The sequence below is a fragment of the Lemur catta genome, chromosome 19 (genome assembly GCF_020740605.2).
Source record: "Lemur catta isolate mLemCat1 chromosome 19, mLemCat1.pri, whole genome shotgun sequence".
NCBI lineage: Eukaryota > Metazoa > Chordata > Mammalia > Primates > Lemuridae > Lemur > Lemur catta.
The window spans coordinates 15,906,133-15,978,221 of NC_059146.1; the positions used below are offsets into that span (position 1 = coordinate 15,906,133).

Here is a 72,089-nt window from a genome sequence, read left to right on the forward strand (position 1 = left end):
ATCATTTTTTGAAAAGTCTATCTTTCCTCCATCAAATTGCTTTTGCATCTTTGTCAAAAATAAGTTAGGCAGGAACACAATCAACAGAGTGAAAAGGCAACCCATGGAATGGAAGAAAATATTTGGAAATCATATATCTTATAAGAAGTTAATATCCAGAATATATAAAGAACTCCTGGAACTCAAGAACAAAAAGAAAACAATCCAATTTAAAAATGGGTAAGGGACTTGTATAGATACTTCTCCTAAGAAAATATACAAATGGCCAACAAACACATGAAAAGATGCTCAACATCAGTATTCATTAGGGAAATGCAAAACCAAACCACAACAAGATACTACATTACACCCATTAGGATGGCTATTACATTTTTCAAAAGAAAACAAGTGTTTGCAAGGATGTGGAGAAACTGGAGCCCTTGTGCGCTGTTGGCTGTAAAGTCAACTGGTGCAGCTACTATGGAAATTTCCTCAAAAAAATTAACAATAGAATTGCCATATGATCCAGCAATTCCACTTCTGGGTATATACCCGAAAGAATTGGAAGCAGGAACTTAAACAGATATCTGTACACTCATATTCATACGGCATTATTCATAATAGTCAAAAGGTGGAAACAACCCAAATGTTCATCAATGGACGAATGGATAAACTGAATGTGGTATGTTTACACAATGGAATATTATTCGGCCTTAAAAAAGAAGGAAATTCTGATACATGCTACAACGTGGGTAAACCTTACGAACATTATGTTAAGTAAAATAAGCCAGTTACAAAAGGGCAAATACTATATGATCCCACTTACATGAAGTACCTATAGCAGTCAAATCATAGACACAAAAAGTAGAAATAGTGGTTGCCAGGGCACAAGCTCCATGTACGACCGCAAGTACGTGGTTTCTAATGACACTGCAGGGCTGGGACCTCGCTAACATATCGCATGGGAAAGAGTCTTTTTTTTTTTTTTTTTTTTTTTGAGACAGAGTCTCGCTCTGTTGCCCTGGCTAGAGTGAGTGCCGTGGCGTCAGCCTAGCTCACAGCAGCCTCAAACTCCTGGGCTCAAGCGATCCTTCTGCCTCAGCCTCCCAAGTAGCTGGGACTACAGGCATGTGCCACCATGCCTGCCTAATTTTTTTTCTGTATATTTTCAGTTGTCCAGATAATTTCTTTCTATTTTTTAGTAGAGACGGGGTCTTGCTCTTGCTCAGGCTGGTCTTGAACTCCTGAGCTCAAACAATCCGCCCGCCTCGGCCTCCCAAGGGCTAGGATTACAGGCATGAGCCACCATGCTCGGTCAAGTCTTGATTTCTTATTTGGCCTTTTCTGATGCCACCTGAAGGAGCTGGAGGTTGTGCTGCCATGTTATAGCCTCGTGAAGGTCTAGTGTCTCCACTTAGCCCTTGCTGGCGTGGGTAGGGCTTTTATCTGTGGTGTTTGGCTAAAGCTTCTATAACCAAGTAGCTAATAATTTCCTGAAATTTATTTTTAGTTAATAAAAATAGGGGAGAACATATATCTTAAATTTTTTTTTTTAATTTTCATAGTCTCTGTAGACACAGCTTTGGATTGGTCAGGGCAGTGGCTAAGGATCAGGCTTCTGAAGCTCAGCGTCACTACACACTAGTTGTGTGGCCTTAGGAAAGTTCCAGATCCTCTCCAACATCCACTATTCCTTTTTAATGGAGGAAATATTAGTTCCTACCTTTTAAAGCTTTTGAGAGAATTAAGTGCCACATCCCAATCATAGATCCTCCCCTCCTCTCAAAAGCTACCACCATCCTGAATTTTACAGTAATACCTTCCTTATTTTCAGAAATACTTGCATCACCAAATGTCTATAAATAGGCACTATAATTTAAATTTTCCCATTTAGCAATTATTTTAATTCTTTTTTAAAAAACATTTTATTTTAGAATAGTTTTAGATTTGTAGAAAAGTTGCAAAGTTAATAGAGTTCCCATGTATCCCACTCTCCCTCTTGCCTATTGCTAACATACACTATTACACATTTATCACAACTAAGGGGCCAACACTGGTGCAATACTATTAACTAGAGTCCATCATTTATTCAGGTTTCCTTAGTCTTCATCCAATTTCCTTTTCTGTTCTAAAGTCTCATCCAGCCTGGTGCGGTGGCTCACGCCTGTAATCCTAGCACTCTGGGAGGCCGAGGCGGGTGGATTGCTCAAGGTCAGGAGTTCGAGACCAGCCTGAGCAAGAGCGAGACCCCGTCTCTACTAAAAATAGAAATAAATTATCTGGACAACTAAAAATATATATACAAAAAATTAGCCAGGCATGGTGGCGCATGCCTGTAGTCCCAGCTACTCGGGAGGCTGAGGCAGGAGGATCGCTTAAGCCCAGGAGTTTGAGGTTGCTGTGAGCTAGGCTGACGCCACGGCACTCAGTCTAGCCTGGGCAACAAAGCAAGACTCTGTCTCAAAAATAAAAATAAAAAAATAATAATAAAAAAATAAAGTCTCATCCAGGATACCACATTACATTACATTATCATGTGCCATAAGGCTCCTCTCAACTACTACAGTTTCCCACTTCTCCTTGCTTCTGGTGACCTTGACAGTTCTGATGAGTACTGGTCAGGTATTTTATCAAATATCCCTCAACTGGGGTTTGTCTGATGCTGTTCTCACTATTAGACTAGGGCCATGGGTTTGGGAGAAGAAGACCACAAAGGAAATATATTATATCATTGTCATCGTATCACGTCTAGTGATACACCATCGACACTACTTATCACTGTTGATGCTAACCTCGATCCCCTGACTGAGCTGGTGTTTGTCAGGTTTCTCTGCTGTAAGGTGACTGCCCCTCCACGTTCTACGCTGTACTCTTTGAAAGGCAGTTACTCAATGCAGCTCCTACTTAAGGAGTGGGGAGTTATGCCCCACAATCTTGGGGGTAGATTATCTACATGATTTATTTGGAACTCTTCTCTAGGGGATTTTTATCTCTCATTTATTTGTTCATTCAATTGCTTATTTATCTCAGCATGAACTCATAGATACATATTGTATACTTCGAGTTATACTTCAACACTACTTTATTTACTTGGTTGTTCAAATTATCCAGATCTGACCACTGGGAACTCTCAGTTGCCTCCCTTTGACATCTCACTGTCATTGTATCATTGTGGGTTTGTTTGTTTGCTTTAATACTTTCTTAGTTTCTGGCATTACAAGGTGCTCTGGGCTCATTTTGTATGTTTTCTGCCCCAGTCTTAGAATCCGTCATTGCTCCAAGAATCCATAGCTTTTATTAATTGGAAAATAGTATTAGGAACCAAGATCTAGGTACCGAGCAGGTGGTAGTGGTGTTTCAAGGCCCTCTCAGCTCAGACATCAGGGTCACATGTGTGTGTACTAACCCATGTATATACATCTATCTATAAATATTTCCATATGCTTCCACCTCTATCAATAGTAGCCTAAACAAGAGTTCATACTGATACCTCCAACTCTAATCCATCACTACATGGATCATTCTAGACTTCCTCCTTGCATGTCTATAACCGTTTACTCCAACAGTGAAAAATTGTGCTCATCTGGAGTTTTTTTTTTTTACTAATTGATTTAGGAAATAATTTGGATTGCCTACTATGTGTCTACTATTGTCTACACTCTGCTCTAGGTAGAAAGGATAGAGCAGAGAAAAAACAGACCACAATGCCTGCCCTTGTGAAGCTTATGTTCTCATAATCAGTTGAAGTAAATGCAAACCCTCCCTACAGGAGCATTTTCAGCCCAGGCCTCATACTCTACACATTTTGAAAGATTATTTTTTATATTTATCCAGCATTGTTTTCAGGTAGAGGGTGGTTCAAAGTATCTAATCTTCCATATTGCCAGAAATGGAAATCAGTCATTTCTTAAAAAGCAGATTCCTTTTGAAGCTTGTTTTATGAAATAATCCCTGGATTTTCAGACCAATGCTTCATACATATTTAAATGCCTTTACCACCTAGTAAGATTTATTAACTCTTGTGTTTTGCTTTTCCTCACTTCTATGCATGTGACCTTTCCATTGCTCTGTTGGAGGCATCCACAGTGCCTAAAATAGAAGTAATACTATGGAGCAAAACTGACAAGAGGAAGAAACAGTGTTTGTGTGTTATAAGGAAGGAATGTGTAGTTTTATACACTTTATATAATCAAAAGAGAAGTCTTTTGGAAACTCAGAGATTGCGCCATATAAAAGAATGGAGAGAACAGCGAAAGAATCAATCTACTTTGCCCTCTCTGGCTCCCTGACCCTGCCCCCTCGGAGAGGACAGGAGAGGCCTGGGTGGCAGGGCAGGGCTAAGGACAGGAGCAGAGCTGACACCAGGAGCTCTCCTTGCTGGGAACTCTGGCCACAGGGGCCTGTGGAGACCAACCATCTGTAGGCTTTTGGGACTTCAGAGGAGAAATTATCTCTTTTCCCTGGAGTATGGGAGTCCTCTGGTCAGTTGCAGGCACAATGCCTGTGCTCTGTTGGGCAGAATCCACGCCCACACCCCCAAGAGCTCCTAAGGCTGGTCCAAACTACCCTGGATGGATGCCACCATGCTTTGTCAATGGCATTTGAGGCAAAACAAAGTGCAGGACCCTTGATACCTAAGGAATGTGGTAATGAAAGCCCAGCGTAAGTATCTGGGTGGAGCTGGACATATACATATATATGTTACATATGTGTGTGCATGTATACATGAACACACTCACTCACATGCACACACATTCTGTCTTCATTATTTAGACATAAAGTAGAACGTGCACCATCCACGCACAGTCATTTCTCAGTGCCGTGGGGCAGTGGTTCTGGGACCCCTCAAGGATACTAAAGTCCACGGATACTCCAGTCCCTTGCATCAATATAAAATAGTGTAGTACTTGCATATAACCTATGCATGTCCTCCTGTAAACCTTCAATCATCTCTAGATTACCTATAACATCCAATACAATGTGCATGCTTCATAAAGCGTTGCCATATTGTATTGTTTAGGAAATAGGACAAGAAAAAAATCTGTGCGTGTTTAGTACAGATGAAACCATCTATGTTTTCCCCAATATTTTCCATCCATAGTTAGTTGAATCCATGTGTACACAACCCACAGATGTGGAAGGCTGAGTGCATTCTTTTCCTTTTATTTTAAGCAAGGAAACTTCTAAAATGACATTGCAGCCATATATTATTTGAATGAGGATGGAGACAAACCTGAAAGTTGGAAATTGGTGTTCATTCTACGCTACCCCCTGAACCTCCCAGGAAACACCTGTAGCTAAGAAGTCCTGTAGCAGGTACTTCCTAAGATGGACAAAAATCCATATCCTTTAGAAACATGTTTCACTAAATTACTTATAATTATAGTCTTGAAGGCCAAGTTCTTACGACAGGCTACACACCGAACCTTTTAAGGAGTAGGAAGGTTCCTGGCAAGAGTGAGGCCCAGGGCACCAGATGCCAGGATTCGGGCAGCAATCCCACCGTCAGGGCCCGGGCAGCTGCTCTAGTGGCCAGTTAAAACAGATTCTCCCAAGGAAAGGGACTTTCACACGCGAGATGTGAAACTTCATCTGCAATAATAGCCAACCCGCTGTTGTCTCTACTTTTGCTAACCATGGGCTAAAAATACCAAGTGAACATCAACAAACCCGCACACCTCATCCATCTCTGTCCTCAGAGGAATGCCACCAGCTCTGCAAACCCTCAGGGAAATGTCTGACCAGAGAAGGAGGACATCAGGGAGCCAAGGGGAGGAACAGGAGACTTGGAAATGGACTCTGGACAAAGATTTCTTACAGAGAAGAGATTTCCCCAACAGTTTTCATAAAATGCCTTTCTAGTCATTAATTAACTAATGCTAATGTAATACGAGTATTTGAAAAGGAATCTCTGTAGCAACTCTCTGTCAATAACAAGAAAATCTGTGAGCAATTTCAGATGCATTTTACATCCAGATCTCACAGCTCACTGGATGAAAACAACTACTTTTTTGGGCACCCACATACCTATGGTGAGAGACAGTGGAAAGAGCTTCACGAGAGGTGGGATACCAAGGAAACCCCAGGGACCCACAGTGAGCAAATGACGAGTCACCCTCCTTCCAGTGTTTCTCGGGTGCTTGCGACATGCAATGCACTCTTTCAGTAACTATCTATATTGTCATTTCCTCCTCTAGAAGGGAGCACTTACCTAGAAACAACTGATGATAATATACCAAATGAGAGCAATAACAGACATCTATTCCCAATCTAAGAACAGAAGGTGTAATTAATTCTGCAGGGGATGGAACCTGGAGTAGACGTGTCGGTAAGACTTGCTTTTAAACATTGGTTCCTTTTGCAGAAAAATTCAGGGCTCTTTATTTCTGCCTGACATGAAGCCCTTGATGAATTGTCTGCACCTGTTACATCCAGCTCATCTCCTGTTAATTCCCATCTGCTGAGGCTACTGACCTCCCTAATCTAAGGGCTGAGCTCAACCTGTCACGGCTCAGCTAATCCCACCATCCACCATCCCCCAGGACAACAGCCCCAGTTAAACAAAATGCAGGTATTAATCACTACTCCTATACTGTATTTAAAGATGGGCCCCAAGTGTATGCACATGGCTGCCAAGTACTGCAGCCCGTGAGGGTTGTCTTCCTTAAGATGTGAATAAAGGAAGCACAAACCTCCTTATTCTGTACAGTGGGAAATCCAGTGTCTCCAAAGATTGGGGGAGTGGGAAGAGGGCCTAGTTTTATTTGCCCTATTTTGTGTCCATCTCCGGCTGAATTCTTTTTTTTTTTTTTTTTTTTTTTTTTTTTGAGGCAGAGTCCTGCTCTGTTACCCTGGCTAGAGTGCTGTGGCACCAGCCTAGCTCATGGCAACCTCAAACTCCTGGGCTCAAGCGATCCTCCTGCCTCAGCCTCCCGAGTAGCTGGGACTACAGGTATGTGCCACCATGCCCAGCTAATTTTTTCTACATATTTTTAGTTGTCCAGCTAATTTCTTTCTATTTTTTTTTTTTAGTAGAGACGGGGGTCTTGCTCTTGCTCAGGCTGGTCTCAAACTCCTGAGCTCAAGCGATCCTCCCGCCTCAGCCTCCCAAGTGCTAGGATTACAGGCCTGAGCCACCGCGCCTGCCCGGCCTTCCGGCTGAATTCTTGACCCCACCTGCTGCTTCCCACTTCCTGTTCACACTGGCCCTGTCCCTCACTGTGTCCACTCACAAGTAGACATTTCCCTGCTTCTTGGAATTCTTAAAGAGCCACCCAAAGTGTGAGTACAAAAGGACATTACATCTGAGTGCAGCACAGCAATCAGTGGAAAATCCACATTAACTCTCCCATTTCTTAGAATTTTCTTCTGCATTCCCACTGCTAGGAACAACCCTTGCTCTTCCTTTCCATCCTTCTCCTCCCCTTCCTCCTCTTTATCTTTCATGGGAAGTTTATACTATTCCAGAACCTTTCTTAAAGACAAACATACTAAATTATAAATGCAAAATTAGCTGCAGGGCTTTAGTAGGGGCTCATGCAAATGAGGTGTCCCAGAGCCCGAACTTCATCAGCTTTATTAGCTCCTTGTCATTTCCACATTGCTCTGTCGCCATCTTCCTTCTCCCATAGCTGCCGGGCCCTGACACTTCAATTGGTGGTGTTTTTCTTATGATAACATCAACTTTTGTAACTTGAAAATGTTGGGATGTATTTTGCTAAGTAAAATAACATTTTCTCCCAATATTTCAATGCCGACAGCTTTTGAATGAGCAGTGTCTCCAAAGATTGGGGCGGGGGAGAGTGGACAAAGGGGTGAGTGGCCCTGTTCCCACAGCAGTCCCCAAGCCAAAGGTCAGGATTAAAATTATTGGATGGGGAGGGAAGTCAGCTTCAGTGGCTCACGCCTGTGATCCCAGCACTTTGGGAGGCTGAGGCAGGAGGATCACTTGAGGTCAGGAGTTCCAGACCAGCCTGGGCAGCATAGCAAGACCTGGTCTCTACAAAAAATAACAGTAGTTCTAGCTACTCAGGAGGCTGAGGGGGGAGATTTCTTGGAGGCTACAGTAAGCTATGTCTGGGCAACAGAGGGAAGAGAGAGACAGAGAAAGAAATTATTGGGGAAGAGCAACATTTTTAATGGCATGTGTGGTTGAAATGTTGATTGTACTGCACTTTTTAATGCCTGGACATTAATGTCACCAAAAAACGACTGTTTATTAAGAGCTGAAACCAACGGACATGCGCGTGGGAGCTGCCTAAAATGTCATCCTAAGACATAGAAGGGAGATGAAAAACAATATTCGAAGGAAGTAGTGAGAAAAAATCTAAGCCATTTCCAGTTGGTAAGCCCACTGACTTCAGCCCACTCAGTAATCTGGCTGTGTTTGCTCCTGTTATTAAGACTGGAAATGTGCATGTACACGAAAGCAGAGAGCAAGATTTGCAGAAAAAGTAGGGGGATATCGTAGCGAGGGTGTGGCCAGGTATGTGGTATATCTAGGATAAAAGGGAGGAATGTGAGCCTGGGCAAGGGAACTATTTACTCATTTAAGAGTTGAGAAACAAAGGGAAGATAGGAGTTGCACCAACAGAAACGGTCTCAAGGCAATAGCTGTCTCATCTAAGAGGAGGATGGGCAGAGCAGAGAAGTGTGCCACTAGAAGCAGTGGAGTTCAAAGAGAACAGGCCCTAGACTAGGAATGACGTGGACTGTGATTCTGCTCCACAAATCCTAGCTGTGTGCCTCGGGAACGTGACATAAACTCTCTGAGTCTCTCCTTCCTTATCTCAACCTCCTCGATAATAAATGCACTATTTACAACAGTTACACTTCCTATTATGAAGATTTAATGAGGTCACCAGAGCAAAGTGTAAGTCACAATCAAGGATCATTCATTTATTCAGCTGACAGTTATTCTGTACTCGAGAGGTGCCAAGCGCTGTTCTAGGCAAGGGCGACACAGCTGTGACCTAAAGATGTGGTCCCTGCCAGCAGGTTCACAGTCTAGTGGGGGTGGAGGTAGAGAGGACAATCAAATGGGGATGTCACCCAGGGACCGGGGTAAGGTATAGAGTGACTTTAGGGAAAGGTAGCCACAGTCAGGTTCTCTAAGAAGAGCTGACCTTCAGCAATGGGCAGCAGCCATGCTAGGATCCAGAGTGAGCCACCAGAGGTTGCCTCAGTGGGGAAAGATTGCTCCTTGGAAAGGCTGCAGTGGTTACCAATGACGACGGTCTCCTGCCAGCGCCCTGGGATCCCAGCGACAGGCTGTGGAGTCTGTGAACACACCATAATCCTTTCAACTCCCCGTGTTTGCGGTACACTCATGGACAAATCACATCAGAGTAAACCGAAGTCAGCCAATTTTAACTCAAATAGAAGAGATTCAGCTAAAGTGTAACCCTTGGCTTCTCAGGAGTATTTTTAAAAGCTGGTGTGTGTGGGATATTATTATATTTTTTTCATATAATAACATTCCATAAGACTATTATTTCTGAACACAGTTCTTTCCTATTCTCCTAACTCAAAAATCATACTCCCATTTACAGACTGTATTAGAGCAATTATTCCCAAATGTCATTAAGGAGCTAGGAAAAGAGCAAAGGAGTCCTTGTGACCACATACACACAGATAGACTGCACTGCAATTGAATTGCCACGATCCAGGTAAAAAGCAAAGAAGGAAAAGAAAAAAGACGTTATTCCAATTCTATAACCTCCAACTTTCTCCTGACATTCACAGATTGCCCACAAACGTGTACTGTCATCATCGGATTCATTACATTTGATTCAAAATTGTTTAATTGCAAAGTTTTCATGACAAAAAAAATGGAAAAACTCCGGAGTTAGAAAGACTCGTTCACATTTATCTGCCTGTCTCTTGGTGCTATAAATGATTTCTCCAGTGTATATTTACATTCCAGTCTAAGATTGCTCTCAGCGAATTCTGAAATGCTTTCTATATTTGGTAGAACTGCATCAGAAATCAAAATATGCAGATTTAATTTTAAAAGAACATACCATGCTTTACACGTCATTCCAGCTCCCTTTCCCTCGAGGTTTTTCTTCCATTGAAAAAAAAATGCTTTCAAGCTATAGATGACACAGGTCATTTCGGCTCAGACCAAAAATCACCTGTGGATCCGTGGCTTTCTAGAAATGTGTGACACTAGGCACAGAGGCCCTGATTCAGAGGCCCTGGCACACAAGCCTCCTTAGGACAGGAGGGGGCTGAGCCAAGATTTCCATCCTCTTCCTCCCCACCTACCTCCATTCTTAAGGAGCACTTAGCACACAAATCAGGTGTTGACCTTGCTTCAGGTAGGGAGAAAGTCTCTGTCCTGGGCTTTTACGCATTATGAGCAAAGTAGCCAGAGCTAGAAGCTTCTAAGGGCCCACAAGAAAGTTTGAGGCCTGAAACAATGTATTGGTGCTGATATACACAAATAATAACCCTACTAAATCAAAATTGCTAAAAGTGTAGTTGCCTACAAAATGTCATATTCTGCTGTAGTGGCCTGAATGGTGGCCCCAGAGATATCAAGTCTTGATCTCTAGAACGTGTAAATGTTAACTTATTTGGGAAAAGGATCTGTGCATATATGACATTAAGAAAGCTGAGATGAAGGGAAAATCCTGGATTACCTGAGTGGGCCCTAAATGCAAGTGTCCATATGCGACAGAGAGGAGAGAAGGAAATTAGCACACACAGAAGGCAGCGGTGTGGAGCTGGATGGAGGCAAAGACCGCGGTGATACAGCCACGAGCCAAGAAATGCCCGCAGCCTCTAGAAGCAAGGAACGCATTCTCCCCTAGAGCCTCCAGAGGGCGCTCCAGCCCGCTAACACCTTGATTTTAACTGATGTTGGACTTCTGGCCTCCAGTACTCTGAGAGGAGAAATTTCTATTGTTTTAAGCCACTCAGTTTGTTACAGCAGCTGGAGAAAACTAATACATATGCTAACTTGTCGTCTGCAGCTCAACTATCATGCAAACAATGATATAATAAAGTTTCTAGCGTAAGTCCATGAATTCCTAACCATTCTCAACTTTATAAAAATCTTTTCATAAATTTTGCAGCCAAGAATGTTATGCAATGTAGAAAGTGGGTGTATTTTAATATATATTAATACGGTGAGGAATGGAGCATCCAAAAATAAGAGTTCCCAGCAATGCGAATGTCTCAACACGTCCCTGGTCTTGTAGGTCCTGAGATGCTCCCTAATTACTTAGAAACCCTCCCAGTGGCATCTCCCAGCATAAGGAATTGGGATTCACAGCTATTTTGCTGCTTAACCACAGCTGCATTATCCTCCATCCTGAATACCAGAATAAGGAGATTAAGTACATGGCTAGTGGGGGAAAAAAATGTACTTTTAAGGAGAATAACTTTTTTGGACCCTGATCTGCTATTAATTAGTATTTTCACAAAGGCACCATCCCAGTTACGAATGCGTTTAGATAATCACAGTAGAACAAGTACACGTGTAGAATGTCAGAATCCGTTTGACATTACCTCTGGCTCGTGATGGTAGATGATTTTTCCCTGTCTCACACTTCACTGTGTATCTGAAATGTTCAACAATAAGCAAGAGTCCCCTCCAAAAACAGAAAACAATAGGAGTAAAGGGGGCCCCTTAAATTGTACTTATTTCGTATTTGTGTTCTAAACTGAAAGCGTGGGACCCAGTTTCTTTGCTTCAGCGTTTACCTGCCTTCAAAGCAGCCTTCTTTGTACTGACAGAGCCCCAGACCTGCTCCAGGGTGTGTCTGGTTGTACAAAGTGAGTTCCCCTCTTCACTCCGCATTGCACCCCTTGAGAGAGTCATTAGGGCTGCGCAGGGCACCATAGGGTATGGCTTTATTAAGGTCTCTAATGTGGTGAAACTGAGCTAGTCAGCTCTGAGACAGCTTCCAATAAAACCTGCCATTTATACAGCAACGTCTTTTTTTTTTTTTTTTTTTTTTGAGACAGAGTCTCGCTCTGTTGCCCAGGCTGGAGTGAGTGCCGTGGCGTCAGCCTAGCTCACAGCAACCTCAAACTCCTGGGCTCAAGGGATCCTCCTGCCTCAGCCTCCCGAGTAGCTGGGACAACACCCAGCTACTTTGTGGTGCACGCCACAACACCGAACTAATTTTTTCCATTTTTAGTAGAGACGGGGTCTCACTCTTGCTCAGGCTGGTCTTGAACTCCTAAGCTCAAGCCAACCTCCCTCCTCGGCCTCCCAGAGTGCTAGGATTATAGGTGTGAGCCACTGCGCCTGGCCAGCAATGTCTTTTTAACTGAGACAAATGTAATTCTTGGTCTCCCTTTGACTTGTGAGATGGTCCCAAGGAACAGTTTTTTTTTTTTGTACTCAAGACTAATTGTAAATAACTACAAATCTTATTCTTATCAAGCCTTTCTTTGCATGTAGTTTCCTATTCCAGTAGAGACTAATCCACAAGGTTGGCAGTTTATATATGGAGAGAGGTAATTTACCTTCCTAATGAGTTTCAGTTTTATCATCACAAACACCCTTAGGTTCACCTCTGGATATAAGAACGTGTAGCCAGGTAAACTGATCATTCCAAATCCGCACATGCAGTTTAGTGTTCTTTTTTCTTTCTGCTCACCTACCCAAGTAGTTGTGAAACACAAACCCCCAAACATCTTCAAAAGCTGCCACAGATCATTGCTGAAGCATCAACTCCTCCTAAAAGCACTGTTGCCAAGGAGATAGATTCCTATCGTATCTTTCTTTCAATTAAAGCCCGACTGGAATATTTTTAGCAGTGGGCAGTGAAGTCTGTTTATGAAAAGTTGCCATTAATTTGTGCAAACACGGTTCTGTGGGTCTAAAGCAACTGTGAATCGCACATATCCATGTGGGCTAGAATTTTTTCTTTTAAATGTGTGTTTCCAGATCATTTTCACTGTATAAGTTATTTCCTTCCATAGCTAATTACTAAAGCAAGCAGGTCAGGGTGAGAAGAGAAACAGCCTGGCTAAGTAAAGGGAAAAAAGAAAAAGCTAAGCATGTTTCTTGAGACCAGAGAAATCGCAATCATGTAGCAATGTTTTTTGTTTGTTTGTTTGTTTACCTTGCTCTGAGAAAAATCAATTTCACTGACTTGTGAGATGATCCAGAAGAGAACTGGATTCTCATCAAGGAGTGATAATCTGCCTTGGACTCAGTTTCCACAGCTGTAAATGAGGGTCTTGGACCAGCTCAGTGGTTTCCACAGTATGTTAAGTGGAGTTGGAGTCTTTGACCATGTGCTTTAGGGCAGCCCAGGTTCCTCACTCTTCAGCTTTTATCTGTTATAGATATTAACTCACATAAGATTTTTCTAGAAAGAAGTAGGATTTGGTTTCTTGTTTGTTTGTTTAAGAAAAATTGAAAAATGGGATAAGTTAATGGTAACTATAATAATAAAATATATTTTACATTGTATGGTGGCTGACCCCGTCAATATTCATCTCTTCGAGTCTTCATGACCATGCTGCAGAAAGGACAGTGTTATTTCTTCTCTCTCTCAACAAACTTAGGATATATTTCCCCGGGACTGGTCCAGAGAACCGTTCCCTAGAGAAACCAGCCTTATTAAGAGTGAATCAGTGACCTAAAATAGACCCTGCATACACATACTCTCCTATTATTTCATAGTCATTCGTTCCAACAAAGACGTGTGTTGTACCTTCAATAGACCAGCGATCAAAACAGATAAAGACCCTGTCTTCATGGGATTTCCGATCTGTACCCCTGGAGTAAAATGCCAATGTTTGTAACTGCATATCAAGAGCCTTGATGCTGACTTCCTAGAGCAAAATCATCAATGTCAAAGTTCCTCTCAAGATTTTCCCCACGTGGCCCTTTAGATTTCCCTGCAAAGAGGTAAAATTGTTGTGATACTCACAGAGTCATTGACTGTGTGGTTTGGTCATCTAGCAGCATTGCCATCTAAAACATAGTCCAGCAGCAAAAAGGAATTTTGAAGTAATTGGATCTCCCAGATTATGGGACGGGGATACATGAAACAGGATGATGTTTCTAAGCACCTCCCTTTCACTCCAGCCTCTTCTCTCACATTCTGTCCCCTGTGCTTCTCTTACCCCTGCTTATCTCTGCCTCTTTCTCGTGCCCCGTGTCCTCTAGACTCTTCATCCTAAAAGCCCAAACAACCGGATCAGCAGGACAGGATCCTCTCTGGAAAGCAGGAGAAGAAAAGAAGCTGAGGATGCCAAACCAGGTTGAAGGGAGGGGAAGGCCAGGCATATCTGTGAGTTAGTCACGTTGCCCTGTCACAAAGATACAAAGGATTCCTGCCCACCTATTCTGGAGAGGGGAGTCCCGATCAGTCTAATTTACATTTTTCTCTCTCTAGGATATATATGTGTGTGGACATAGATAGAGAAAGAGAGAGATAAACAATATATAAGTATATATTATATATTTATGTAATTTATTTACATGTAATTTACGTATAATATATTTTATATTTTTTACAATATATAAAGGGTCTGCTTCCAAATCCTATGCAAAGACCCTCTTTACATACACCCATGTACGTGGCCATGATGTGAGACACCATCTCTTCTCCCACTTCAAGGTGCTGGCTGGTTATAGAGTCCTGATCACTTCATTCATGAAGTGGCCTCCAATAGATCATTAAATAACAGTTAAAAATGTGAATGGCCTGGAACCGTCCTCCAGTTCTAACAACTAAGTGTTCTGAAAGCCAAGGCAAAGTTCTAGAATAGAAAGAAACCAAAAACAGGATAAATAAATCCATGCTTTTTGTGACGTTTATTAGAAAGGGTCCAGAAATGTTCAAAAAAATCTGTGATCGTGGCACCTTTAAATCTGGAAGGCTTATTAATGATATTAAAACAAGTCCCTTCAGCTTACAGATGAGGAAACTGAGGACAAGAGAAGTAAAATGCTTTGCTCAAAGACACACAGCTAGTAAGGGGAGAGCTAAGTCTCTTGGCACTTGCCGCAGACGTAAAATATTCATTGGATGAATAAATGAACTATTCAGGTTTTTATTGTAGCTATTATGTGTCGGTCTTTTCTCCCACTTGAAAAAATATGCTGTCTCTTATTCTCTCCTTAACCCTTCCCCTACACTCAGAATGCTTTTGTGTATGTGCCTGTTATCATATTTCAGTCATATTTAATCAGTTGAATTAGAATCTGAAGGTAGTTTATAAAAATGGGTCAGATTTTAAATACATAACTGGTATCACATTAGCTGATTTCATTATCATGCAAAAAAATGCTGCAGAAGTGTCATTTTCAATGTATTATTTCTTAATTATTGTGAAGGTAAACATTCTGCCTAGTCCATGCCTAAATGATGACAAGTTCCAGAGTAGTGGGGTCTAAATTAACATAGTTATATTGAATTAAAGAGACTCAAGAAATGTGGAATTAAATTTGGTTATCGATAAACATATTTTTAAAATTACATCAATTTGTATAAAACTTTACTATTTGTAAAAGCTTTGGGAACAGCCAAATACTTTCTCAGAGGTTTATTTCTTCATATCACGTGTTGGTTGAAAAAAATAGTTTGATCCAACCAAGTTGTGCTACTCTCCAGTAAGAGCATACCTTGAGATATTGTACCTACCATATTGCTCAATCTGTATGTTATAGTCAATGTCCTCTTCTCACATTTTCAGATTTTAAACAGATTTAAGAAAAGATAGCCAAGCCTGTTAAACCTGGTTGAAATGTTGAATTTAAAAAAAAGAAACAGAAAATGAGCTGGTTGCTACAGAATCCTCAGATGTTATTTTTGTCCAGTTTTTCACTTTTTAAAATGTTTCAAAGATTTGTCAACTATGTGGTCTTAGTAATCACTTATTTACCCAATTGGCAGAGTTCAGAATGATATCTTTTTTTTTTCTTTCCATCTGGAAGGTAGCTAATTTTGGTGTACTTTTATTTCAAAATTATAGATACGAAATTCAAGAGGCAGATGACTATGATTTACAAGTAGAATGACCTTTGACAGGGTGCTCAAGACTTCCTGAGCCCAAGGTTTATCATCTAGGAAATGGTACCATATAATAACACTTACCTTGCAGGCCCCTTGTGAGTAACAACTATGAGAAGTTATGCCCAGCCCCTCGCCCAAGTTATTTTTAAAATTTCCTTGATTCTGAGCATACAAGTAGTACAGAGAACAACTGCACCTTCCGAAATATCTAACTTATCTCTACCTCAACATAATTTTTACAACTATAGGAACTTTCATTATTTTCAATAGCATTATAATAATTTTTTCTTATTGGGTGCTTTTAAGGAAAGAGTAGCAAAGGGAGAGAAAGAATGTAGAGAGATAAATGAGGACTAGACATCGAGGTGGAATTCTTCACCTAAACATGGCTTGTTCCAATAGGAAGAGAAAGACATTCCTTCCCACACAGATAATGAATCCTTAAAAATAGAGACAACTTCACTGCATCAGGGCAATGACTCAACTTCAGAAGAGAATGTCTTGTTTTCCATAGGAGTGATTAGAGAACATCATTATCGTTATCAGCACTATCACCATCACTATTATTATTGATCTTAGAAATAATAATTAAAATTAATTGAACCTGTACCTAGAGAGTACTTAAAATATCCCAGGTGCCTAACGAAACATTTTACTGGTGTTATCTAATTCAATCCTCTCAATCCACCCTATTTATTATTTATTTTGACTTTGCTGATGAGAGCATTAGTGGGGTTAAGTAACTTGCCCAGGGACTCACAGTGAGGGCAGACCTAGAATTGAATGATTTGTCTGAATAAAGATCCTATGCTCATAACATTTGCATTATAATAGTTCCAAAACAACTTCCCCCCCATCCCCATGGCATTTATGGAATGATCAAGGCGCTAGTTTGGTCAAGAGTTTAGATATCTTGAAGCCCCGTTGGAGGTAGGAGACAGAGGGGTGGTGGTACAGTACCCAAGACTAGATTATCTTTCCTTTGGGAGTGAAGTAAACAAAAACCAACCAGACAAACAACAAACACTGTGTAAGCGATTTTTTAGAATTGCTAGTTCTCGTTTATTGAGTCAACCAAGATATTCTTAAGGTGTTAAAAAAGAATGTGCTAGAAACAAGTTCATTTTAATTAGTATTTCAAAAATGGTTTTAAAGAGCAAGTCAGAGATGCAAGTTTTTCTCTCCCTTACTGAAACCCAGAACACTGCAAATCATTATCTAGCTTGGATCACGGAATTTCAAGATGTTTTATTATTCTGCATACATCTTACAAGAATATTTACACTTGCCGCAGCAGGCAACATTAAGGAGTTCTATAAATTTGTGAAGACTTTTGTTTGTTTCACTTCTTTTAAATAAACTGAAGAGGAAAAATAAAAAAAGAAGGTAACCTCTGCTGAACATTCTTTTTTATAATTTAAACTTGAGTAACAATAATAAAACATGAAAGGAAAAGCCCTTTATGACAACATGTTTGGTTAAAATTTCTTTTGGAATACAAGTGGTGACTATAATTGTGGATTAAATACCTTGAAATCCACATTTTGAAATTTTCCAGAAACAATCTTAGTAATTTATCTCTTAAAGATAATTGCTGGTATAGTTTTTGGAGTTATGTAGTTTCATAATATAGAACTTCAGGTTACTTCAAACACCAATAGCTGACAGATCCTGGGAAGAATGAGAACCTTATAGAAGTGCCAACTAGTTGTTGTTACAAGAAACAAATTCCTAGGATCCAATAACAATAGACTATTTGCACGTTATGTTCTGGCATCAACGCTCGGCTGCCAAAGATGATCACATGGGAACAGGTTCCTTTGCAGAAAAATGCTTTGAAGCATAAAGTGTTTTTTGAAGAAGAGCAGATGCCCAAATGTAACACCAATATTCATCAGGCATAGCAAAAAAAAAATGTATAAGCAAAAATTTTCATCTAAAAAACAGTTACACTTTTTTCTTTTGCTTTTGATAGTAATTATTAAAATACGTAAATTATCCAGGGTCAGGGGAACTCTGCTAAACCTATCATATACTGAGTTCTTCCATGAGTTCATCTTGAGGTTCATGCTCTGAGACAGTTGTTTAGGTTAAAAGTCTAATGACAATGTCCTCTGGATAACGTAACATTTGGGGTAAGTCTTGTTGTGAAAGATCATATCCACTAAAATATGATCTTTGTGAGGTCAGAGATTTTTTTTAACTGTTTTATGTAACTGGTATAGCCCTAGCACCTAAGGTACTTGGCACTTAGAAGGTACTTAATAAATGGTTTTGAATGAATGAGTGATAGCAATGCCCCAATATGTTTATGCTTTCATAACAAAGTATATGCAGAGTATCGTCAAATGAAGGTCTCATTAAGGCAACAGTCTTAAAGCCATGGGCACTAAAATACGTTCTTGACGTCCTTTACAAAATTTTGCTCAAACAGGGTCTTATCTAAATAGCAAGTCATTAGACCCAGAACATCTTACTCTACTCTCTAGGTAACTTGCCTACACCATGGGCAATGAAATAGAGTGCAAAATGGGAAAGGCTTAAATAACACTCTGCAGGAAAGAAATAAAAATCTCTCCCCCAACTCAGCCCATCACTTAATCGTCTTGCACCACTGGGACCAGGAACACCTGCCCTCACAGCTCACGTGCCACGTGCTCTCCCCAGCCCTGTCCAGGCACCTGGAACAAGCCGGGAAGCCCTTGATTCCTTCTTTTCACTTGATCCCTTGTAGCACCACCCACTGGTCCCTCCACTGCTGGAGCTTTCAGAAGAATTCTGTAGAATTTGTCAAGGACTTAAGAAATATTTGAGCTTACTGAGGATTTGGGACAGAGAGCTTTATTGCTCAGAGCCAGCCATCAGTCCACATGGTAATTTCGTCCAGGAGCATCCCCTGATTCTTACTAAGCTGGGCTGCCATACTCCTCTCTGTTCCCATAATATTGTGAGCTTCACTGGGGCACTAAATTGTATTGAAACTGTCAGTGAGTAGCTGATTCCTTACTGAACTCTAAGCTTCTTATGGGCCCATGCCATTCCTGCATCTGTCGCAGTAGGTAGCACAGTCCCTGAGATACAGTGGTGCTCAATCAATGCGTGCTGAACTCCCTGCTCCCTCTGCATGCTCCCGTGCATGGTTTTGAGAACACCTGTAACTAGGATTCACAGTCAGAAAACTGTCTCATCTCTGTATTTTGCTCAGCATTTGCTCAAAGCTTCTCTTTCTGTCTGCTGATCAGCTTCCTTTGATTTTGGGGTCCACATGAAGCAAAATATAACTGCCAATAGCTTCAAAAATGCACAGTTTTATACCTTAAGAACCCAAAGAAGACTGACTTCAGTTCAAGTTTCCGATTTCTCTGAGAATGCCTTCAATCAGCCCAATTTACTAAGTGCCCACCTTGGTCTAACCAAATGCAGTTGGAGGTGGAGTTAAAAATACAGCCCGGGTATTGGGCAGACAGTTCTATTCATGTCCACAGCACTTCCAAATGCTTTAGTTTCTAAAGAAAACACATGGTCAAATGCATTAATGGATAAGTTTGGTAAAGTATAAAGTGTTTAAAGGCAACAGTGTTCAAGTTTTTTTCTATTAATAATTCATGGTACCAATAGAAAATTCCCAAGTAAAAACATGTTTGTTTTAAAAATAAATTTATTTTATTACATCAAAATATTGATAGTTTACATAAACAAAGTCATTTAGTATATGCAAAACAATTATAAAATACATTTTTTTAAAAACTATGAAAATCTTTGAAATTCTCTCTTGATATCAGTCCCACCAAACTTCAAAAGCCATCATTAACATTTTAGGATTGAAGCCAAATTCCCAAGCCTGAATTGGCTTGAGGGATCCCATTGGCCAGCCAACCTCAGTTCAGGAAAGAAGAAACGTGTATATTATGGTTTTGTATTTGTAAAGGCTCTAATGGGCATTTGTTCTAAGCCTTTTTAGTATCAAAGAAGACTGAGGAAGAGAAAGGGCATGAATGAGCCAGAAGGAAACTTTTGAAAATAATGCATGGACAACATGAATCGGTTGGATGTAATCCTGTCTTAAGGATGACCATTAAGTCAGGGGAAAATATACGGATTTTGAAAATTATCAGTTTTTTAAGTTAGCTTTTATAGATAGGTGAACTATTTCTGTATTATATATAAGAACAGCCTCTGCCTCCCTCAAAACACTATGGATGCTAGAAGGAGATATAAAATGTCAGCTTTTGTCTGAATCTTCCACTTCACTTTGGCTACGGAATCTACATTGCAAAGTAACATTTGCAGAGATTCCAGAAAAGAAGTTACTTGGCTGACAGGCACAGAGTACAGCAATTTGAGGACATACTGCATTTATTTTTGTAAGTGACCCACCTAATCAATGTAGACAGTTCCATATTCTATGGCATTTTGGCTAAATGTAGATTTCACTTTTTCAGACTTAAAGCAGTCTTTATTAAATAAGCCATGGAGGGAAGGAGCATTTGGTAAGGTGGTCCCAGGTAACAGGTGCTATGATCATGGTGCTATGCACCACAATTTACCTGAGAACAATCATATGTGCTGTTGGGGAGAAGAACAAAAATGAGAAGATGGTCATAACCAGTCTCTGCCTGGCTCTCCCCTCCTTCCACTGACCATTACCCTGCACAAACCACCTTTTCCGGTGTTGTTATTTATACTTTATTGAGCATAAACACTTACCCAAGGCTTAAAGAATGTCAGCCATTTACTTTTCCATCTCTATTCATTTCCCTAGCTATAGGGCCCATGTGTTTGCTCCGATAATGTAATAATTTATTAATGTCACTGATAATTTATAAAGGAGCAAAGAAACACAATAAAAATCAATTCTACAGAAAGCATCATGGTAACAGCAACAAGGCCAGGACTCTGCATCCTGCGTTCCTGCAGGAAAATGGCCTTGACATCTCAAAATCATAGCGAAACACAGTTCATACAAAATCCTGGATTACATTATGGAGTTAGGTTGCGCCAACTCAGATTAACAAAAACGATGACTAAGGGCACAGACTTTGATTTGGATAAATCTCGATTCTAATTCCAGCCCCACCAAGTCCTAACTCTCTATATCTGGATTAGATTATTTGATTTCTTTGGCCCCGTTTCTATATCTGGGAAATGAGGATCATAATATGTATCCCACTGGTTGTTGAAAGGATTAAATGAAATAATGCATTTCAAACTCTTAGCACATGGTGAATGTTTGAGAAACAGTAGTTTTATTATTCATTCAATTCCAAAGGTCTAAACTCCTTCCCACTTTTCTTTTTTGTTGGACTAGGAATCCTGGTGACAAAACTTCAGTGGAAGTTTATTGAAATTCCCCTTCTTACTTTTGCTACCTCAACAGGTGTTTTTTTTTCCCCAGTTACTAAACAATAATAAAATTAATATTATTATTATTAAAAAACAATAATAACACAAATGGAAGTTACAAATAAAAAGTAAATACATTATTTAAAATTCATTTCTACGAGCTGTTTTCCTGAGACACGTTCTGTCCATTTTCAAATGAGCAAGGCATTTTGCAGGCTGCCGCCAACCTGGAGGTGCCTTTGTAGCCTGTAAGAATGAAGAATATGACAGCAGATCATTTAAAAGAAGTATAATATGAAATAATAATAATAATAAAATCCAGAGCCAGCATTTTCGTTTTCAATTCATTAGTGTTGTCCTCATAATAAGTTAGGAGAGCGTTATGATTTTTTGACAAGCATTTACAGTACCCCATTAGGTTGCTGGGATTTTCTGGGAAAGGGGAATCTTTGTACAGCTGAGAGAGCCACAGGAAGTCACTGCTCTCTCATGGTGGATGTACAAATAAGAAAACTTGTACCCTGATCGCTGCTGGCCTCGCCTATGACTTAAGAGAAACTGATCAAGGGTTGAAGCCAACTCTTTGGACAACGAGCAGGAAGAGAGAAATAATGTTTCCTTAAGTATGAGCCTCTGGTTTGACCACATGTGAAACCCACCATACCTCTGGACTGCCATTCATGTGATGTTGCCTTAGTTTGAAGGCAGTTTGAGTTGGATTTGATGGTATTGCAACCAAAACTATCCTGCTTGATTGGGCCAGTTATGCCCCATATTACGCCTTGGAACCTTTTTCTGCCCTGCTCTGTCTCTAGGGGTCTGATCACCAAAGATTGCATCACCAGGGTTCCATTGTCCTCTGGTTTCTGGTTGGGTCTAGCTAGCAGGAGACACCTGCTGAAGACCTGAAGGCAGGAAGAGACAGAGTTTGGGGTATTTTCTCCCATTTTCTCCCCCCATCCTTGATTAGGTGCTAGCAGGGGCTACTCCCTCCTGCCTGGGGAGCTCTCCCTTACCGCTCCACTGAGTGCTCAGGTAATGCCTACCCCTGGCCCTTCCAAGCACAGGAAGGGTAGCAGATTCCCACCATGGGCAGACTCAGGGACCCTCAACGTTCCTTATGGGTTCCCTTCAACCACCCCCCTTTCAGTCCCCTCGTCAAAATCTCTTTATTGAATCCTCTGAGAGGATTTGTGATTCCTGCTGGGATCCTGAAATATTAATAACATTTAAAGAGCTTAGACCAGTGCTTGACATATGGTAAATGCTCCATAAATGTAGTTATTGTTAAAACATTGCTATTGCCATTTTACTTCACTGTAAGATGACTAAGTTAAAATATCTCTTCTCTGTGCCCAAAAATAGGAAAGAAAAAATTATAAAATAACCACCACAACCACACAGAATCAAAATGTCTATCTCTGGGGTAGCATGCAGAAGAAAGAGATGAGAAAAATCTTTTATTTGGCTTCAGATTCTGTGAAAAACCATCAATTTATTTTTAGATGTCCTTGAACATAATCAAATTCCAATCGATGATTTATTAGGTACAAGTAAGCCCCATCTCACCACTTAAATGTCACCTGGATAGTTTCTCATCTACCAAGGTTATCCCACTTACCATTAAGCAATATTAGTTTCTTGAACGTCTTCATTTATAGGAGTTATTATATCTTTACCCAGAGTTTCCATTTCTTCTTCCTTTTTCCTTCTTTTACGACATTTCTGACGCGGACTTAGAAAACAATGGGTTAGAAATTAGTATGGGCCTGTTAGTTCATGTGAATACAAAATTATTCATCAAGAAAGTCTATAATTTTATGCTGTTAAAAATGCGTAGCTCCTTTTTTTTTTCTTAAACATTTTGTGTTCTCTTTTAACCCATCTCTTTCTCTAGGCTCAAATAATAGCTACAATAATCAACAGCATGGGTAGAATTTAGTTATCTAAATAGAAACACCTGATCATTGAAGGAACTTCGTTAGCACAAGAAAATGTTTCAGGCCAAGTCATTTTACAAAAAGATGGATGAGTATTATTTAGTGTGCAAACAAAGCATAGTATAAATTGGAAACCGGCATAAGAAAACCAAGAAAGTGATGGTAGCCACTAGATATATTAAGTAAGCTTCTAGATACATTAATTAAGAAATGCATTAGATATTCTGGATGACAGCCCAGTTTTCTTAAAGTGCAGTTCAAAGTTAACGTAACAAAATGGGTCATTTCCCAGCTTTGCCCAGCTGATCCTCTGCCCCAGATCTGACATTATAAATATTCCTTCCTACCAAAAAGTAGGCAAAATAAAAAATATCTTTCAATTTTAATGCTAGAAGGAATCCTACAGATTATCTGGTTTAATACTCTTGTTTCACAAATAATAAAATGAAAGTTTAAAGACGTTATAGAAGCATGTTCAGGTTTTCAAAGATACAGAACGGCAGAGCTGGGACAAAAATTGAAGAATCCCTCTGTGCTAGTGTTTTTCTCCCTAACACCACATTGTTAAAACAGAGAATCAAGAGTCACCTTCTTTTGGTGTGGACCCCAGGGCAGAAGTAGATGCAGAAGTTTAGGAAGCTGGGCAAGCCTTTCAAGACAAGAAGATAGTACTTTAATAAAATACACCTTTAGCATACCAAGTGGTAGTCCTGCTCTGACAAAAAAAAAAAATTTTTTGGCCGATTTTCAAAAGAAACTAACTTAATTAGAACTGTACCAAGACATTATGCCTCAGAAAAAAAGCAAGATATTTCTTGATTTCCAAAATTGGGGTCTATAATGAAAAGTAAAAGATACGAAAACCAGTGTGATCATAGTTTGCACATAAACTTTATTATTTTAGCGTGACCAAGCAAAACAAAAGTTTTTGTTTATTTCTATCCTTCAACATCATTTTGTCACAGTAAACTTTTAGAAAATAAAAGTCTCATGTAGTCTATTAACAAACTCAAAATAGAATTGACTTTAGAACTAAATGATTGCCTTTCTATAACTAGATTTATACAAATTCTGTTCTAAATTATAATTGTGTTTAGTGGAATGATAAAATCATGTGTTACATGTTTTATTATAAATACTTCAATGTCAATGATGGCAAAGCCCAAAAAGTATTAATAGATTTATTTATTTATTTTATTTTTTATTTTTATTTTATTTTTTTGAGACAGAGTCTTACTCTGTTGCCTGGGCTAGAGTACCGTGGTGTCAGCCTAGCTCACAGCAACCTCAAACTCCTGGGCTCAAGCGATCCTCCTGCCTCAGCCTCCCGAGTAGCTGGGACTACAGGCATGCACCACCATGCCCGGCTAATTTTTTCTATATATATTTTTAGCTGTCCATCTAATTTCTTTCTATTTTTAGTAGAGACAGGGTCTTGCTCTTGCTCAGGCTGGTCTCGAACTCCTGACCTCAAGCAATCCTCCCACCTTGGCCTCCCAGAGTGCTAGGATTACAGGTGTGAGCCACCACACCCAGCCAATAGATTTATTTAAATCAAAGCAAGAGAGAAAGCCTAGACAGAAAGGAAAAAAGAAGAAAGGAAAGAAAATAATGAGCAAGAGACAATTTATTAGATTTATTTAAAATTAAGTTTAAAAATACTTACTGACAGCACAGGCAGACACTGACAACCACGATGATAAAAATTACCATAACTACCATCAAACAAATCACCAAAGTCTGTCTTCTGTCTCCTCTTTGGTAAAACAAGTCAACTCTCTCACACCTTGCCCCAGTGTAGCCGTCGTCACAGCTATAAAAATAAAACAAGAACAGGGCAATGAAGTAAAAAAAAAAAAAAAAAATGCAAGGCTTTTAACAATCTCTACTTCCTTTTTGAAGAAATTAACATTGTTTTCATTACTTGAAATCAATATAGATAACACCACTTTGTTCATGAGTAATTTTACTGCCTTTGCTTTGCTGAAAACCTGTCATCCCTTGAACGTTATCAATATGTCTGATATAAATACACAAGAATGATGCCAATTTACTACAACTTATTTTAAAATTTTGGACCCTGAGTTTAAAACGGAGGGGATGCTAAAATTCCCTCCACAGGATTCCCGGTGCTTAAAGGCCTCCATGAGGAATTTAAAAATCCCCAGGATTTCCCATGTCATGGTAGGATAATGTGAACAATTTCGATGTGGGCAAGCTCTCTTATAAATTACATAAAAATTACATTGTTTTATGTGATCAAACATGGCAATGTATGTGAAAGTTCATAGCCTAGTGTCCAACCCGTAAAAGGCTCCGTAAATGTTATTTCTACAGAATCTGTCTGTCTGTCTGTCTCTCAGTAAATTCTCCCCATCTGTTCTAGTTTTACTGCTTGCAGAGGGGGTACAGTAGGGTGGGGCGTGGGGGGGGTCACACATTAGGTAACACTCTGCTATGACTCTTGTATCTGCCACCTACCTACCCAACCTCCCCCAAACACAGTAGGTCTCTTCCCCTCCTGTTCCTTTCTGATTCCTAAAGCTGTCCCTCTACTCTCCTCTAAATGGTCTCCCTTTTCCCCATGGTCCTCTTCAAGTAGAAAGCAACAAGCTCTGTGGGTGAAGCTATCATCTCCCTCCTTCTGTCAATTCTCTCTCAATATGGTTTTAGGATACGCCTCAGCTCCACGGATGGCCTGTATCTCTGAGGTTACGGTCGTTTGACCAAGCTGGGACTGGTCTGAGCCACATACCATGAGCTCAGTGATTTCAGGACTACCTATCGAATTCTCTGAATTGTGTCAGAAGTTTAAAAGGCATGTAAAAAGTTTGAGGACTTTTTAATCCAGATTACCTGTTTAATGGTATTAATAATTTTTTTCTCTTTATTGTCCTCAGAAGAATTCAAAACACAAGGAGATACTGGTCATATACATAATCGTGGAAACATCAAAAAGATGAAATTCTGCTCCTCGAAAAGATTTCTGGGCGACCCCATTTTTCTTTAAGGAAGGATTTACTGCCAGGCTGTTTTATAGTTTATGCCCGACAAGAGGCAAGTCAATTACTTCCCACAAAGCCTGCATTTTTCAACTAAGGAGGTCCCCTAATGCCAATATTGTAGCTAATACAAGGCTTCAAAAGACAACAAACAAAAAGCAAGTTAGTAACAACTATCCACCAAGGTGAGGCACAAGGCAAGCAACGTGGAAATGACACCTAATGACATCTACGGTAAAAAGAACCCCAGGATGAAAAGAGAATACCTCCCACAAGAGAGCTAGTTTCTTCATTCCAAGGCCAAAATAACAGGAAGAGAGCTCAGAAATATCTTGAAATAGCAAAAATCTGTGGCACATAGGACTGAAACTGGAGTGGGGAGAGGATCCCTTTTAATCGCATATATGGGAGGGAGATTTTTTAAAGAGTGTTTATAAGGTCGTAATTACATCTTACAAAAGTGTTCTCTTCCAATTAGCTTAAATATTTCTCTAACAAATTTACTAAATATGGCATTTTTAAACAATAGCTTGACCTATAAAATGCATGGCCATTATATGCTGCTCTTTTAGAATGTTTTTCTAATTATAAGCTCTGGGTTCAGTAACTTAACAATGCTTTAATTGAATTTCTCAGCGAGCAGTATTTCCTGCAAGTTGTAACCCAACAAAGCCATGCTCGAAGGTCAAACCATAGCATAGCTGGTGATAGAGGCTCACGTGTTGTCTAGCTCTTCAGCAAACCAATAACATATCAGCAGATGGTCATTTTCAGTGACTGTATCTCCCATAAGGAGAGGAGGAGGCAGAGGGAGAAAGATTCTAACAATTGTTTACTAAATGGTGAATAAATGGGTTTTATTTAATAAGCATCATATAAAATAAAATTTAAAAACAAAAGTAATTTTTAAAGGTGTTCATGACCCTTGAAGACACTCTAAAATCAGGCACTGGGGTCACTTTTCTGAAATAACCACAGACACTGTTCCAGGAGATTTATAAGTTATTAACTCGATCATTATAAGAACCTTTGAGGCAGGTGTTATTTAATAGATGAAGAAACAAACTGAGGCACAGAGAAGTTACTTGACTGGGGCTGGAATTCAAACACAGGCAGTCTGGCCCCCAAGTTCATGCTCTTTCAGAGCATATAAATAAATTGCGATGCATGTAAAAATAAAAATTATGTATCTGAAAACAAATTATCCCTAGTCCAAGAAAATACTGAGAAGACTAATAGGGGATTTGAATTATTTGAAACACACTGGTTTTTCACACAAAAACAGGAGTCCGTGAACCCCTGTGATCCCAAGCAAAAGGAGATATTCCTGGTTCCTCAAGATGGCATTGTCACCAATGGCAAAACAATTTTGCCTGAGGCCGCACTACACTAAGCCACCTATAAGGTCAGTCCTAGTTTGAATATCTACCACTCATCTCAATAGTGCTAGTATGACACACTTACTCTGTGCTGGGTACCTAAGTGTTTTTGCATTTATTATTTTGCTTAATCTTTAATGCTTGAGAGGAAAGTATTATGACTCCCTTTTTTTAGATGTTAAAACTGAGGCTCAGGATAAGTAACTGACCCGTTATTAACACTGCTTATAATTGGTAAAAACAAAATTCTACCTTAGTTCTATCTGACTCCAAAATCTATTGCCCTAACTCCCATGATCACCTGATTCCCATTTTTTCGGTATCATTCCACTACTAAGAAGCTGTCCCTGGTTCAGATTAAGACCTTGGTTTTGAAATTTAATAGAGCATTTAGATGGACTATAATAGGGGCGCTTATTCATTCATTCCTCAGTCATTTCTTGCACACCTAGTAAATTCTAGGTGCCGTGTTTGGCACTGGAACACAAACATAAATAAACTATCAGCCTTGCCTTCTAGGAGCTCACAGTCACAGAAGCACAGTCATGAAACCAACATTTATGCTCCAGTGGATAAGAGCGTTCATAGACATGTGACTAGATGGCAGGAGAAGGACATCTAACTCAGACCTGGGTGCGCGCCTCAGATGGAAGAAGTCAGTGAAGGGACCCAGGAGGAGCTGATGTGTGCGGTGCCTCTTAAAACCATCAGCAGGAATAAGCTTCCAGCTATGAGAAGAGCTTCTATAATGAACCATGAAAAGGAACATAGGATTTTAGCGAGACATTTGGGAATACAAATACAGTGAGAGCCATGGCTAGAAAGTTAAGCCAGGATCAGAAACTCTATGGAGGCCAAAAAAATTAATTTTAACCTCAAACTGAAGGGGACGAGCTGTGTGCTGATCTTAAGGCAAATAGATTACACACTGCGGTTTTCATTTTAGAAGGCAGCAGTATTGAAGAACAATAGATCTGCAGATATAGGGACCAGTGGGAAAAAATGTACTACCGGGTTAAAGAACATTAATATTTTTAAAATTAAATATATGCTCCCAAGCCAGTGAGCAATTAAATGAATTAAAAAAAATAAAATCAGCTCTACCCTTCCCAACCCCCCCACACACATTCCTTATTTTTTTTACATTAGCAATTCTTATCCCCCTAAGTATTATTCATGCATATTTCTTTTTTAAATTAAATTTAATTCTAATTAAATTTGGAAAAAGTTCACGACTTAAAGTTTCCACAAAATCAGAGTTTGGAATCGCTGTTCTGAAATGCTTACAAAAACATAAATGTGTACTGGTCAGAAGAACACAAGCCTTCTGGGAACTTCAGGTCAAAATGGTACTTAAAGCATCCCCTTGCTCTTAAGCACTTAAGAGGTACATCTCTTTAGAGAAAATGGATATTAAAAAGGTGCAAAAAGCCTTGCGTGTGCCTGAGTAAAATTAAACTTGGACTCTTAACTACAAAGCGTTGGAAAGAGAACTTTTCTCCCAATTCCCCCACTGTACCAAGCAGGCTGTGCTAATCTCTGTTTATAAATAAGATCACTTCCCTGCACTTAACTGACACCTGCCAAAGGGACTGGCTCTCTGGCAGGAATTCCTTCATCTGTACATTCACTGCGAACCACCTAACCCCGGCCAGGAGAATTCCTTTCCGTGCGAACCACCCAGGGAGGTTATTCGAGCTGAAAAGCATCCTCCATGCTGGACAAAGTCGGCTTTGCTTGCGCAAGGAGGCCGAGGACACTGCCCCCAGCCTGGACGTGGATCCGGACTCTCACATGCTCGGATTTCAGGAGGAAAGTGTGCGTCACTTTGTCCGCGAGCGGTTGCAGAGCTGCGTCTGCACAGATGCGCGGTTAGCTCAGACTTTCCAGGCCCGGCTCTGCACCCCCCTCTGCCGCCGGGCTCGGGGGGCTCCACTTACACGCAGGAGGCCGTCCGCTCCGCCACCACGAAACGGCACTTCCCTTTGATGCAGTAGTGCTTGTACTGCCTGGGGCACCGAGAAAAGTGGCCTTTCCGCTTTGGTGGTGTGGTGGCAGCTGGAAAATGAGAAGTTGGACACATCAACGCGCTTTCAATACGCATCGGCAGACAGAATCATATGCCTATCTCGCTGCCAGTTTTTCCTGGAGAATATACTCCGATCTCTCATTTTTCCTTTCCTCCACCCTGGGGTTAAAAAAAAAAAAAAAATCAGACATTTGTGGCCCCAAAATAGCTCTAGAGATTGGGTGATGGGAATTGTGGTGGGAGTGTTTCATGCTTTACTTAAGATTTGTAGCCGACATAAAAATTTCAGCAACTTTTATGTCACTTAAAGAGTAAACCGTAGCTATGATAAGAGAGAAGGCTTTTCATTCCAGGAAGGTTATCAGAGTCACGCTAGGGAAGGGAAGGTTTTTTTTTTTGGTTTTTGATTTCCATTGTTGTTGTTGTTTAACTTAAACACTTACATAACATTTACAGAGTGCTAGATGCTGGTCTGTTTGCTTTTCATATATTATCTCATTTAATGCTCATAACAGGCTTTGAGGTAACCACCATTCTAATATCCAGTTTATGGATAAGCAAAGCACTACATATGGAAGTTAAGTCACCTTTCAAGATCACACAGCTAGGAAGTGGCAGAACTGGGACTCAAACCCAGATGATCTGCCCCCGAGTCCAAGCTCTTGAAGGCCACGCTCTGGCATTCTGTCGAGCCAGCTGTTCAGCAGGTGCTTGTCATCTACTCTCAGCCTGGTGCATCCAGAAGTCATGCTTGCCTCAGTGGGAAATTGTGCCTTTCTTTTGCCCCATGGATGCTTTCTCTTGCTTTACAGGAGGAAAATACTAGAAGTGTCCTGTCCTGGATTCCAATCCTGAACTGACTTTCTTGTCTTCTTACCTTTTCAGAGCCTTGATTGCCTGATTTTTAACTAAGGACAGTAATATATAACGATTTCCCCATCAAGCCCATGTAAAAAGTTTTAATAAATAACGATTGTCAAAAGACAACTACACAAATACTAACTAGCTGTTTCATCTGTTGATTTACAACTGACATATGTCCACACCCAGAGAAAACAACTAACCAGCCAGCTCCAGCCCAGGGTCAAACTTTCCATGTTCATGGTATAACCAACAGCTTGCGGGATTCCAACACTCGTGCAGCCAGGATGACCATATGGTGTTTTCTGCAGAAGGGCATTTCACACCAGGTTTGGGGTGGCACCTGGCATCCTAATCACATCAAATAGTCCTTTTATTAATAGTGATGACTACTAAGCTTCCTAATTAATATTATGAAATACGTGCTTATAATTGCTCAGGGCCACCGGAGAGAGGAATCCCACAGTATTTGGGATGATCTATACACTGCAAATTCCTGTGATGCCAGGTCACCGTGCAGACTTTCAGGGCATGGTAGAATGTTACTTAGGGACTGGCTGACCTGGTTTTTGGTTGGTGACATGATTACCACCCTTGCTGACTGCTCATATTACATGCCAGGTATTTGTTCCCATGCATGCCACTCAATGGGACTCTTGTCAGAAGGATTGAAACTTTTCCCAGAAATAACTGCGAAGTGTGTCAAAGACAAAGATCTGCGTATTTTGACAAATAAATTAAGTCAGCTCCCATTTGTCGAGTGTTTTCTATTCCCAGAGCCCTGTAGGGAGACACTGGAAAGCGTCAACGAAATAAAGAATACCCTATCTAACTATCTAAATTGGTGTAATAGAACCAATTTAAAACAATAATAAGCAAGCAGCCCGTAAAAACAACCATAGTAACCAGATAACAGTTGTAGTACACTGGAAACAGTGGAAAGAACACCGGATTAGGAAGAAGAAAATTTGTGTTTAGTTTTCAGCTTTGCCTTTCAGTTTTCAGCTGCAGGAGCCTGGCAAGCTCATTAAGCTATCTGAACCTTAGTTTCCTTATCTGCAAACTGAAGATGATAACATCTACCTTGAAGGGCTATTAAGACGTGCAAATAAAATATATATGTGGAAGTTTTTAGCAGAGTTCCTGGGATAGTCAAGTTCGCAGTAAATGGGTTGATTCTAGAACTTTCAAAATCTTGGCAATCCTAAAACAATCTTGTTTAAGCATGAAGAATGCTTACCTAATCAAAGAAAAATTTCTGGAAAATGCAGATTTTAGGAGGAGGTGAGAAAGCCGTTAAGTTATGGAGAATGTCGAGAATAAGGGCACCAAGTCAGGAATATGCAGGTCTAATGCAGGGGTGGGAGGCGGATTCAACTGAAATGGAAGGGTCATGGAGGAGGTAGTCGAGGATGGCTGTGAATGGAAGTTAGGAACCTCCAAGGTTAGTAGGCTGAAGTGTTTACACCTGAAATACAAGGCAAGCGAGAACTGAAGATGGTTCTTACAGATGACATTAAATGGTATGTATGAAAATACCTTAAACTATAAAGTGTTCTATCAACGTATTAGATAGGAGAGTACAGACTGAATTAGAACAGGAAGATGCCACGAGAATGAGAAAACCAGGGCATGCCTGAGCCATGCAGACACGCGTGACGTGGGCCTGGGCCAGGGAATGGAGGGCAAGGATATGAATTCAGGAGGCAGCAAGACTTAATGACAGATCTGGCAGGAGCCAGAAAGGCCTTTCCTGCTTTGCAAAACATACCTGCCTTTGAATGTAAGTCATTTGGCTACGTATCCTAAACTTTACCAATTCCTCTAGCTGCTGTGCCCCTTTAAATGTCCCCAGATTTTTAATAAACAACGTACAGAGTATGATACCAAAAAGCAATTAAGCAGCAGCTGCTGGAAGCAGTGAGTGGATCAGCCTCAGTTCATCCGAGCAGCACAAATCCATGCCAGGGAAACGGTTGCCAGGTCCCATTTTGATGGCTTGCAGGGCTCCCTCCTTTGCCAAGTAGGCATGCTCTTAAGTATTCCCAGCATTATTTAGGTTTAAAAACCTTTCCACGCAACCACGCAGAAAATGTCCAGTGATTTCTCTATGGAACTTTAAAATCTGAATGAGAAATAAATCACACAGACTGCCACCGAAAAGGAAAAACAGATGGGATTGTTTCTTCCTCTCTCATGGAAATGAGAAAGCTTATCAGCATTCTCTCTTTAGAACTGCACCGGCTCCTTTTCATCCAGTATTCATCAACGTCACGTCATCTGAAAACCGAACAACTGTGAAACCTCACATTTTCTGCCTGTCAGGAGACCAGATGATATAGAGCAAGCGAGGGCAAAATTCACCCTTCCATTCCGGAGATGTTTATCGAGAAGAAGGAAAAGTTAACTGTGTGACAAAGAATGATCAGGTTCCAAGGGTTGTGTTTCTCTGCTGAGAAGTGAATGACATAGTCCTGAAAATGTAGCAACCGGGAAGATTTCCCTGATCCTGGGAGTGGGAGTGGAAGAACTTAATTGATCTTTTTCTCCCACCTTACCCTTTTCCAACCCACAATTCCCAAAACCAAAGCAAATTTCCTGGGAATGAGCCTGTCCCATATTATGTGACTGGGGAACTACACCCACTTGTGGGCCAGGCCACAACACAGTCTCACAAGTGGATCACAAGTGGGTGGGCACCACAGGTAACAGATCTCAATCTCTTCACAGGACACTATATTCCAAAAACTCTAAAAGCCAATTAAGTGAGAAACCATTAGAGTTAGTGCAGGTCAGTGTATGTAAAAAGCCCATTCTTTTTTTTTTTTTTGAGACAGAGTCTCGCTTTGTTGCGCAGGCTAGAGTGAGTGCCGTGGCGTCAGCCTAGCTCACAGCAACCTCAGACTCCTGGGCTTAAGCGATCCTCCTGCCTCAGCCTCCCGAGTAGCTGGGACTACAGACATGTGCCACTATGCCCAGCTAATTTTTTCTATATATATTTTTAGCTGGCCATATAATTTCTTTCTATTTTTAGTAGAGACGGGGTCTCACTCTTGCTCAGGCTGGTCTCGAACTCCTGACCTCGAGTGATCCTCCCACCTCGGCCTCCCAGAGTGCTAGGATTACAGGCGTGAGCCACCGGGCCCAGCCTGTAAAAAGCCAATTCTAAGAGTTTGCAAAAGGAATCGAAAGCAAGGACATCTTTCTTAGATCATATGGGCAATTAGATGAGAAGTGGGCATCCAACTTGGGTCAGGAGGATAATTAGATGAGATGTAACAGATTCCCTCCGGCTAAGCCAAATGGAGAAAGACAACAGACACCTAAAGGATTTAGTTTCAATATGGGCTTTTCCTCAATTTGATGAATGCTTTGATTAAACAAAGCATGGTTGCTTAGTCTTTATCTATTAACATATGATTCCAATTCTCAAGACAAAAGAGGCTTTGTGATGCCTTTGTGAGTAAAACTCCTCAGAATGGATATATTAGGCTTATTTTTCACTTATTAACTTGCACTTATTAACGTAATAACTTTCACTTATTTAACAGTGCCCGTTATGAATCTAATGATTTTGTAAATGACATTAATATCAGCAACTCTATTCCGAAGTCAGCTTTAAGGGCCATCAATACTGCAATTATTATTACAGTGTCTTTTTATAATACTTATTACAATGGGTATAACCTCACAGCCCCTTAGTTATACATGGTTAAATCTCTACGTAACAGATTTAAAGGAGAATGCTAAATAGTGAAATAGATGTCCCACAGGTGTTAACAAGGAGAGAGAGGAAGGAAAACAAATAAACATAAACTCATCCTCCCACACAGATAACTGACCTAAAAAAGGAATAACTAGTGCACACAAGAGAGCGTCAGTGGTCACAGTAGAGTTTGGAGAAAAGTTTCTTCCTCATTTATAAAGTGGAGCCTCAGGCTTTATGATTCTATTCCTTGGATTCTAGACCTCTTCCCAATACAGGTTTCCTCAATACAACTTTCTTAAGCCAAAATGTAAGGAAGAAAGTTTTATATTTTTAAAGTTAATTTTTCTTCTTATCTTACCGGCTGTCTTGCTGACTCAGGGAAATGTAAATTCACAGTGCCCTTGAAATAAAAATTTGGAAATGTATTATAATTGAGGATTCCCATTTGTCTTACCTCCAGTGACATTTGCTCTAGAAAAGTGAAAGGGGAAGTTGCATCTCACAGATGTACTTGTTGAAACTTTCTGAGCTACTAGGATTTACTTATATCTGGGTGGGGGCGGACGCCTTTTAACTAGGGGGGCCCTGCCAACCATTTCTGAGCTTACAGGAGTGGGCCTTCACTCAGAGCTGCGGTTTTTAATTCTATCCTTTTAAAGGAAAGAAAAAGAATCAATGTTACACTGTAAGCATATTTGAATGTGTTTGAAATTTTTCAAGGCTGGCTGGGGGCCAACAAAGATGAATGGACAGGAAGAAAACTTTTATTTCTTTTTGATTTTCAAGAAAGCATGCTGTAGAATCCTTATGTGAATGATGCCTGCTTTGCTAATTCTCCTTGGCTGGTTCTTCCTCATCTTTCTCAACCTCTAAAATTCTGCAATGCATCACGGCTCGATGCTTTCTCATCTATTCTCCTCTCTACACTTTTTCCCCAGGTGATCTCCTCAAGTCTCCTGTCTCTAAACACATAATTTTAAGCAGTTTAGCATGGTGATTAACAACACACACTAGAGATGTTCTCTCCAAATTCATGTCTCACTATTCCGCTTGCTGTGTGACCTTAAACAAATTACTTAATCTCTCTGTGCCTCAATCACTTCATCTGAAAAGGGGATAACAAAGGCACCCATAGAATTAAATGAATGAATATATGCAAAACACTCAGAACAGTACTTGGCACATAGCCGGAGGTTGATAGATGATGGATGCTATTTTTTATGAAAAGTGTAGTTATTGTTGACGGTGCTGCTGCTATGCCCTAGGTGCATAAAAATGTAATAAAATAAAGCATCAAAGAAAGGAAGGAAAGCATGCACAAAGGAAGGAAGGAAAAAAACAGCAAAATAAAAGGATCATACACCATGACCAAGTGAGATTTATCCCCGGAATGTAGGATGATTCAACATGCAAAAATCAGTCAATGTGATACACCACATTAACACATGAAGGATGACAATCACATGATCATTTCAATAGATCCAAAAAAAGGCATTTGACAAAATTCAACACCTTTTCATGATAAAAACTCTCAACAAATTAGAAATAGAAGAAAATTATTCTAACATAATAAAGGCCATATATGAAAAGTGCATAGCTTACACCATACTTAATGGTGAAAAACTGAAAGCTTTTCTCCTAAGATCAAGAACAAGGCAAGGATGCATACTCTCACCTCTTCTATTCAACACAGTACTGAATGTACTACCCAAGACAATTAGGAAGAAAAAAAATAAAAGGAATCCAAAACATACAAGGTAAAATTATCTCTGTTTGAAGATGACATAATCTTATACATAGAAAATCCTAAAGACACATGTGCACACACACACACATACACACACACACACACAAACTATTAATAGAATTTACGAATTCAGCAAAGTTGCCAGATACAAAAATCAACGTGCAAAAATCAGTTGCATTTCTATACTTTAACTGCAAACCACCCAAAAAGGAAAACAAGCCCATTTATAATAACATCAAAGAGAATAAAATACTAAGGAATAAACTTAACTAAAGAAGTGAAAGATTTGCACACTGAAAACTATAAAACATTGATGAAGGAAATTAAGGAAGACACAAATAAATGGAAAAACATCCCATGTTAATAGATTGAAAGGTTTAATATCGTCAAAATGTCCATACTACCAAAAGTTATCTATAGATTCAATGCAATCCTTATTACAATTCCAAAGACTTTTTCTCTGACAAAAATGGGAAAACAATTATAAAATTCATAGGCAACAACAAAAAATCCCAAACAGCTAAAACAATCTTGAACAAGGGCAAAGCTGGAGGTATTACATTTCCTGATTTCAAAATACACCCCAAAGCTACAGTAATTAAAACAGTATGGTGCTGGTATAAAGACAAACATATAGACCAATGGAACACAATAGATAGCCCAGAAAGAAACCCATGCACACACAGTGAACTGATATTCAGCAAGGGTGCTAAGAATACACAATGAGGAAAGAGTTTTCGATATTTGGAAACTGGATATCCACATGCAAAAGAATGCTATCAGACACTTGTACCATAATGGCAAATTGAGAAAAGTCAATTTAAAATCGATTGAAGACTTAATGTAAGATCTGAAACTGTAAAATTTCTACAAGAAAACCTAAGAGAAAACCTCTTGACATTGGTCTTGGCAATGATTTCTTAGATATGACGCCAAAAGCACAGACAACAAAAGCAGAACAGAAGTAAGTGGCATTGTATCAAATGAATATTCCTTCTGCACTGCCAAGGAAACAGCTAACAGAGTAAAGGCGACCTACGGAACGGGAGAAAATGTTTTCAAACTATACATCTGATAAGAGATTAAAATCCAAAATATATAAGGAACTCTTACAACTCAATAACCCACTCAAAAAATGGGCTAAGGACTTAAATAGACATTTTTCAAAGGAAACTTACAAATGGCCAACAGGCATATGAAAAGATGTTCAACATCATAAATAATCAGGGAAATGCAAATCAAAACCACAATAAGACATCACCTCATACCTGTTAGGATTGCAATTACCAAAAACGCAAAGTGCCAGTGAGGATGTGGAGAAATTGGAACACTTACACATTGTTGGTGGAAATGTAAAATGGTGCTGCTGTTATGGAAACCAGCATAGATGTCCCTCAAAAAATTAAACATAGAACTACCATATGATCCAGCAATCCCACTTCTGGGTATTTATCCAAAAGAATTAAAATCAGGATCTCAAAGAGGTATTTGCACTCCCATGTTCATGGCACCGTCATTCCACAAGAGCCAAAAGATGGAAGCAACCCAAGTGTTTACTGACAGATGAATGGATAAAGAAAATGTGGCATATATATACATGCATAAACAAAATATTATTCAGCCTTAAAAATGAAGGAAATCCTGCCATTTGTGACAACATGGATGAACTTGGAAGACATTGTACTAAGTGAAATAAGACAGTTACAAAAAGACAAATATTTGAGTCCAGTTATATGAGGTATCTAACGTAGCCAAATTCACAGAAGCAGACAGTAGAATGGTAGTGGCCAGGGGCTTGGGGAAGGGGGAATGGGGAATTGCTCTTCAACAGGCACCAAGTTTCAGTTATACAAAATGAATAAATTAGCGAGATCTGCTGTACAACATCATGCCTATACTTAACAATACTCTACTGTCCACTGTAAAATTTGTTAAAAGGGTAGATCTGGTGTTAAATGTTCTTACTACAATAACAATAAAATTAGAAAACACATTTAGGATGATGATAAGGAAGATTTTTGAACATTTGCCAGTCATCAGATTACGGAATAATTTCCCAAGGGAAATGTGAAAAATGTCATCATTTAAGACATTGGAAACCAGCCTGAAGAAAAATACATGAACACATAAAGTTGGCTTTGTCCTTCTCCGTTCATGGTGACAAGACCCACACAAGCATGACCTAAGACACCATCAGATTCCACAGCCTATGAGCACCTTCCAGACCACCCACTGCTGTGCGGGGTGGAAGAGGAAGACTGGGCTGGAACTGATGACTCACATCAGGAAGACTGGCTCAGCGTGCTCCTGGCTCAGTTACAACTTCCCCAGGGTGCTTAGGAAAGGAACACTTCACACCAAGTCACCACGCTCCCAGCTGGGAGAAGTTTCCAGGGAAAATAGGAGGCTCTTCTCCATTCCACGCTTCTTTTGGGATTGGCTTGTGTTTTGTTTTTGTTTTTTAAATCAGAAACAACCCCTGTAGAAGACCAGACCATACAATCTATACAGAACAAAGAGAACCTTAGACCAAGGGTAAGCACACTGTGGGCCAAGGGCCAAATCTGGCCCACAGCCTGTTTCTCTAAGTAAAGTTTTATGGGAACACAGCCAAGCTTATTCATTTACACAGCATCTATAACTGCGTTCACAGTACAATGGCAGAGTTGAGTACTTGTAACAAAGACTTCATGGCCCACGAAGCCACTTATTATCTGATCTTTTACTAAGGCAAATCCCTGTCCTAAACTAATAACTTAGAGAACACTAACTCAAGCATCTCCCAGGCAAAATATATAAAATCCTTGCCTTCTTCCCTTCTGTTAAGTATGGAATTAAAAAAGAATTAAAATTTGAATAGAATATGCCAACTTTCCATGAATCCAGTCCAAGACATCACATGCTAGAGTCCGGAGCACACATGTGTGATGCTGAAGTGGTACAGTGGTTAAGAGTGGAGGCACTAGAGTCAGAAAGACCAGAACTTAAACCCAGATTTGCTACCACCAGCTGTGTGACCTTGGGCAACTTACTTAATCTTTGTAGGTCTCACCTTGAAATCTAGCTCAGAGGGCTCTTGTGAGGAGTGAATGAATTACTGTATGTAAAGCACTTAGCACAGTGCCTGGTACATTAGCATGCACTCAAATAACTACCTACCTAGTATTATGATTACTATGATTATCAAAAGATTAATATCCAGGGAGATCAACTTTCCAGGATTGACTATGGAGTTTGTTAAACATACCTGTACAGTTTTCTTCAGGATCTCTGCAGAGGAGGCCATTAATTTCAGGACTTCTTGTTGAATTCCCATCTGCCACAACGCAGTGGAGGACCACTAGACCTTTGAGTTCAAAACAGAGCCAAAAGCAAACATGAAAACTTGAACCATTGCTTAGCGTGAAATATTCTATCAAAGTCATGACCCATTTATGAAAATAACAAGCCTGTGGCTTCCATTTCCAAGTCATTCTCTCCCAGCCAGGAAGGAGTACAGAGTCCAGCATGTCTCATTTATTTGGGCTCAATGCTAAAGACAGAACTGTCAAGCCACTATCGCTTATATCTAACTATGCATCTTAGGGGAAGAGACTTGGCCAGAGCTTGTGAAGGAACCTTATTGCAAAAGCAGAAAAGTGGAGTGACTGAGTTGCCAGGCACTGGATGAACACACTGATGGATTTCCAGGGAGAAGGAAGGATGAACCCTCATGGCAAAGTACATTTTCCATTCCACACAGAATCAGTGTTTCCCAGGAATTAACTATTGAGTGGGCTTCTTTCTAGGAAGATGTGAATTATTGACCATATTTGATCCGTGGGAATTCTTTAAAAAATTTATGTTCCTCCTGATATCTGTCCCTAAGAAGAGCAGTCCTCGTGTTTTACAGGAGACAGAGGGATATTGTGCTGTGATTAGAATGGTTCAGATTACAGTGTGTGGTCCTTGCGTGGATCCTGATTCAAACAAACCAATTGCAATAAGTCAATTCTGAGAAAATTAGGAAAATTTGACACTGGACATTAGATGACGTTAAGGAATTGTTATAAATATTTTAAAGAATGATAATGATATTGTGATTTAGGTTCAAAAACACGTCCATATCTCTTAGAGATATAGAAAAGAATTTTAGAGATATAGTAAATAATTATTAATAAAATTGATGTATCTGAGAGTTGCTTTAAAATAATACAACATGGGGAGGAGGATACAAGGTCGTCAGGGAAAGGCATAGATGAAACACAATTGGATACATGCTGATAATTGCTGAATTGGGTGGTGGGTGTATCAAGGTTCATTATACTGTTCTCTCTAGTTTGTATACATTTAAAATGTCTATAATAAAAAGAAGATATGAAAGAGAAAATAGGAAAGGGGAGGAGAGAGGAGAAAAAGAAAGATGCCTTGGGAATTAGCTGGTCTTGAGTTCAGACCTGTTTATGCCAGATCAGTATGCAAAGCACCTAACACAGCATTGGCATGTAATCCGTGCTTAATAAAAATTACTCATTATTATGCAACTGACAGGAATAAAATAACCTGCCCACTGGTTGTATTGAAATGGACACAGCTGGCCAATTGTTTCTAAACTAGGCACGTTCCCCAATTCAATTCAGTTCCATAAACATTCACAAGCATCCAGAAACACACAGGTGACTAGGACATGCTGGATCCTCCAGGTGCTCCCAAGCTACTGACGCAGATAATCAGCCAACTAATTAACCGGCACACACAGTGATAGCACTATACCAAAAAACAATAGTAGCTAGCAAGTTCAAAAGTCAAAAGTTTTCATAAAGGCCTTTCAAAAGGGAGACTCTTTTCCACCTACTGGATTGCAGAAGATTTTTCTTAAAGGAGGAGATGGTACCTAGTATTGGAAATAGGAAAGAGAAATGGAAACTCAAATCCACTGATTATGGGTAAATTAGTACTGCTCTTTTGGAGGATAATTTAGCACCACACAGACTATAAAAGCAAAAAAAAAAAAACTAAAAAAAAGTGCAAATCCTTAAATCCAGTAATTACATTGCTAGCAATTTCAGAATAAGTAAGAATGCTACAAGTATTAAAATCTTCCACCAAGCAACTCCCAACTCTCTGGAGACCATTCCCTTGTAGAGTTCGTCAAGCCTGCATTTAAAATTTTAGTACAGAAACTTCAGTCTCTTTCAAGGCATGCCATTTCAAGGAAACCATTCCTGCATTCTTTCAAAAATGGTCATTCATTTATTCAAAAAAAATAATTAAGCACCTATTTCTAAAGCTCCATAAAATGCTTCCTTATGTTGAGCTGATTTTTGCCTTCCTGCTATTTAATTCTGCTCCTTGGAATCACCTAAAATAAGTCTAATCTCTCTTTTCCATGACAGAGTCTCATAATTTGAAGCCAGCTATCAAGTCTCCCTGAAAGGACTTCTCTTCTTCAGGCTAAATATTCAGGTTCCTTCAACCATATTTTACTGGACATCATTAAGACCTCTCACAAGCCTTGTCATCCTCCCTAAATGCAAGGTTGGAATAAAGTCCATTCCCACGTGGTCTGGCAAAGACAAAATAGAGTGGGGCTCTCAGCCCCCACACTGTGGGCACCATATTTTCAGTACTGGAGCATATCAGCCCTTCTTGGACGTCACATTAAATAGTGAGCTTTTATTCTGTTTACCATAAAATGAAGCTCCTAAATTTCTTGTACTGCTGGAAAGCAATATATTGATAGGCTTTGTTTCTTTGTTTTTGTTTCATTTTTGTCTTCCACCTAATCAAATGATTTCTACACTTGTTCCTTTTATTTTTTTATTTTTTAGTAGAGATGGGGTCTCGCTCTTGCTCAGGCCAGTCTCGAACTCCTGAGCTCAAACAATCCACCTGCCTCGGCCTCCCAGAGTGCTAGGATTACAGGCGTGAGCCACTGCACCGGGCCGACACTTGTTCCTTTTAAATGCTATTATGTTAGATTTCATATCATTCAACTATTTCACAATCTTTTTGCTTTTTGATTCTTTCATTCAATCTATTACCCATACCTCCCTGCTTCGCATGCATGACCAGAAAAATCTTTCAGAGGCATTAAAGCAATAAAAGCAAAACAAAAAAAGGTTGTTAGCTGCATTTGCTAAATCATTAGAAATTGCGTCCCTATATTCTGGGATAGTTTTTAAAAATCAACTCCACTCATAAAATGAAAGAAAAACGGCAAAGAAATCCAATACTACTTCAGTGAGTCAAAGCTCCATTTACTTCCATACACTTTCAGATTCTCGAGTTAAAAATTACAGAATGTATTAGGGTACTATCCCCGTCAGTCAGCCTGGGGAATGAAGTCAGTGGGAACAATACAAGCATTCAAAAACAGGCAGCCTGACAAGGACATGACACGCTGTCTCAAAGTCACTGCTGACGCTGAGGTAAGTCGTACACCAGCTGGGTCAACTATTTAATAAGATCACATGTGACCAACTTAAACAGCCATGTACGTTGTATTTGCCTCATCTCTGAGCTGAATTTTCCATTTTTAGAGCCAAATGCATTTTGTATTTTAAAAACAAATATAAAATTATCACAAAATGCCCATTCATCTCTATTCTGATGATTTAGAATGTCTTCTTAGATACACTGTAAACTTCTACTTTTGTATACTAAACCCAATGATTTCCTGCCATATCATATCAACTTGATTTCATAACTTGAGCCATGCCCCATATCCCGTTAGAAAATCCAGCTTTAAACCAAAGGAGAATTTATCAACCTATGAATGTAAGCAGAAATTGGAAAAATATTTCATAGTGAAAATCCCTGGAATTTTATTTATACTAAAGGAAAGTTCATATTAATGGGAAAAGGACAGTCTTTGGAGTCAAATGGAGCTGGATTTGAATCCTGGATCTACCTTTTTAATCACTGCATTTGTGATTATGATTAATGTACTCAACCACTGAGCTTCGGGGTCCTTTCTGTAAACTGAGGCCATAATATTTAACTTGCATGGCTGTGGTGAAGATTTAGCTACGTTCATAAAGAAAGAGGAAAAACTATGAATTTTTAACCTAGGTAATGCCTACACAGGGTAGGCTCTCAAAAAATAGTAGCTATAAGAGACCAAAAATAAAAGAAAAATTCCTATTACTCTGGTAAAAAACTAGATTCTCATTCTCATTAGTGTATATTGAAAAATTTCTACATTTGTGGCATGATTTGACTGTATATAAAATGCTTGTGATACAAATTACAAAAGATAAAATATTCTTACATATGCATACATATTACATGTCTGTACTGTGTTTTTATCTATGTACTTAATGATAACAAAACTCGGTATTGGTCTCTCCGTATTCTGTTTCTTTCTATTGTGTTTTAAAAAGATTTGAAGTTAATGTGCCTCAGCTGATTAATAGAAATATGACATCTTCTACATGTGTGGTTCTTTTTATTCTCAGCACAGCCCTGCCAGTGACTCAGCTTACCACAATGTCAGTCACAATTACTGATGCAGTGGTTGCTTAAGTGATTCAATGATACAAATACAGCTGATAAAGTCAGATCTTAGTAATATCTAACAACCAAGTGAATTATAAATCACATTTCTAATTCCTGAAAAATACAGTTAATAAAGTTTTAAAGTTTTAATCAACACTAGGAATAAAAACTGTAAGGATTTGGAGAATTCTCTCATTGCATCTTCATTGTCAAGAAGAAAAACAGAATCTTGAATACACATGTTATTGCAAAGAGCATTTTCCAAGTCCGAAAAGAGGTCACGTCTAACTTGGAGTTGGAAAAAAATTAGGGAGTAGAAATGATGTTTAACCCTGGGCTTGTGGTCGGCTGAGACCAAAACTGTGAAGTGGATGAAGTTTGACATTAGCGGCGTCCTCCTTTTTTGTTAACTTCTTCTCTACCTTTTTGTTGTTTTCCTTTGCCCTCCTATCAAGCATTATCTTCATAGGGTTTCAACATTACCCCAAAGAGAACATAATTCTTGAACATATTTTCCTTTCTAAATGTATTTGCTTCCAAAGCAGATCTGAAAGGAGAGAAAATGTTTCATTCAGATTAAATACTCTGGAATCTATTCTAGAGTGTCTCAACCTGGGTCTTCTAGAAAGCAGAGCCTGAGAGGGGTTATCTGTTTATTTGGGAAGTACAAGTTTGGGGTCATGAGAATGAGGAGAAAAGGAATGAAGCAAATGCAGGGACAAAGCAATAAAATGTGTTGTCTCTGTTAAACTGGGTGCAGCTCCAAAGTGAGCCACGAACAGAAATGTGCTCAGATGGCATGTAGTACACGGGCCACGTAAATCATTCCAAACAAAGACCTGTGTCTTGAAGTAGTTCACAGAAGAATGAAAGGAGGAAGAATGTGTCAGACCCAATCACTTTCATCACCAATTTCCCACTGGACAAATTCATCCAACCAGGTGCTAACTCCTTCCATTCTGGCCTCCTGGTGAGTGAGAGGCCAGAACTCATGCCGCGTGGCATGGTGTTTTATTCAAGTCCCAAACTGGAGCAACCTGGGGTGGGTGGGGACTGACCAAGAGGCAAGGGAGGTAATAGAAGGGCTCTTAGGAAGTGCACAGTGTGTGTGTCCCAATACAGTGAGGAATTTGGGCATCATGACGTCTCATGGGGAGCAATGTTCCAGGACAAAGAGGGATTTTCCAAGTCCTCTCAAATTGCATCACCTGCAGAATGGAAAGGCAGGCTTCTGGATTTTCAGGGCCAGCAGGGGAAGCAGAGACAACAGCAGAGAAAAAAAATAAGAGGATCTTCACAAATAGTGTCTGTACATTCAAAATCAGGAGAGCAAAATATGAACTCCTTCTTCCTCCAATGTGAAACTCTATTCCAAATGGTAGAAACAATATCTTGGGGTTTAAGAAAGGCTGGGAATGATGGATGACACTATTTTTTAAACTCACAAACATACTTCACAATCTTATATTTTTCAAGCGCCGAAGGGGAAGTAATTTAACAATCCGTCATACGTAAACTAACTCATATGTCTGAAAACTGTCAACACCACAATAACGCCTTTGCCAATAAATCACCATTGTTTTACTATTACCATTATTAAATCTTTGACAAGAATGACTAAATTGAATAGGAATCCCATAATAACCTAAAGCTAGTTTCTTAGAAATCACCACTTGTCAAAACTTGATGTTTTGAGTCCTATTCCTTTATGATAAGACTAGACCAGGCAGTTAGACATTGCATGACTTTCAAGAAAAAGTTTTGAGCTCCCTGAATTTCAATAATAGTTCAAAGAGAGGAGGCAAAAAAAAAAAAAAAAGTAAAGGAAAGAGGGCAATTTGTTTTCAAGGTGGATTATCTGAGTCCAAGTGAGGAGGAATTGTGGTGTTGGCCTCTGGATCCGGTGATAACACACTCTCTGACCCATGAGGAAACAGTCATCAAACTTTAATAATGGTAAAGAAAAGAACATAAGGTTGCGAAGAAGATGCTTACCCAACCTGAAAAAGCCCAGGAATTTAGGCCCTTTAAAAGAATTTGAGTAAACCAACCCAACTCAGCATTAGTCCATTGTTATCTTCATCAATAAGATTATTTTCAGAGATGAAAGAAAGGAAGGAAGGAGATTAGGTAGCATATTTTAAGTGCCAGATATGTAGATAATAAATTCTACTGGGATTCCAGAAAGAGGCAAATGTGTTAAGCTGGAGAAATCCTAAGGAAAAGTTTCACAGAAGAAAGAAGTTGGGAGTTGAACTGGACCAACTAAGCAGCGTAGACAAGAGCTTAGTGTGTTTGGGAGACGATGAGTAACGTCTTGGGCTGGAGTGAAGAATTATACAAAGCAGTATTTAATAAACAAGGGCCTTCTTGATGTGTGTGGTGTGACTGTGAAATCATTCCATTGATTTTCTTGTGTGACCTACGAAAATGAGACTCATTAAGAAATAGTCACACCACATATTGCCAACTGAAGCTTTGCAATGCCTGCTCACCGCGTCCTGAAAAGACAGATTCCCAATTAAGAATCTAAATTCGCCTAGAAAAGCACTCAATACATATTTAATAGTCATGACTACTGCTGGGTAGAAATCAGTAAGAAAGTATGAGGTGCGTATCCTTTTTTACGCTTCTGCAAAGGCAAATGGGAAGCGAAGTACGTTATTCTGCGTGCACTCTCGTAGCACATCTCAATCACACTTACAGTCTCTTTTCTGACCCCACGTTACAGGGTGATTGTCATTTAGCTAAAAATAAGTAGGGATTTTTCCCACCGAAGTCTTCTATCACGGGATGGCCATGTTAGAAATAAGTGTCACCTGACATAAGGACATTTGAAACTTTTGTCAATGTCATTTACCTATTATAGTTGTGCTAAGATCCCAGTGGGTTGTTATTATCTTAATAGATGGTAAACTATAAAGTGTGCAAAGGGTTTAAGGCAAAAACTGAGCCCGTGGCATGGGATTTGGTACTATATTACAAGATGAGGGTTATGAGAAGACACAGTCGCTGAATTCAGTTTTGTTTTTTTTTTTTTTGGAGGGGAGGGGCAAGAGGAAATTCAAGTAATTTTCTTTTTCAAAATTCTTCATCATTGGATTCCCAGGTCTCCAAGTACCCTGCCTCTTCTGTTCTTCCCAGGGAAATCTGCTGAGAGTTACTCATTTTGAAACTCTGTCTTCCAAGCCTCATTCTTCTTTTGTATAGTGTAATTTAATCTCACAAAACACCACGGACTCAATATTTGAACAAATATTTGCTGGAAATTTATCGTTTACCAGCCACTGTGCGAGATCCAGACTTTGCACCAACTGACGACCACTTCGTCCAAGCTTTGGACCAGTTGTTGCAAGGAAAAATACTCAGTTCTCAACAAGCTGTGGAAAATGCCTTTCACAATTTCATCGCCACTCGCACTCTAGCCTCCTTCGCTGCTGGCATAAACAAGCTACCATTAAGATGGCAAAACTGTGCCAATAGTTTAGGCTCATATTTTGATTAATCGTGCTGCTTCTTGTTTGAAATATAGCAAACTGAACTTTTTATTTGAAATTGGATATTTCATATTTAATGTCCTAACATACACCATCACTGGGATATAACTGTGATCAAAACAGACAAAAAAATCTCTTCCATGATGGAGCTCACATTCTAATGAAACTGTTCAAAGCACTTTTGAAAGCACAGTCGTGGAGACCTTTGATTGTCTCCAGTAGTGAATATTACTACTTCCTTTAAATAAAGTACAAACTCTAACACTCCAATTGGCTTAAGGAACACTGGAAGATTTTAGTTCTCCTTTTTAGACTACCTATGAAATAATTTAAAAGTTATCCTCATACTCACAAAGTTGAGAACAGTAATACTATATTTACACTTACTTGCCAATTATTCTGTTAAAATCTTTTCCTGCATTATCTCATTTTATCCTCAGAATGATTCTCTGTCTCTAGATGGCAGTCACTATTATTATTGTCATTCTATGGATGAAGGAATGAGACAAAGGGAAGTTAAGTAACTTTCTCAATGTTGCAAGACAATTATTATGGAACAACTTAATATATATCCATGGCTACCTGCTCTTAAACATCTGAAAAAATTATTTTGTCCTAAGAAATTTTTTCTAAAATCATTTATTTCACATTTGTCTGATATTTAGAAATGAATTTTGACATTGCATCATCATCCATTCTTCCAAAACGACAGTTGTATTTCTTTTTAGTTAAGGTAATTATTTATATAATTCAAATAAATCTGACAACCTTATTTTAATGAGATCATCTAAAATATTAAAATTACCTTCTAAATATTTCATTTCACTCTGCCAATTCAGGCTGACTTTTGTATGTGATATCAATGTCAGGCAAGTGCTGTAAAGCTCTTCATTGCATAAAATTAGGATCAAAATTGGCAGGTGAAGAAAAATCTGTAGAGGCACTTTTTTTAGAAAGTATATATGAATTTTAGTTTTGAAGATTTATTTTTTACATGTGTTCCTTTTTAAAATTTTTTTAAAAGGCTGGGATTACAGGCCTGAGACGCCATGTCCGGCCTCAAGGGCATTTTTAAGGAACCACTGGAAGTGCTCTGAGTCCATCCTCAACCTAAACACTTATTTTAAAAGGCCATATTCCAACTGAAGAAATTTTCCCTTGAACCAAACATGTGAGAAGCATGTAGCAATCTGAATCCTCAGAACATAAGAAATAGAAGAAATGATCTCACTACTCGAAAAATTCTTTTCTGAAAGAGTCTCTAGCACAGCCAGGAGCAAGTCCCCCATAACAAAAGATGCAGAAACATGTCCTTCTGCAACATCTCTAAACCGTGTGCTGGTGTTTTGCCAGTAAGAAATAGAAATGTTTTCGTTACTGATCCTGCTGTCTTTTTAATGGCTGGGCATTTTTACCAACAGCCGCTTGCATTCATTCATTCATTTAACTAGTAAGTTCTGAGCTCCTAATATGTGCCAGGCACTCTTTATGCAACCCCTCAAAAGGAAATAAAGCTAAACAGGTTAATAAATCCACAATTCTGCAAAGAGGGAAATGTTATATTGCTAACTCACCCTGTTATACAACTGACTCAGCACTTTGAAACAGAAAAGACTTAATGTGAACATTGTTACACTTCCCATCCCAGCTTGGTAATTAATGCCTCTAGTTTACAGGTCAGGTAAATAATACACCACATACCCTCAGAAAAAATGTAAAAAATGAATGAAAGTATTTCATGACTACTTGACCTTGCTGATATTCAGAGTAAGCAATTGCTTAATTGATGAGAATTAAGATTAAATACCTCATCTCTCTCCAACCATCTAAAAAAATCTCTCATTATTTCTTTAAATTCTAGCAATTAGAGATTCATTTGAGCTACCAAGACTCCTTTTTTTCTAAGATACAAATAGGCCGGAGAAGGCTAGCTATCATTAGCAGTATAAAGCATAGTCATTGTAATCAGATTGCTTTCCTCTTACATTTGGCTTGAGAGCATTCCTGACCAACTGATCAACGGATTCTTTGTGGATCCAGTATCAGCTGGGGTCTGTCATAACTTACAATCAAGTAATAGTAAATGAAGCATAAAGGCAGGACAGGGTAGGGTTGAGAGCACAATGTTTGGAGTCACACAGACCAGAGTTTGAGTCCCAGCAAGACACCATGATTTGGGGAGCTACTTAATCTCTCACAGTGTTCGTTTCCTCCACATCTGTAAAGCTGGGTCATTAATAACAGCATTTACCTCCTGAAGATGCAGCGAGTGTTAAAAAAGATTCAGCCTTTCTCTACCCAGTTTCCCATGAGAGAATCAATTCTAAGCATCTTAAAACATTCATTACATCTAATGACTTAACCTCTCTCCTATGCATCTAAAATAGTACTAGCTATGTATCCTTCTTGGCACAATTGAGAAAAAAAGTCACTAAAATATAGGTCAATTGTTTAAAACTCCGATGGAACACAGGTTGAAAAAGCCTTCAAGGATCAACAGTACCTGGTTTGTGGTAAACGCTAAACAAATCATCACTATTATTATCCAGAGGGCAATTTTAGCTGTAAGAACAGCATAAGAGAGCTAGGAAATCAAGTCACTGTACGATGATTAAATCACTGTATAACTTTAGTAACTCCACAACGTGGTCAACGTGGTTGTGTATTAAGTTCTCCATATAAATAAGGAAAGCTCCTAGAGACTCAAAAGGGGATGCCAGGCACTACTTCATTTGAGGTATTTTGCACTTGGCACAGAGTAGGTGACTTAAGAATATTGTTAATTTGTGTGAATGAATGATAGTATTAAATGCATGCTGGATCAGATAGCATCCGAAATGCAAACCTTAGAGGTATAAGTCAAAACCTGTGTTCCCCCCCATACAACCTCTTGCATTTTGTCCCCTATCTGAGGAATGAATAGTCTGAGTTGGAAGGTGTCTTCTATCCTGCAATAGTATTCCGGCATGGTCATCGATTACATAGTGCCTTTGCTCAGAACAGATACCCAATTAATACCTGTTGAATGAATGAAAGATTAAGAATGCACTAGAGACATTACCTCCACTCCTAGCCTACAAAGCCCTTGCAGATGAAGAGAAACCCATTGCTATAAAGATATGATGATGAAACCATGTGTATTTTCTGCTAACCTGATGTTTACTTATAAACTTTAATATCAGATTATATGCTTATTAGTTCTATCTTCCAAGTACATTGTGAACTGACCTGCGAATGTCATCACCAGTCATTGTTTAAGTGGGATATTTTGTGATATAAGTTCAAACTATCCCACATAAACATTAGCTTTTGGAGCATAAATTGTTGGGAAGTCAGAAAGTGCCCTCACTGAAGCTAACGGGATGTAGAGTTACTGGAACCAGGCGTAGGTTTCCATGCATGTCTTTAGAAAGGGAGCAAATGCAAATACGGCTCAGAATGAAGTCACTGCAGGGTGTTCCCTTCTTTTGGCAAGAAAGAAGTTATGGATTGGCTTCTCCAGCATTTAAAGAATCATAACCAGATACAAGTTAAAGATATATCCCATTACTCATAATGCGCAGAGATGGGAATCATTCGAATGGGATTATTTCTCATGCACAATAACAAGGCTGAAAAGACAGTATTCAAGCATCTCTTCTTCAGCAGTTCCCTCGCAGTCACTGGAATTAGATTCCTGTTAATAACTGGAGTTGTTAACAAATAAGAGAATGTAGTTGAGAGATGTAAACCCTTTTTGGAAAATCTCATTTTCAGAAAAACAGGATTAAATGGACCAAGATTTTTACTGACCCTATGAAAATGCCTTTAAGTAGCTTTAGTAAAATAAAACCAAATCAATGTATTCAAAGAACATCAATAACATATATAAGTGTATTATATAAAGTTAGTCTCCTTATGGTATACTTCCTTTTTCTATCTCCAACCCCACTTCTCTTTGTAAAATTTTCCAAAGGGAGGAGGACATAATTTGCATATGTTAGAATGAAAATTACTGTGTGTAGATCCATCTGCTAAATGCCATCTACATTTATAATATAAATAAGAAACATCAACATTTATAATACATATAAGCCACTCCTAATTGAAGTCACGTGTTATTTTGTGTACTGTTTGAAAAGAATTTGACAGTGGAAAGTGCATCATCATCTAGTGGAATCCCATGGTTTTACAAATGAGAGGAACAATGTTCAGAAAATTGTCACCTACAGACATCTCAGGGTCACAGAATGGCAGAGCTGGAACCAGGGCTCACATCTACTCAATGCTCACTCTCAGTGAACTCTCCACTGTCACACACACACACACACACACACACACACACACACACATATACACACATGCATACACGCCAGTGTGTCATGCATCATATTGCTCATAGTCTTTTCAAAAAGTAAATAGAACAACATGTGGCAAATTAGGAATGGGACTTAAAAGTAAAGTGCGTATGATAGAATAGGACCACATAATGGAAATAGTGATGCCAACAAATTATATCCTTTGGTATTTTGCAAGAATTAGAGCTTTAAGGGAATCTAGAGACAGGATTCAAGTTCCTAAACCAATCTTTCAGCAAAGTGGTTGCACATTTAGGTTACCCTGAGTGTACAAGAGCACTGAATTAGAGTCTTGTTTTGTTTTCATTTCTGTCTTTTGACAATTTATGAGAAAAGAATAAAGCACTGTGTGACAGTAAAGGGGAAGAGTGTTCATCTACCTTGAATAGTCACTTCTACCATGAGAGTTTTGCTGGAACATCCCCCTAACTTAGGCTCCAATTCACTTGTGCCTGGATTACACCAATGAGACAACCAGGTTCTCTGGCCTACAGGCCCCTCTCCCCTCTTCCCACGCTGCACCCCACTGCCAGACTTCTCTCCTTTAAAACCTGGTTTGCATCATATTACTTCCTTACTCAAGCCCCGTGATGGTGCATGTTTAACTGTTTATTGATTCATGTCCAAGTATGTTAACCTGGCTTTTTTTTTGGTTCTTGGTAATCTGTGTGCCTCTCAGAAATTCTTTCTAGCAGGCTGATCGGCTGTCTTTCCAGTAAAGTACCCTCATTCCAATCACCAACCCTTCACTAACTGCTTTTTCCCTTGTCTCTCTTCCCTCTTTCTTCTCTACTATTTCAAGTCCTACCCAAGCCCAAGGCACCCACACACAGCCTCCATGCATCCTCTCTCCACTACTCTAGCCCCCATTCTTGAGCTCTACCTTTCTGGTTTCATGAATGTTTCTCTAGTTGTTTCATATTGTTGGTCCTGCCTTCCTAAATTCAACATAAATTTTTTTAGGGCAGTAATCATGTCTTAGGAATCTTTCGAGTCCTCTTCACACTCCCATTTCTACATACTCCAGCATCTTGCCGACCATGGCAGATTCTCCGTGAACACCTTGACTGTTGAACACTCCAGACGAGGTGGAGGAAGAAGATCCCAAGCTACATCCAAGGGATGCTGGCTGGCAAAAGCATCAGTACCCTTTCTAGAGCTACATCTCCGCCCTGTTGCTCTTCTTCATCGCATCACTCTGGCCACTAACTTGTTACTGACTTCTTCCTCCGTGGGGTTTGTTAAATGAGTCCCTTTTCTTTAACCTTGGTCCTAAATCGGATCCACCACCAACCAAGTTCACGATACCTTTTTAGCCACCTCTCTTACTCCGAGGCCACAGCCAAATGAAAGTTTTGCTTTAGATTCCACCTCCTTTTCCTCCATGAGAGAAATTCCCATCCTTTTCATTTGTGGCGCCCTCTTCCTAGGCTTGAAGGTCAGAGAGATAGCCTGGTGACACTTCACCTGTGGAGACACTCCTCTTCCCACATTAAATGCCCCCAGCCTAGATGTCGCTACACCCCACCCCAGCTAAGACTAGAAAATATCACCGGTTTTCTCTGCCTCCCCTCCCCCAATGGCCATGATGCTCTAGAGGGTGCGCCTCCACCGGGTGGGGTGTGCCCACCTGGAAGCCTTCTTGCTACTTTCCGGCCTGGAGGGTGCGGGGAGCCTTTTGCTTCCAGCTGCATCTGAAGTTGCAGCTCTCCTGTGTGAGCATTGACCCCTAAGGAGGGCATGGGAGCCTCTAGAGGGTTCCAGGGACCCTGCTACCCCTCCCACTATGCGCTCTGCCCTCACACCAAGTGATCACATCCAGCGGTCCTTAAACTGACAATCTCTGAACGAAAGAAAAGTTTAGCCTTCCACAATTTCTCCTTAAAACAGGAAGTCATAGATTCCAAGCATTTATGTTTTTCATCCACAGCGTGGTCAATAAAATACGCCATTCCCTTTTCCTGGGCTTCCCTCTCAGCAACGGGAGATTCAGGGCCCAGAAGTGAGTCTCCCCTCCTCCTGCTTCTGTCAACTGTCCCAGCGAAAGCACAGGTGTGCCAGTTCATTTCCCAGGTCACCGCCAGCTCTGTCTCTCCGGCCGCGTCCCCCACCTGTGTCTCGCACACCAAGAAAGTGCTGTCCCACTTCTCCTCACTCCCTGCCAGCATCTGAAGTCAAGGAGTTCCCTTTCCTCTGCGTCCTGCCGGGTGTCTGGCTGGGTCTGTGTCCCCCACGTGGGCTCCCCACTCGCAGGCACAGCGCCCCCCCGGCCGCGACAGCACCGGCAGCGGGGCCCGGGCTCCCTTCCGCCCTCGGGCCTCCCGCGCGCACAGGGACAGCCTCCGGCAGGTGCAGGCGGCTGCCCCGTTGCCGGATCCCCCGCCGGGCGCTGTCCGGGTCGCCAAAGTCCTCCGGCCGCACCTGCCCGCGGGAGCTCGCCCCGGCGTCCCGATGCCGGCGGCGCGATGCGGGGGGTCGCCTTCCCCGCCACTCCAGCCCCAAACTTTCCTCCGGGCTCCGGAGCCCAGCGCGCCACTTACCCAGGGCAAGGGCCAGCAGCAGCGGCAGGGAGCCGGCGCCGCTGCCCGGGGCGGCCCGGTCCATGCACCCCCGCTCCGCAGGGCTGGGCAGCCCCGGACGAGTGTCCCCGCGCCTTCTGCGCCCCCTTCCCGGGCCCCGCGCGCCCGACCGGGTGCCTGGAAACCAGTCCCGGAGCCGGGAGGAAACGAAACCACCCGGGCTGGCACCCTGGCCGCCGGGCAGGGAAACACGCGGGGCGCGCGGGCTCCGCGGGTTGTCGCCGGGCGGAGGCGCCTCCTATTTATCCCGGCAGAGGCGCGGGACTCGGGGGTGGCCGCCTCCGCGCTGCTCCCACCCGAATTGCCCCACACCCAGACCCACACCCAAGGACAGATTCGGGCTGCCCTCGGGCCGGCTCACCCGCTCCCCCTGCTGGGTCGTACCTGACTGTTCACGTCCCTCCCCCTGGGGAGCAAACAAGGTAGGGAGGACGGCGCGACAGTCCACGTGGAGGGGCGCGGGGGTGCCCGACCCGCCTGCCCGACCCGCCCGCACGCGGGGCCAAACCCTGGAACCCAGCGACCGAGGATCAGAGCCCCGAACTTGGCTCTGAAACCCCAGCTTCCCTGATTTCAGCGGATCGTTGGTGTCACGGAGAGACCGGAGCCACCGTTCGCTGTAGTGAACCTCAGGCATCTGATAATTCGCAAGCCTTTCCGTGACACGTGCAGGCATTTCAAAAGTCACTGTTGTCTTTAAAAGTCTTAAAGCTAGTGCCTTAGTGTTCAGCGTGCGTTGTCCTCTAATAATTTGTGGAATACCTGTGGAGTCATGGATGTGACTCGTGCCTTGTTGGATTGCCAGAATGTAGAAAGAATTGTACTGTTCTTTTTTTTTTTAATGTAATTGCTACTTGATAAGGACCGAACATTATTCTAGTTTCATGTTTAATTTGAATTAAATATATTCTGTGGTTTATATGAAAAAAAAAAAATACTTACCTGGCAGGGGAGATACCATGATCACGAAGGTGGTTTTCCCTTCGTGGTTTTCCCTTTCCGGCCCATCCTGGAGGTTTGGGCTCACCAGGCTCTACTTTAGAAATTTCGTTTATCCGCCTGCTTATTTATTCATTGTATTTTCATTTATTTGATTCATTTACTCTACTATGCTCTGAATATTAGTTGGATCTATAAAAATAAGGAGAACGTTTTTTTTTGCTTGTGGCTTGCCAAGCCCTAGCTCCGCTTTGTCACACCTCCTCTTTACGGAAAGGTAGACTCCAGTGGTTCTGTGCCAAGCAATTTCTGGAACACGAAGACATCCCCACGGCTTTCAAAGAAAGAAAGCAGCATCCAGTTTCACCTATGTGATTAACGTATTTGCCTCCAAACTAAAGAGTAGAGCTATTTTTGTGCTAATATATGTTCCTCTTATAAGATTAATATGAGTAATTATGTCCCTTCAATCAGCAGTTGTATTTCTGTAGCATCCAAAAGTCCGATAAGCATTATTTCACATACGAAATGCAGTTCAAGTATCTGCCTCTTCCTCCCCATCCCGTTGTTTAAATTAAACAAATTGTTAAGCGCTTTTCTTCCATGAGTGACATTTCATTTCAAAACCGATTCAAATTATTTTAGTGCCCCAGGCAACTGATACATCCAGAGGAATAAAAACCAGCTCGTAATTTCCAGAATCCCATTCTAGCCACACATGACTCATAAAGCATTGATAGAGAGGGCGGCCATGGAGTTTCCAGAAACCCAAGGTTGATGGATAGAAAGTTACTGTATCCCAGAAAAAAGAGCAGAAGCACAGGAAGCCAAGGGGTTTTGGCATTATCTCTGTCCCCCGCAACACTTCTACCCTCCCTTTTTCCTTTCTGATAGTCTCTTCCTCTCTCAGTACCAGTGCCCTAAGTTTAGCATTTCTCATTCTGAGATGACACCCTAGCCTAGCCAATAGCTGTCCTGTTAGCCCCAACAGAATGATACAATTGTGTCTTCCCTTTCCCTAAATACTAATAAAAAATAAAGCACATCTAAACAAAAAATGCTCTGTTGAGTATTGTAAAGCGCCAGGACTTGGTGTGAGTATTCATCATTCATGCCAGTCAAAGGGTAAATTAACTTTTTCAGGCCACTAGAGTATGAAATAGTGTAATTTAATATACTAAATAGGCCAGATAAATTAATAACCTTCCCCGGGGGCTTTATTTACTGCCACATATAAATTAAGTAGTCCCGAGAACATGCCTTCCAGATTTTCTGGCACCAGAGGTCCAATCCTATCAAGGTCAGGAGACTTTCCCTTTCCTTTCTTCCCTCCTTCCTTCTTTCCTTCCTTCCTTCCTTCCTTCCTTTTTCTCTCTCCTTCCTTCCTTCCCTTCTTTCCCCTTCCTTCTTCCCCTCCTCCCTCTCTTCCTCCTCCTCCTTCTCCTTCTTTTTCTCCTCTCTCTCTCTCTCTCTCTCTCTCTCTCTCTCTCTCTTGTTTGTGGGGGAAAGTACATTTGGAATCTAACCATTAAGTTGGAATGGTAGAAGGTAAGAATTGATCTTCCTGGGTCCTCATTCACGTAACTGAGTTGTGTCTCCATTTAGATTGTACGCTGAGCTCTAAGGGAAGAATTGATCAAAGTTATGCCAGAGTCACAAGGGAGAACTAGTATCCCCAGAAACTGAATGGTGTTTCTCATGTGCCAGGTTTAGGCAGGTATAACCAGTTCTCCCAAATCTGGCATGAGGCTTTAGTAGATTCCTTTCAAGGGACTTTAAGCTTCAGCCTTTTTCTCTTCCCACACAGAGCAGCCTCCAGCAGGGACATTCTTCCTCCTCCTCCTCTGGCCAGGACAAAACAAACTTGTAGTTACTTTTGGAACATAGCACATACACAGACACTCATGTGATGATGGAATGCATTCATTCTGGGTCAACAGGTATTCTCAAAATTATGACTTTAAGGCATTCAGTAGTCTAGGAAGATTTCCTAGTGGGCACTAATATTATTTGATTTAATAAGAGTGGGTGAATGAAAATGATAAAAAATTATAATGTTTTATAGGAATGATAAACTCATGCACTGTGGATTATTAAAGACTAGTTGTAGAGTATATAGAGAGAACTTTGAAATATTCTATATGAAACTATTGAATTAGTCTCTAAGGAAATAAGAATGAAAAAATCACTGCTCAAAAGCTGTACACAGGTAATTTTGTTTTATAATCAAATTTGTGTGAGGAGGGGGTTATTGTTGTTTTTTCTTTTTCTTGCCTACTTTATTATACCGTCTTCTTCAGTCTTTAGGAGATCTATTTTTTATATGTGTGCCTAAATCTGTTTGATGGGCTATCTTTTTTAAATGGCAGATTAAGACTAGTTTAATAAATCTCAAACATAATCACTTCTACCATATTATAACTGTTAGTTTTAGTTCACCATTATGATCTTTTTCTTTGGCTGTATTCATACATACTTCAAAAAGAAACTTCTGATTAAAAAAGAATCTGGGCTTTTTTGGTGGCCCTCATTGTAGGCTAAGTAGGCAAGCACCCAAGTGGCATAACTTTAATGCTATAGTATGGCAAGCCCCTAAACACCCCTCTTTAATACTTGAAGCCACTTGACACAGTGGCTTCATCTTCTCCTACTTGATCTGATTCCCATTGGTATACTCACTCCTCTGGGTAGGACAACAGAGCTGGACTATTATGCACAACTGGTTTTGGCATCTGTTTAGTCTGTTCAAATTGGAGCTGTGTCATTGAATGTCTGAATTACTCATTAATTACTTCTCTGAGCCTCAGTTTCCTCACCTATAAAATATGATGCTCATGACTTGCACAGATTTTGTGATTCACAATAATATATATCTCCAAGGAAAAAAATCTAATACATTAGAAATCACTCAATAAATTATAGTAGTTACAGAGATAGGCAGGCAGTATTGTTGTATAATTTTAACAAAAGGAAATAGAGGTCTACATTGTCAAGTGACTGGTCGAAGGATCAGAGTAACTCCTAGAACCCAGATCTAAAGGCACTGAAGTTCAATAAATGGAGTGTCTTAGTGTTCTCAGCCTGCATAACAACATACCATAGACCAGAAGGGGCTTAAACAACAAAAATGTATTTTCTCACAGTTTTGGAGGCTGGTAAATCCAAGGTCAAGGCGATTCAGTTCCTGGTGAGGTCTCTATAACTGGCTTGCAGACCACTACCTTCTTACTGTGTCCTCACACGGCCTTTCTTTTAGTGTGTGCAGGTGGAGAGAGAGAGATTTTTCCCTTCAGAAAGAGATCTTTCTCTTCTTATAAGACCACCAATGCTATCAGATTAGGACCCCACCCACATCACCTCATTTAATTGGCACATTTGTCACAATTAAGGAACCAACATTAGTGCATTGCTGTAAACTAAAGTCCATATTGTATTTAAATGTCCTTGATTTTTGTCAAATGTCCTTTCTCTGTTCCAGTATCCCATCCAGGTACCGTATTACATTAGTATGAAGTAGTATACATTAGACAAAAATCAAGTTCCAAAATCAAGAAAATGAAAATTATTTGCAGGTTAATAATATTGACTTACTGGTTTTTGAAACGTCATCTACCACCAGAGAAAATGATACTCCTGCTAATGTTGGTTTTAAGTTGAAATTTTAATCAGAGAATGTGTTGGAAAATGCTTTGGAAGCTGTAAAGTTGTATACAACCATGAAGCGCTATGATTATTTCTCATTTTAGCTTTATGCATTGAAAAAATACATATTGAAAATGTAATAGCCCTAACAATCATAACCTGTTTAGAATTTATCAATTCTCAGATACACACTTGTTGATATTTTGACATATCTCCATTGTTGTCAGGCAGCAGTTATAATGAAGCTGTTATTGCTTGTTCATAGTCTCAAAGGCTTAGAAGGAAATCCTGTAAACCAAAGCAGAACATCCTCTTAAGTAATGCTATATTACCAACACTTTTAAAGGTATAAATAAAAACATTGTGTGGAAAAACAAAAATAGCAATGATTCAAAGTTGAAAGTGGTTAGGAAAAGTAGGACTAGGAATTAAAAATTTTTAGAAGCTATTAACCAATGTATTTGCTTGTTTACTCCTTTTATGCATCCTTAAAACAAATATATAATAAAAACCTATGTCTAAATAATTCTAAAACATTTCTTTCAATTAGGATAAAGTTAAAATTCTAAGTAATAAGAAAGCATTGGTGATAGTTTCATTTTTAATTAAAGAAACTATTTTCTTAACTTCCATAAAATAATGTTGCATCTTATAATCAATAGCATTTTATATTAGATAAAATATGGCATTCGTGGCTCTAAATTATACACTCCTTGATATTCCCTCGTCTGGACCAGCACTCTGTAGGCAGAGCAGGCTAGCGTCTCCGCTATGTGATTTCAGGGGTGACACAAGTCATGTCACAAAATATATGCTCAAATACCCTTCTCGGGTTTGCTAAAATTCGCACTCATTATAATTCTTTGCTCCCTTGAGTAAAGTTCCTAGAGCTGCTCATAAAAAATGTAAAATTGTTTTCCGAGAGAGCTAACTCATTAAGACATTAGCTCTCTTTAATTAGAAGAGGAACTAATTTAGTACAAGAGGCAGGCAGTTACTCAGCGAGATATGACAGGTAATTTCTGATTGCTGCAGAAAGCGTCGTTAAAGACTTCTGGCTGCGATGCCAGGCTCACAGCTGGGTCAGCTTGCCACCGATAAGCACGCTGAGTAGGAGGAGGGCAAGACCACAGCAGAACGGTTAGGAAGGGAGGCCGAGACAATTCTTGCTCACCCTCCGTTTTGTTTATGGTCTACTTTGGCTTTCGGCGTAACCTTTCTTCCTGTCCCTGCACTCTAGCCAAAAGATAGATAAAATTTTATTGGAACTAAGAATCTGAGCTGGGACCTAGGGTAGAATTGAACCTCAGGAAAGTAGAACCTGCCCTTCTCTGCCTCATATTTACACAGGTACAAATCTTATTAAAATAAGCATTGTGATGGTGCTTATATCTTCTACTAACTAATTTTACAAAGCCCCTCTATGGAAATAAGATGCAAAGAATCTATTTCTACATTTTCTCATTTAACTTTCATCATAACTCTGGACAGTCTTATTTGCCCCCATCTTAAAGATTAAAAACTTAGGCTACAGTAAGTTAAATCATTTGCTCGAGGACACATAGGTAGGACATGGTATAACTAGGCATCACTCTCAGATCCTAGGATTTATATTCTAGAGTTTTCTAACATAAGACCAGGCCTCTCTTCTGGGCTATCAAGCTGGAGGTGAAATAAAATCACAGGGGATGTAATATAGGTAATTGCACGCATGCACTGACCAGTCTGCATTCTGGATGGGGCTGACGTGGATTCTGACAATGGAATCCTCCAGCCCCTTGATATACTTTCCTTCTCACCTAAGCCTGAATGCAGGAGGTCTTCGCTGGTGGTATGGCATCAACCACTGTGACCACAAAAGAAAAGGATTTAACCCCCTTTGAAATCTTAGACCAACTTTACAGACTGCAGCAAAAAAGGCTAGGACTCTGCAAAACTGCATAAGTCTGAACTTGGGATGTTCTAAATTCACGTAACTAAAATCCAGAGAATTTACCAAGAAGAATCATAACGACTAATTCTTCTTCCATTAAGGACCAAAAGCCTATAAAAAAAAATTAGCAAGTTTATTACACCTCTCAGCTTCTAGATTAGTTCTCAAGAAAAAGAAATATACTTTAAACATTTGAATGTAGAAACAAAAGAAAAAATATTAATGTCAACAAACTCCTGGTCAACTGAATTGTTAGAACAATTAATTTATCATTTGATTACTCTATTTGGTAAATGTTCTTGGAGAACCTACAATGAGCCAAGCAGAGTGACACTAAAGGATGTCATGCCTTCTTCTGGTGCCTTTCCCCTAGGCCACAAACTGATCCTGTCCTCTGGATTTTATCAGACAGATTTCAAGAGGAGGTAAGGATGCAAAGTCCAAGGACAAGAGAGCCATTTCCCCTAGACATAGGGCAAAGCTGGCCTATCCTGTCTGCCTCCTTTACCCTGTGCCATACCCTGGTCCTGTGACACCTCAGAGCCTTCTTCAAGCAAGTGCATAGCACTAGGAAGAAAACAGGCCTGTTGACCTCTCTGCTCCTCCATCTAAAAGCTTCACCTCTTAGAGCAGCCCAATTGTGGATCTCTGAAGATGCCATTATGTCTTTGACTCATGGCGACATTCCTCCTTTGCGATGAAGTAAGGAGGGATGTATAGAGCACTCCCTAGAGATTAATGTAATGACCAACAATCGATCCGTGAGAATTATAATAAATCCCAAGAGAAAAAAATAATTGGGAGGAGTTTTTAGATAATAACATCCTATATCTGCTAGTGTCATAAGTAACAAGAGCAAGTTAAAAACTTAAGGGGGACAGTATAAGTACTCTTGATATTTAAATCTTAAGTAAACGTGTAACGTTGGTTCAAATCTTAGCACTGGTCCTTACCAGCTATGTGACCATGGGCAAGTTATGGAACTTTTCCAAACTCAGACTTCAAGTCTCTAAATTGAAAATTACAGCAGAACTTACTTATAGGGTTCTTTGAAAGTTTAAATGGGAGATTTAAGGGCTTGTAGAATGGTGCCTGACACATAGTAAGTAGTCAATATTAACTACTATGATGATAGTCAAGGTAGCCTTGGTGCAGTTGTAGCAATCACTGGAACAGAACATTAGAGAGAATCACCTTGTTCGAGGAAGAGGTAGAGATCTACACCTCTGTGAGACTCTCAGGTCCTGAAAGCAGACCTTGTAAAGCATCGTGGAAAGTGTGAGCCTTAAGACAAATAAAAATGGGGTTGTGGGGTGGAGATACAGAAATAGAAGTAATGTTATTGCAGGAATATGTTGCAAATTGTTGGCCAGGTAGAGAATACTTTTCTAACCCATATAATGGCAAAATTGTTTGAATAAAAAGGTTTTTTTCCTGTCCCTCCCCCTATATTGCATCTCATCAAATATATACTGAACACCTACCTTGTACCAAGCATCATGTTAGGGAGTGCTGGTATTACCCAAATGAACACATCATACATGAGGGTACTCTGCCTGTAGCATCCTTCACCAGACCGTAGACACACCCATTCTGGACAGAGTGAATGCTCCTGCCCACCCTGACTATTGCATAGATCACCTTCACAGGTAGGGGAAGAATGTCTTCAGTGAAGGGTACATGAGCGCCTCATTCCTCTGCTAGAATAACAATAGCAACGAACACTTACTGATGCTTACTGCGTACCAGGCACTGTTCTAAGTGCTTTAATTTTTTAAATCCTCACCAAGTATATTGTGAATTATTAAATAGATACTACTGTTATTCTCATTTCACAGTTGAGGAAACTAAAACACAGAAATTGAATAACTTGCCCAAGAGCACATGGCTAATACGTGGCAGAGCTATGATACATCTACTATATACGCCTCTATATGGATGCTGAGCACGCTCTTCAAATCCATGGCCTAGTAATAAATCATTGACTCTGACTTTGAGGAGCTCCCATAGTAGTAGGGAGTGAGGGGGTGAGGTCAGTCCTCCAGTAGTAGGGGGTGAGGTCAGTCCTCCAACCACCTGCTGGAAGTCTCATTTGGGACCAACAGTATGTCTAATGAGTTCTCACTTGCCTTCCTGAAAAATCGTTATCTCTTCAAAATATAGAGAAAAAGACCGGGGAATTACTACTTGGAATGTAATTCTAACTCACAGGAGGAATTGGTCGTAAAGTTAAAGCAAGATAAAACATAGGAGAAAAATGACTATGCAACCCTAGAATTAGTGGTGGCCACATAGGGAAAGACTGGAGTCCACTCCACAGCCTCAACTGAAAGAAGACAGACTTTTCTATCAGAGAAAAAACAGGCATGTTATACTAACAGAGCTCATGAAGCTAAAAAATGGGTGACTGTTTCAAGAGAATTAAAAAGCACTCAAAAACGAGATTCCAATTATATAATGATTAACGATTTCAATTAGGAATTACAGAGAAGCTGGAGAGGAAGTCACACATTCAAGTGCAAATGAGAGCTGCCTTCCCAGACCTGCAAAGATAGCATTGAAGGGGCGGAGGTGTGTGCAAATGATTTGGGACCACAGAAAAGTTGCCCTAATTATGTTCATCACCAAAATATCAAAAGGGGCTTGGCCTACTGCTTGGTGCCAATGTTGCAACATACATGAATCACACACACACACACACACATATATACACACACATTTTTAAAAATTTCAGGCATATTGTGATTTCTTTTTTTTCCATCAAGAACAACAAAACGAGCAGAAAAAGCACCTGAAGAGGTAAGAAAACCCGAGATGAGTGCAGAGATTTTAAGAGAGTTCCCAGCTGCTTTGATGAATTCGAGTATTTTGATTCACATGAATTACTTTCCAAGACACACTGGACAGTGAGGGGGTGAGGGAGAGCCGAAGGGAAGCTCTTAGTAATCTATGTGAAATCAGTTCGAAAAAACTAAAGACAAAGAGACACATTTTTAGTGATCCCAAAAGGGAAGAACATATATTTTATAAATGATAGGTTGCTAAACTTAACCAGACTGGGGAGGGTTCTTGTTTCTCTCCCGCAAGTAACAGCTCTTCCTGGGCTGTTCAGCCTTAAGCAGAGAGGACAGGGGCCAGGAGGGAGGGGAAGTGCCTTGCATGATAGATGTCTTCAAATATTTGAAAAGTAGTCAGATGGAAAATTAATTATATTCATACTTCTCAGTCCCAGTGGTCGCAACACAGACTTAACGGTTAGAGGCAGATGAGTTTGGATTCAATATAAAAAAAGATCTGTCTAAAATTTTAATGAGAGAATAGATACCCTTGGGAAATAATATGTTCGCTGGCACAGGAAGTGCACATGCTGTGTGTTGTAGAGGAAATTCAAATAATTTCCTCTCCCTCCTAACCTGGCAATTAGGAGATTCCAAGACTAGATACCCTCAAACAGACTTTTTCAGCCCTAAAATGCTAACACACGTTAAGATTTCTTCCTTCAGTGTAGTTTTAAAGTGACAAAATGGTCCCTAAGAAACTATTTTTGCTTAAATCTGCCATGAAACCAGACATTTAAAGAATGATTTTAAAACCTAATTAACCTACAAATGGCTGAAAATTCTCCATATTCTAGACTATTTTCAAATTGCCACTTAGTTTAAAACTAGAACTTTGGGGCCAGGTGTGGTGGCTCACGTCTGTAATCCTAGCACTCTGGGAGGCCGAGGTGGGAGGATCGCTTGAGGTCGGGAGTTCAGGACCAACCTGAGCAAAAGTGAGACTCTGAGACCCCATCTCTATGAAAAAACAGAAAAAAATGAGCCAGGTGTGGCAGTGGTGCACCTGTAGTCCCAGCTGCTCAGGAGGCTGAGGCAGGAGGTCGCCTGAACCCAGGAGTTTGAGGTTGCTGTGAGCTATGATGACGCCACTTCACTCTGCCTCGGGCAACAGAGTGAGAACTTGTCTCAAAAAAAAAAAAAAAACTAGAACTTTTGGTTTGTGGTTCATAATATTCATATACTTACCTGCTCCCATAGAAATAAAAAATAATTACTAAAGTGTATTTATTACAAATCAGGGTCTATTGGTCTCATAAATGACACAATTTAACAATGTCTACATATTTACCAAGTACAAGCTAATGTCAATTATCAAGTTACATAATGTTAAATTTTGATACATCCCAAATCAACATCTTTAAGCTATCTAAAATATATTTTTAAATCCACAGCTGAGGGCACAAAATGGAGATTTGACGTGGTGATATGAACATAAGATTGCATTTAAGCAGAGTAAATATTCCCATGAACAAGGAAATCTAAAGGAAGGATTTTTTTCTAACTTCAGTCAATGCCCTGAGAAGATGAAGGGTGATATTTTAGATGTAGTCTACACTAAAAAGCTGTTAGAGAAAGACTCGCAGCTGTGATGACAAACGACATTTATAAATCTTAATGACTTCTAACTGCTAGATCCCTTTCTTTGGGCAAACTGTTAAAATGGTAAATTCAACAGAAAATCCTCGCCAGTTATTAAATAATCTTAATTCTCTTTCTTCTCATATTCATAACTTGAGATTTGAGGTTTTCATTATGTACCTTTCATTCATTTCACATCTTCTTTGGCCTCAATAAGCCTCGGGAGCATCCATTTCTATTGCTGTCTCTGGCCTTTGTCTTATAAATAAGGTACAAATAAGTTTTAGAACCTAAGTCTCAGCATTAAAACCAGAATCAAGGTCTTTTACAACTGAATCCAACACATAATCTAGCACACTATAATCTTCTGCCACTTTAATGCTGACAATTTCATTAATAAAACCGTTCACCTGAATCCAGATCTGCAAATTGTCATTGCCTATCATCGCAGGGGCAAGAAAGAAATTATGCCCTTCTTTAAAAAATTACTTAAGCAGGAAATAGTATGGTAAAGAAATTAAAACATTTCTTATAAAAACCTTCCCTCAACCCTCCCGATTTTTATACTTCCAACATCTTCCTCAGTTTAAGGATATATTTACAATGCAGTTATTTTCAACTAGCTCCTTTATTAATGGCTAAAATACTTTTCCCCGTGAATCAAAATGATAGCTCTGCCAACAGTAAATGTCTCTCATGCTTTACAGAGAAAATGTTTCCAAAAGTACTTCTGTCCAGGGAAGAGCTTCAAGCTGTCTGCACCATCTTAATAGGCGCTTATAAAATGCCCTGCTCAGAAAGAAGGAAATAACTAAATATGGAAAATATTATCTCCTCACTCCCACCCCTTCATAGCCTGATTTCCCGCTTCATTTCCAATGCCATTTCCAATGCTGTTGCATTAACTCAGCCCCTTATCATCCTGTGCCTGGAATACTCTTCTAACTGATTTTCCTGACTTCAATATTACCTCCCTGCTTCAGTTCCTTCACATGGAAAGTGGGGAATAATAATGGCACCATCTTTATTGGATTGTTATGAGAAATAAATGAGTGCATGCACAGAAAGTGTTTAGACTAGTGCTTGGCACACAGTAAGCACTCAATAAATGTTAACCCCATATAAAATTTTTTCTTCTATGCTTCTCCAAGGCTGATCATTCTGCAGTAAAAATCTGGATATATCCGGAGTCCACTATTTCCCCACCTCTTCTGCTGTTACCATTCTGGTCCAATCCAACATCATCTCCTAACTGGTCTCTTAACTCAGTGGCCTAGTGTTCCTTTGACCTTTAAGTTAGATTATGTCATTCCCCTGCATTCTCTCTCCCTTCCTCCCTCCCTACAATCTGCATTATTACTTCTTCCTCTCCTTCCAATCTCTGACCACCTGATTTACAGATGCAACTCTTCCTGCATCCCAAGATCACTCAATCCACCTTGACCTGCTCCCTATTTTTCCATAGCATGTATGGCCTTTTCACATACTTTATACTCAGTAGAAAGTAAACTCCAGAGGAACACGGTTTTTATCTGTTTATTGAGATGTTCCCAATGCCTAGAAGAATGCCTGGCATGTCACATGTTTAATACATGTTTATCGATAAAGCAGTGGATGGATAAGTGAATAAACATGTTGCCAGTCTGATGAGTGCCCTTCACTACCTCCCCACTGCCAGAGGTAGGTTCAGACTCCTTAGCCAGGTATATAAAAACTGTAATGATCCAGCTCCTGCCCCTCCCTCAGCCTGGATCTCTGACCCTGCCCCCGACACGGCCCACTCTCATGCACACCCAACTATCTGAGCTACTTGCAGCTTCCTGGCTGTGGAGCCAAACATCTCCTACTGCCTGACCTGAATGCCTGTACTCTCTACCTGGTAAACACCTCCCACCTTTCAGGATGTCATCTTTTATTGAGCTTCCAAATCTTGGTAGAAGATATTCCTACCTCCTCCTCTGCCCCTCGTATACCCTGAAGAAACTTCTAGCTCAGAAGTAAAGTCATTGCATTGATTTCATTTTTTTCCATGCCCTTCTTCCTTAACCAGATCATGATTACCAACTCATACACCTAACATTGTGCACAGTGCCAAATGGGTCTTATGACTTGTAGACACTCCATCTATATTGCTGAACAGTCGTAGGATTGAATGAAAGATGTCCATCAGATATGCTGGTTCCAATCCTGCCTAACAGCAGGAGGAAAATTAGAAAGTTCAAGCTCCTCCAGGTCAAAGATTCGGCCCATGTGGTTCAAATGAACTTAAGACTAGTCCTGATGTTCTCAAGAAAGACAACAGAGATGAGGCAGAAAGGACAGAATGTGGAGAAAGGTCGGGGTTCTGGCCGGGAGCTCACAGAGCCTGGGGCTATCATCCTCATACCTGTTGACAGATGCATGGAATTCAAGGGAGGGTCATATCTGGACCACCTGAATCTCTGGATTTTCCTAAGTTACATTAGAGCCAGAGAGTCTCTCTTGATTTCCTGCCAACAAAAATGGGGAAGCCAGGGGAGGGGTGATCACATATGAAAGGATGACTCCAGGGAGCTGCCAAGGATGGATGCTAAATAACATGCTGAAGCCGGAACAGGTCAGGAAGGGAAGGAAAGAAGAGAAGGGAAGGGAAGGGAAGGGAAGCGAAGGGAAGGGAAGGGAAGGGAAAAACAGGAAAGAAAAAAAGAATTGCAGCTTTTTTTTTCCTGCACCAGAACTACCATTGCAATGCCCTGATTGTCATTAGCCCAAATTTCAGCCCATTCCTTTCTATGGGGACAGACTCTGAGAACTAGTTCCATAAGGCTTTTTTTCTGTCACTGCCCTTTTAGCATGGCTTTCAGATATCCTCCCCTTTTCTCCCTGATCGTAAACTCTATTCTTGGATCAAGCATTTTTCCTTGTTTTGTTATCAGTTCTTTGGGCCAGGGTCACATAACATGCTGACTAAGGTTAATTACTTCATTAATTCCTCTGCTCTCTTGATGTGCAGTATTACTTTTATCACCTTCTGTTCAAAGATGAGTTGAATTCATTACCAGAATTCTGTGTGAAGGTCAGTGGAACTTCAAATTGTATGCCAAGAGACAAGGAATAAGAAAAGCCTGCAGTACTACTGCTGAAAGATTTCTCTCAAATGTGGTCCTCTTGTAGCCTCAGTTTATCTTGTGAGACGTGTTATCACATACCTGGGCATAGCTCTGCTTCCCCTAATCACACTCTTTCAGCATAAAACACATCTGCAGCATAGAGACAGCAGGAGAGGTCTCTCCCGCTCTTCCCAGGGTACCCCCTTCACACCCAGATACATTCAGTTCACTTATTCAGTGGTCAGGAGAAAGCATCCAGTATGTGTGAGGTACATTGCAAGGCTCTGGACTATCATATAAAATAAGACCAGTCTCTGCTCTCAGAATGTACAGCGTAATTAGGGACAGAAAAGTAAATCAAAGAATGATAGTAATAATAACAAGAATAATAAGAGTAGCTGAGATCTATTGAATTCTTACTACATACCAGCCACACATTACCTTTTACCTGTTAACTCAAGCCCTGATTTGAGCCCAGACAATCTTACCCATACCTGGACATTCAAATCAGAATGAGTGGCCCAGGACCCCCTTCCTTAACTCTACCCTGGATTCATATATCTCCCGGCAATCTTGCTCCTGTTGGCGATCACTTCTGTGCACGCACTGAGTTCTTACTGTGTGCTGCACCCAAAGCCTACCCAAAACACTCCCAGTTTAAGAGGATCAAGAGCCACATAAAGATGTGATAGTAAAATGGTACACTTAGCCCCTGAAGAAAGGCATAGACAGGTACAGAAGAGGCACGTGGCAGGCAGTAGGCATGTTGTCCATCACCAGGATGGCGGAGGACATCGCATGGGAGCAGTTTGCCCAACCAGAAGCCACAAGGACTTCTGGGAAGACATTCAGGGCAGAGATAATATCCCATCACTTTTCTTTAGGCAATTCCCTCCTCTTTCAAAATCATCCTCAAAATTTTCCTTGAGAAGTCTCCTCCACAATCTGCGTGATGATTAATTTTATGGGTCAGTTTGACTAGGCCACACAGTGGCCAGATATTTGGTTAAACATTTATTCTGGGTGTGCCCCTGAGGGTGTTTCTGGATGACATTAATATTTGAATCCACAGACTGAGTAAAGTAGGCTGTGCTCTCCAGCGTGGGTGGGCCTTATCCAGTCCCTGATCTGCTGGAAGCCTGAACAGAACAGGAGAGGGTAAGGAAGAATTCTCTCTCTGCCTGCCTGTTTTTGAGCTGAGACATTGCACTGGAGCTCACACTATCACTTCTCCTGGTTCTCAGGTGTTCAGACCGGGATTGGAACTCACCAGTGGCTTTCCTGGGTTTCGAGTTTGCAGAAGACAGATACTTCTCAGCTTCAATAACCATTTAAGCAAATTTCTTCCAGTAAAGTTCTGTTTCTTTCCCTCTTCCTTCCTCTGTCTCTCTCTCTCTTTTCCTCCTCCATATAGATAAATAGTAGATAGATAGATAGGTAGAGATATACAGGATGTTCCAAAAGTCTCCATACATAGAAAAGATTAACAAACTCATATTATATTTTATATTATATTTTATGTTTTTTATATTTATTCCCATTTTCCCTATGTAGGGTGACTTTTGGGACATCCTGTACATATATAATCATACCTCAAATATATGGTGGGTTCAGATTCAGAGCACCACAATAAAACTGATATCACAGTAAAGCAAGACAGGCAAGCGTTCTGGTTTCCCACTGCATATAAAAGTTATGTTTATACTATACTGGAGCCTATTAAGTATACAATTGCAGTATGTCTAAAAAAATGCACATACCTTAATTTAAAAAGACTTCATTGCTAAAAAATGCTAAAGATCATCTAAGCCTTCAGCAAGTCATAATCTTTTTGCTGATGGAGGGTTTTGCCTCAATGATGATGGCTGCTGACTGATCTAGTTGGTAGTTACTGAAGGTTGAGAGGACTGAGGCAATTTCTTAAAATAAGACAATGAAGTTTACTGCATCAATTGATGCTTCCTTTCAAGAAAAATTTCTCTGTAGCATGCCATGCTGTTGGATAGCATTTTCTTCACTGCAGAACTTCTTTCAAAACTGGAGTCAATCCCCTCAAACTCTGCTGCTGCTTTATCAACTAAGTTTATGTAAAATTCTAAATCCTTTGTTGTCATTTCAACGATGTTCACAGCATCTATACAAGGAGTAGTTTCCACCTCGATAAACCACTCACTTTGTTCATCCAGAAGAGGCAGCTCCTTATCTGTTGAAGATTTTTATCATGAGATTGCAGCAATTCGGTCCCATCTTCAGGCTCCACTTCTAACTCTAGTTCTCTTGCCATTTCCAGCACATAGGCTGTTACTTCCTCCACTAGAGTCTTGAACCCCTCAGTGTCACCCATGAGAGTTGGTATCAACTTTTTCCAGACTCCTCTCAATGTTGATACTTTGACATCCTCCAATGAATCAAGAATCCTTTTTCCAGGGGAATATGCAAGCGCAGTATCCCACTACCATGAATGATGCAGTCGAGTTTCCCACATTTGGGGAAATCACAGGGGTCAGCACATCCGGAGTGCAATGGATGAGACTCACCCTGGGAAAACTACCTTCCTGATCATGGTGTCTCCCCTGCCAGGCAAGTATACAAATATTTTTAATGACATCCTGAATGGTGAATCCTTTTCAGAAAATTTTCAGATTACTTTAGTCAGATTTATCAGAGGAATCACCTGATAGCTATAGCCTTATGAAATGTATTTCTCGAGTAATAAGACTTAAAAGACAAAATTATTCCTTGATCTGTGAACTGCAGAATGGATGTTTGTTAGCAAAATGAAAACAACATTAATCTCTCTGCACATTTCCATCAGAGCTCTTGCGTGACTAGGTACCTTGTCAATGAACAGCAATATTTTGAAAGGAATCTTTTCCTCTGAGCAGTAGGTCTCAAGAACACGCTTAAAATATTCAGTAAACCATGCTATAAACAGATGAGCTGTCTTCTAGGCTTTGTTGTTCCATTTATAGAGCACAGGCAGAGTAGGTTTAGCATGATTCTAAGAGCCCCAGGATTTCCACAATGGTAAATGAGCATTGGCTTCAACTTGAAGTTATCAGCTGCATTGGCCCCTAATAAGAGAGCCGGCCTGTCCTTTGAAGCTTTGAAGCCAGGCATTGACTTCTCCTCTCAACCTGTGAAAGTTCTGATGGCATCTTCTTCCAGTAGAAGGCTGTTTCATATAAATTGAAAATCTTTTGTTTAGTGTATTCACCTTAAGCTAAGGTGATCCTAGGCAGATCTTCTGGATAACTTGCTGCAGCCTCTACATCAGTGCTTGCTGCTTCACCTTGCACCTTTAGGTTATGGAGATGACTTCTTTCCTTAAACTAAATGAACCAACCTCTGCTAGCTTCTAACTTTTCTTGTGCAGCTTCCTCACCTCTCTCAGCCTTCATAGAATTGAGGAGAGTTAGGGCCTTGCTCCGGATTAGGCTTTGACTTAAGAGAATGTTGTGGCTTCTATCTAGACAGTTAAAACTTTCTCCCTATCAGAAATAAGGGTTTCTTATCACTTTCTTATCATGCACGTGTTCACTGGAGTAACAGTTTTAATTTCTTTCAAGAATTTCTTGGCATTTGCAACTTAGCTAACTGGTGTAAGAGGCCTAGCTGTTGGCTTATCTTGGCTTTCAACATGCCTTCCTCACTAAGCTTAATCATTTCTAGCTTTTGATTTAAAGTGAGAGATATGTGACTCTTCCTTTCACTTGAACATTTAGAGGCCATGGTAGGGCTATTACGTGGCCTCGTTTCAATATTGTTGTCTCAGGGAATAGGGAGGCCCAAGAAGAGGGAAAGAGATGGGGAAATGGCCAGCGGGTGGAGCTGTCAGAACACACACAACATTCATCAATCAAGTTCATGGCACCCCAAAATAGTTACAATAGTTACATCAAAGATCACTGATTACAGGTCACCATAACAGATACAATAATAATGAAAATGTTTGAAACATTATGAAAATTACCAAAATGTGACAAAGAGACACAAAGTGACCACTTGCTATTGAAAAAATGGCACCGATAGACTTGCTAGATGCAGGGTTGCGATAATGCCCTTCAATTTGTAAAAAGCACAGTGTCTGTGAAGCACAATAAAATGAGGTATGCCTGGATATATATATAGTCTATATATATGTATATATCCACATAGATATATAGATAGATCCTATCCACATATATATATATAT

The 72,089-nt window shown here is 40.2% G+C and overlaps 1 protein-coding gene and 2 non-coding genes across 3 annotated transcripts; 1 reads left to right on the forward strand and 2 right to left on the reverse strand.

The window, feature by feature from the left end:
• Positions 1–19,680: 19,680 nt before the first annotated feature.
• BTC (betacellulin) lies at positions 19,681–54,208 on the reverse strand. Its single transcript, XM_045532823.1, has 6 exons — positions 53,835–54,208; positions 39,229–39,327; positions 29,576–29,693; positions 24,921–25,067; positions 22,936–23,049; positions 19,681–21,560 (listed from the first exon to the last, which is right to left on the reverse strand). The coding sequence occupies exons 1-5, from the start codon at positions 53,896–53,898 to the stop codon at positions 22,938–22,940; spliced, it is 540 nt and encodes a 179-aa protein (XP_045388779.1). The 5' UTR covers positions 53,899–54,208; the 3' UTR covers positions 19,681–21,560; positions 22,936–22,937.
• A 599-nt stretch (positions 54,209–54,807) lies between these two features.
• On the forward strand, positions 54,808–54,976 carry LOC123624923. Its single transcript, XR_006730283.1, has one exon. It is a non-coding gene; the product is annotated as a U1 spliceosomal RNA (small nuclear RNA).
• Positions 54,977–70,320: 15,344 nt separating this feature from the next.
• Positions 70,321–70,482, reverse strand: LOC123624921. Its single transcript, XR_006730281.1, has one exon. It is a non-coding gene; the product is annotated as a U1 spliceosomal RNA (small nuclear RNA).
• Between the last annotated feature and the right edge of the window lie 1,607 nt (positions 70,483–72,089).

What these genes read in the sequence shown, in the direction of transcription:
- BTC (XM_045532823.1), bottom strand. Translation starts at nt 53,898, where the DNA reads ATGGACCGGGCCGCCCCGGGCAGCGGCGCCGGCTCCCTGCCGCTGCTG. An exon ending in GAGCGGACGGCCTCCTGCGT is followed by an intron (nt 25,068 to 29,575) that starts GTAAGTGGAGCC and finishes TTATTTTTATAG; the next exon opens with CTGTGACGACGGCTACACTG. An exon ending in AGTGTCTGCCTGTGCTGTCA is followed by an intron (nt 23,050 to 24,920) that starts GTAAGTATTTTT and finishes TTGTTTTCTAAG; the next exon opens with TCCGCGTCAGAAATGTCGTA.